The sequence below is a fragment of the Acinonyx jubatus genome, chromosome F2 (genome assembly GCF_027475565.1).
Source record: "Acinonyx jubatus isolate Ajub_Pintada_27869175 chromosome F2, VMU_Ajub_asm_v1.0, whole genome shotgun sequence".
Classification (NCBI taxonomy): Eukaryota; Metazoa; Chordata; class Mammalia; order Carnivora; family Felidae; genus Acinonyx; species Acinonyx jubatus.
Window position 1 is genome coordinate 1,316,666 of NC_069394.1, and position 67,069 is coordinate 1,383,734.

Here is a 67,069-nt window from a genome sequence, read left to right on the forward strand (position 1 = left end):
TGCCAGGAGGGAATGAGCCCCGGTGGTCTGAACCCACACTCCCTGCCAGGACACTTGCCTCTTTTGGCCCCAGAGGAGCTTCAGAATGCAAGAGAAGAGGGCAGAATGGAGATCCCAGGCGGGGAGACCCAGGAGCTCCCTCAGTACCCTGCAGCCCCCCACCTTCCCGCCTCTGGCCTCCCCCAGACCCCGGCTCCCTCTGGCGCCTCTCCTACAAGCCCCAAGTGCAGCAGCCGGCCAGCCCACCCCCCACGTCCTCTGTGCAGAAGCTTTTTCAGGGCAGGTGGCATCGGTAAACACCCACTATATGTTGTGTATATATGTTGTATTATTTATTTGTAAATAATTATTTAAAAAAACACTTAAAAATTAAAACATTTAAAAGGATGATCTCAATGGAGAAACAGGTTTCCCTCTGCCTTCCAAGGAAATACCTCGGGTGTTTTGGAGAGCTGCTCCTCCCACAGGCGACTTTGCTAACGGCAAGTCCTGCCTCCTGCCCGCAAGCCTTGGCTCCCACCGCCCGCTGGACAGTCCAGCTCGGGCCCCGCCCCGCACACGCCCCTCGCTGTCCCCAGCCTTTCGGGTTCCATCCCGCGTCCCGGCAGGGACTGGGACCGGACGGTAGGGGGCTGAGCCACCCCGATCTAGAGGCCGCCCGGCCCTCACTCCCGCCCTCCCCGCGGCCAAGGGCTACCGAGCTGCCTAGTGGCGGTCCCCGCAGCCACGCCGATGGAGGGACGGGACTGTGTGGGGGACAGGCCCCGGAGCTCAATCCCGCACACTTGGCGTAAGGGGCCAGACAGTACCAGCGATTTGTAATAATCCTTTAAACCTCTTGTAATAATCCTGTAAAGGCATCGGTGGCCCGGTGGCCGTACAAAAGCGCCCGTGGGCGCTGGGCAGGCCGGCTGAGCCTCGGTCGAGGGTTCGGCCAGGGGTGGGGAGGAGGGGGCGCCTGTCCGGAGGACCCCAAGCCCCGCGCGGCTGCACTCGGGGCAGCGGGCTCCCGGCCGCCGGCGGCGGGAAGTGCGAGCCGGCACGAAGGCTTTCCCGCACCCGTGCGGATGCTCCACCGCGGCCGGCCTCGGCCCAAAGCCCTCCCGCGCTCAGCGCGTTCGGGAGGCTTCTCCCCGCCGGGAAGCTTCCGGTGCTGGGGGCCGGGTGGGGGGTGGGGGCGCCGGGAGGCCCGGGGGGCGCTCAGCCTGGCGGATCGCTTGATCGCTCAGCTGGATCACCTGCCGGATTCCGAGGGGCGCCTCCAGCTGGGGTCACAGCTCCGGGGGCTCGCGCCTGTCCAATCTTCTGCGTGGGTCACCAGGTTCACGGTGAGCCTGGCTTTGCTTCTAGGCTCCTGTCGGTGGTTCCTTTCCTCCCTGGGGGTTGTCTGAGGCCCTCAGGTCTTGTGTGGCAGCCCTGCCCGCCCCTGTGCACCCCCATGGCCTCTGCAGGACCCGGTGGCCCAGGCCTTGGGAGCTCTGCCCCCAGACACCCTGTGGCTCAGTCCCCTCCAGGGTTTCTTGAAGGCGAATCTGCTCCTCATTCTGGGTTCTGTGCTCACGGTCTGAAACCAGAAAGGGAGAAGGCAGATGTCACCAGACTCTAAGCCACAGCACAGAGAGACTTTGGGGACAGCACCATCATCTCATTAGAGACAGTGGGGAGGGAGGAAGGAAGCATGGACAGATTCCCAGGGTGGGAAGGGGTGTGTGGTGGGTGATGCAGGGATTGAGGTGAGGGCGGGGAGGCCAGGCCAGAGGCAGGCGGGGAAGGGCACAGGGCCCAGGTGGCAGGGCACGGGAAAGGGCTGGCGGTGTGCATCTGAACATCCTGACTCCCACACGGAAGTCAGTGCAGCTTTAGCATCCCGGAGTTTGGCCTCCCTCCCAGATGCGCCTCCCGTGGGAGATCCATGAGCTGGACGCATGGGTTCCTGCAGGGCTGTGGTAAGAGAGTCGACCCGCCAGGGCTGACCGGCGCGGTCAGGTTGCCAGTGAGAAGGTGCAGCACCCCCTGGAGGCAAGACAAGGAAGCCGCAGAAACAGCTCTGCGCGGCCGGAACGAGCGCCCGCTCCCTGCGCTGCGTGGAGCCCGGCTCTGGGCCCGGCCCAGGGCGCCGGGCAGAACGGCCTGTGTCCCGCGTGCAGACTGAAGAGATGCCCGTGCGGCTTTGTGTTTCGGTGTCTGTCTCTGGCCCTCTCTGTGCTGATGTGACAAAGCAACATCACTAAGAGTATCTAGAATCGGCGTACTTTTCCTAAAATAAACCAGGACTTCTGTTCAAAGATAACTGTGTAGAGACCTTTTACTTCCTTTTTCCCCTCAATCCTAAAGGGATAGTAAAGAATGGGGAGCAGCGAGAGGAAGCCCAGAACCACGGCCCGAGAGGCCCCGCCTCTGGCAGGTCTGGCTGAGCGCCGCCCACCCCCACCCCCCCATTCCGCCCCCCCCCCGCCCTGAGGGGCCCAGTGCGCGTGCGTGCGCCAGCATGTGCCTGCGGGCTGCGGGGGACTTCCCCAGGTGAGGGGGGCACAGTATTTCAGATCTGACGTCACTCCCCCTTGGAGGACAGGTGCCTCCAGCAGGGACATGGCGGAGCAGGCGACAGAGCGATGAGCTGAAGTCAGGGTGGGTTTGACCCAGCTGCCTGCTGCCCCTCACCCCTGCCTTCCCCCAGGGCAGACCTAAGGGACTTGGGATGCCCTGAGATCGCTCCTCAAACGAGAATGAAGAAATCACAAGTGGCATCACTAACAAAAATGAAGAGCCCACGCAAAGGAACCTGGTGGCACAGAAGGGGCTGAGTCAGCAGAACGCAGAAAGAAATGGAAGGAGAGGCATCACCAGTGTCCCGGAGGAAGAAGCAGAAGAGAGGAACCCCGGCGAGCTGCCTCCAGGGGCCGAGGGATCAGCCCCACAGCCCCAAGGACCTGAATCCTTCAAGCACCCGAAGAGGTTACAGTAGGGCTGCAGGTGAGGACCTGCGGCCAGCGGGAGGCCCCAGGCAGCCCCCACCGGACTTCCCACCCGGAGTCTGAGCGATAACAAATGGGCTGGGAGAGAGCTGGGGCGGGGCGTGGGGTGGGGAGACACCCTGGAGGCTTTACAGCAGAAAATTCCAGTTCAGCGAGGCGGGGGGGGTGGGGGGGAGCAGGGGGAGGATTTGCAGCACATTGAGACCCAGCAGCTGCCCAGGCTCATCTCCACCCGCATGATGCCTGTGGGATCCTGGGGAACCTGCCCCGAGGACTGCTGGGGATGCACACATAGGGCAGCTCAACGCCCACCCCTGGGGGCTCACGAAGAAGGGAGACCGTCGGAGGCACAGCGGTGCGTGGAGCCGGTGCCCGGCAGCGGTGCGCAGAGCGCTTCCCCAGCCGCGGAGGCAACGGAGCCACCGACTCCGCAGGGAGAGCCGCCTGCGGGCACCGCCAGAGCGGGTCCTGTAGCGCCCGCAGGAGGTGGGGCTCAGCTGCAGAAGAGAACGTGGGGAAGGGCCCGGGCCTGATCCCCCAGGGGCGGCCAGCGGGTTCCAGCAAAGAAACCACCTGGAGAAGTAAAAAGGGGTCAAAGCAAACAGGTGTGTGTTGAGAAGCTGTTTAGGATGTAAAGTCCTCTTTGAAGCAGGAGCCAGAATAGCTTCCGGGGCTTTCATTGCTCCTTGTTAATTTCTTGGCCATTCTTCCTTTAGACCGCTTTGTGAAAAAGGAAGATGTATTTGATTACTTAATGTCTATTCTTATGAAACGAAAAGGCAGTATCGGAAGTAAAAGCCACACGAGAAGAAGGGGAAGTTGAATGAACACAACAGAAGGCCAGGTCAGGGGCGTGGAAGACGGATCTAAGGAGCCTCACAAAGTGAGGTGGGAAAGAACAGAACGACAGTTGGAGAAGACGGGAAGGTGAGGGAGGCAGAGACGGGCAAGCGGGATACTTCCAGATGGCTTTTCTGAAGAAGACCAGCAAAGGGACCATGAGACAGTCCTTCCAATACAGAAAGGGAGCCGTGAAGCCCTCTGCCGCAGGCAGGAGCTGCCAGAGGGGTCCTGCTGGGGGGACAAGTGGATCAGAGTCCGGGGAAGCAGTCTGGCCTTTGTGCCAACATGTCGCTCCATCTCGTTCTCGGGCGCTGTTCACCACCCACCATTCTCTGGCCGGTTGCTGCCCTGTAAACCCGTGGGGCACCCTGGGGTCAGGGTAACAGAGAGGGACAGCCGTGCAGTGGCGCTGCACACGGAATGCAGGGTGGCAGGGTAGGAAGGCCCGAACCCGGGGTCAGGAACACCTGGGTCAGATGCCGGCACCGGCAGGTACTAGCTGCATAATCTGGGCGAATGACTTCACCTGCCCGAGACCTAAGACGGGGCTGAAGCCCTCAGTTACTGTGCCACGGGCACGTATGGACACCTGTCCTCTCTCACTGCCCCGTGCTGTGGGCGGCTGACGAGCCATCAGCACTGTGTGCCAGGCCCCAGGATGGAAAGCTGTGCTCTCTGCCTGGGAGGAGAGCCTACCTGTGATTCTCTCTCTCTGCTTCTCTCTCAAAATAAATAGACATTAAAAAAATAAATAAATAAAGGTAATTTGAAAAGCGTAGGAAGAAAAGAACACTCTCTGCCCCCAAAGAAATCAGTCATCAGCAACTCTAGGGAGCGTTTGCCCAGATTGTCAGCCGCTCATTTAGGCTCTGGGTGGTGGCTTACTGTTACAGCAAACTGTGTGAGGGAGAAGCAGGGCGGGCAGCTGGAAGCACGGTGGGAGAGCAGGGGCCTGAGTCCCAGATCTGGGTTCAAACTGAGCCTGTGGTAACTCTTCTCTGAGCCTTGGCTTCCTGCCTGTAAATGAGGGCCGCCGGTGCCCGAGACGAAGTGAGGGTGGTGGTGATAGGGTGCATAGGGCTTCTAGCACCGCTCCCGGCCAACCAGAGCACTTCAAGATGTGAATGTTACTTTAGGATGAGGTTAAGCATTTGGCTCAATTGTTTAAAGAGCTGTAACAGTAAGTCACCACCTGCAGCCTAAATGAGCGGCTGACAATCCATGCAAACCCTCCCTAGAGTTGCTGATGACTGATTTCTTTGGGGGCAGAGAATGTTCTATTCTTCCTACGCTTTCCAAATTGTCTTTATTTATTTAAAAAATGTTTACTTTGAGAGAGAAAGAGACCTGAGAGCGGGGGGAAAAGCAAAGATAGAGAATCACAAGTAGGGCGCCGACAGCACAGAGCCTGACGCAGGGCTCGAACCCAGGAACTGTGAGAACATGACCTGAGCCCAAAACAAGAGTCAGCTGCCTAAACGACTGTGCCCCCCCCCCCCCCCGGCACCACTCCAAATTGTCTTTAAAGAGCAGAAATGACTCTCACCATGAAAACAAACTCCCAAAGGTTATTTAAGAAAAAGAATATTAAAATCTGTGCTCCTTGAAGACTAGACTTAAATTTCCCTTAGATGTGGGGCCTGGCTGACTTCTGGGGTGAGGCGGACAGCCAGGGGACAGGGTGGCTGGGGGCCTCACGGTGAGCACCTGTGGCCCCAGCGACAAGGACTGGTACTTGAGAGGGAAGCATCGCCCCCCACCCCACCCCGGATCCCAGGTTCTGGGAGAGGAGGGCCTGGCCGTGTCTCCTGGGCAGGGGACGCAGGAGCCGAGGTCCCGGAGGCCGCCAGAGAAGCCATCGCGGACGAAGCGGGCCCGCCTGTCCCGAGGTCCCGGCGGGACGGGGACGGCGCGCAGAGCCCTCGGGCTCTCCCTGGGTCGCACCAGCCGGGACTCTGGCAGCTCGCTGCCAGCGCTCCTGGGTGGGGGTCAGGCAGCTCGGTGCCCCCGGGGGCGCGCGGACGGGACTCAGGCAGCTCTGTGCCAGCGCTCCCGGGCGCGCGCTCCCGGAGGGACCCGGCCTGGCCGCGAGTGTCAAGTCCTCCAGCGGGAGAACGCCTTAAAGTGCGCAGGGTGCGGAGCACGGGGCCTTGGGAATCGGCCCGCCCCGGGCTGCGGTTGCGCGGACGCCCCGCCGCGGCTCCAGCCCGGCGGGATCCTGCGGCCCAGCGGCTGCACCGGGCGGTACCGGCGCTGGGGCGTCCGGTCCGAGGAGGCTGCGCGCCCCGCCTCGGAACCACGCCCCCATAGCGCCCCTGACCCCGACGCGGCCGAACCGCGGGCGCGCGCGGCGTTCCCCGGAAGCTCCGCCCCACGCCGCCGGCACTTCCGGGCGCTCTAGGAAGCTCGGAGGACTCCCCCGGGGACGGGCGCGGGGCGAGGGAGCCTCTGGAAGTGGTCGGGGAGGCCGTCGCCGGAAGGGGATGGGCGAGGGGACCTGGCGTGGAGGGGCCTGAAGGCCGTCGGAAGGGCTCTGTGAAGCGAGTGAGGGAGCCCATCCGGCGTGGGACTTCAGAGGACCTCTCGGGTGTGGGGGTGGCTGGGGGGTGGGACGCGGAGAGTGTCCTGGGTGGTGGGAGTGGCCTGCGGCGGGGTGGCGAGGGCAGCAGGAAGGGCCTGCAGAGGACGGTGCCGCGCTGCAGCCCGGACTGACACCCGGGTGACCACGAGGTCTTACCGCAGGAGCAGAAGAGGGGCGCGGCGAGGCTGGGCAGAGGGCGGGGCCGGAGCCGCCGCGGGCGTGAGGGCGGGCTCCGCTCCAGGGGCCTGGCCGCCAGGGTCTCCCCTGGACAGCTTCCTCTGTCGGTGCTCCTCCTTTGAGGGCTGATGAGAGCAGAGGTTCCCAACCCTGGGGCGCCGTCACTGGCACTGAGGGTGATGGGACTGAGCCCGGATTCCCAGCTTTACCCCAGGCCCTAGTCTCTCTCGGCTGGGATGGGGCCTGGGCGCCTGTGCTTTTCCGCAGGTTCTCCAGGTGATGTAACTGGTACCTTAGTGGGTTCGCACACCCATGAAAATGCAAGGCAGGGGGTTTCGTGTGAAGCCAGTGCCTCGTAAGAATTTGCTCAGCTTAGCACGAGAGCCCCAAAGCCAAGACAGGCCGTGTATGAAGCCGCTCCAAGGAAGAGGTACAGCTTGAGCAAAAAGGAGGGCGAGGCGGTGAAAGATGGTTGGAAGTGTATCCATTGTCTCAAAAGACTCTGCAAAGAAGCCTCCTTCTCTTGGACTTCTTGGCGGGGCGTGTGGCAGCTACAGGAGACAGTTCTCAGCCCCTCCAAACAAGGTTTACTGGACTCTGCACATGGGTCCGGCACATGGCACTTTCAGGGTGTGAGGATGGAACGGTCTCCATTCTCGATCTTGAGTCCCCGAAATGGGTTTTCCCCGCAATGGGCACACTTGCAGGCTGCGTGCGTGTGGAGATCTCTGTGACCTTGTCAATACACTGTGTGCACACGATGTCTCAGAAGCTGCTCCAAAAACACCCTACAGACCCAAGTGTCCAAGGAATGTGCCCCTTTCTAGACCATGACCCCAAGGAAACCCTCTGGCCTGCAGAGTCCTCTCCCACCGGCTCACTGTGGAGTGAACGCCCTGGCTGTGGCTTTGGTGTGAACAGAGAGAAGAAGAGTTTCCCCTCCTGCTGCCCGCCTGGTGAAGGCGCTGTTTCCGAGGAAGCTCTCTGCCTCAGGGCTTTGCTGTGCCGCTGCACTGCAGCGGGGTGGGGTCCTGTCGGTGGTATCTCTCGGATGCTGAACGTGCTCAGTGACAGTGGTATCCTGCATGGTGACCGTGACAAGGTACCTCTCCAGCCCGGATTATATGATGTGTCCACCTGGCCTGCCTCCATAATCCCCTCCTGACTCCGGTGCGCGCCCAGCGGGCTTTTCCACACTCACTACATTCCCAGGGTCTCTCTCCATGTGAACTCTGACCCCGACAACTTGACCCTCTACCCAAGGCTGCGCCAGGTCTAGTCCACTCATTGGCTTCTCTGCAGTGTAGATTCTCCGATGCTGAACCTGGCCTGACTGTGCCCGAACCCCTCCCACAGTCACGACGTTCCAGAGGTCTTCGCCCCCCAGCTCTAACGTTTCGTTACATCGAAGGTTCCATCCACCTTGGTTACACGTGCTTACATAGTGCTTCATGACACCAGAGCTCCGCCCGTGCCCTCCACGGTCACCACATCCCCTTGTCGAGCGCCCCACGGTTTCCAGCTCTGAGCGACGGGCTGTCTGCATCCACGGCCCCGGGTCTTATGAACACCGGCGGGACTTGTGAAACGCTGGCTGCGTGTGGGTGAGGATTTCCCGCAAAATCTTGCCTGAGGCCATCTGAGCCCTGAGTGGATTGTGGCCTTTAGAATCTATCTTGTGAATAACACTCAAATGCAGGAGGCCTCTATGCCCTGTGGCACCAGACGTTAGAGTTGGTCCCTCAGCTCCACCCGAGCTCCCAAACGAGCCCCCTCCACCCGCCTCGGTCCCGCACGCCCCGGTTCCTCTCGCCGGTGCCGCCCTGCGAGGCTCCGCCGCTAGGGGCGCCGGACGCGGCGGGCGGCGCGGGGAGGAGGTAGGGACGCGCTCCTTCCGGTGCACTTCCGGCTTGCTCTTCGCGACTTCCGGTTCGGTGGCGTCCGGGTGCCGCTTCTTGGCTTGGCGGAGGCGCTCCTCTCCGCAACTGCCTGTCTGGCTTGCAGTTTTTCCAGCGTCGCAACTAGTATAATGGAGACCCCGCGAGGGGGTCTGGGCCCAGCCCGGCCCTTCCCCAGCTCCCGAGACCCCGGCGGGAGAAACCCTCTCGGCGGGGTCTGTACCCAGCTCGGCCCTCCTCCAGCCCCCAGATCCCGGCCAGAAGTACTCCTCTACAGGGGTCTCCGGAAGAACAGTTTGCCTGGTTTTCACTAACGTCGGGATCCTGCCAGATGTGCTTTAGTGGAGAGCCTTGGTTTAGGAGATAGAGCCGGGGGATCCGACCGCTGACACACTTGGGTGACTCCTAGTGACTGTTCAGTCGTGCAGCAGAGGCACACAGCCACCACTGTGCTGCTGCACCCTGAGGACCGAGTTGGACGAAACTTGCCGTGTCGTACGCAGTCTCCTAGGTGGGGACACACCCAGCACAGTGCAGGGGCCCAAGAAAGGTTTCTTGAATGAATGAATCAGGAACGCAATGCAACAAACCATCATGGGAGGCAAGATAATTATTTTGCAGATCGTAGGCCATGAGGGTTAGGAACCCATACTTGTTAACTTCTGACTCTGGCCTGTGTCTGCCGGTTCTTCACACAATCTCATTTAGTGCTCACAGAAACCTTGTGACGTGGAGTCACCCCCAATAGACCTGTGCAACCCATATGTACCTTGCCCAAGATGGCCCAGGGCGAGTGGCAGAACTGGGCTACAAAGTAGATCGAATGTCCTTAGAAGCTGGATGCTGGGAGATCCCTCCCCGCCTGCTGAGGGGCACGTGGCACACAGCAGATGGCTCCACAGACCACGTGTTGGTTTTGCCTCTGGGCTCTCCACCATGAACCAGGGTCTCTCAGACTGAAACCCCAGGGGATCTGAGGTAGCCCAATACGGGATGTTGCAGATCAACCGAAAAAGACAAGTGTCTGGATGACACTGGCATTGGAAACGTGCAGGGGACGCTTCTGGTTCCCTCTGCCCATCCCGGCAGCTCTGCCCAGGCAGGTGGCGTGACTGAGGAGTCAGGCTGAAGGCAGTGTCTAAGGCCCATCTCCCTGGTCACAGCCACTGGCCCGGGGATGGATGGTGAATGGCAGGGCCCCCAGCAGAGCCCCCTCCTCAGGATGGTTCCAAGGTGCCTGGGGCTGGGAATAGCCCTTGCCCCTCTGGGAAGGAGTTGGATCTGGGCCTGCTTTAAGCTCTGCTCTGTGTCCTGGTGAGAGAGCACACCTGTAGCAGGAGGCATTGGGCCAACGCTATGGCATCAGGTGCAATTCTTATCCTTGCTTGTGGCGGTGAATTCTGTGTGTCAACTTGACTAAGCCACGGGGTGCTTAGAAATTTGGTCAAACGTTATTCTGGGTATGTCTGTGAAGCTGTTTCTGGATGAGATTAACATTTCATTTAGTAGACTGAGTAAAACAGGCTGCCTCTCAGTGTGGGTGGGCCTCATTTAATCAGTTGAAAGACTGACTAGAACAAAAAGGTCCGGTTTGACTCATGCAGGCACTGCCCCATCCAGTCCTTCTAGACAGGTGTGCAGGGCACAGGCATCTGTGGGATAGTCTAGGGTGGTGTGGAGGACCGCCAGGCTCTGCTCTTGGGGGCTGCCTGCCGGGTCCGGTCCTGGTGCTGGTGTCCAAGTGCACTCTCCACGTAGAGGCTGCAGGATGACCCTTCCAGCGCTCGGCCTGATGCCTGATGCCACGGCTCCCTGGGACATCCTGGGGTCTATCCGTGCAGGCTCTGCGGCCTGGTTGCTGGAGGGCAGAGGCCCCGCAAACCCTTGCGGTATTAGGGAGGGCAAAGAGTGCGAAGAAGGTCGCCGTCCCTCCTCTCTCAGGCCACAGCGCCACCAGCAGAGGCGCCTCAGCTGATGTCCTGAGACTGACGTCTACTCCTCTCCCCTAGAGCTGCTCTCACCTGGAGCGGGGGCTCATGGCGAGAGTCCAAAGTGCTTGGTGGCCACGGGGCCCTGGGAGTGGGGCCCAGAGAGGTGAGGCAGCCCAACCGCAGGGCCCTCAGGACAGGGTCCCGGCAGAAAGGCTTGGAGCTGGGGAGGTGAGGCTCGGAGTTGAGCTGGGGGAAGGGCCAGGCAGCCCCTCAGTGTGGGGATGGAGCGGGGTTGCAAGTGGTCAGGAGGGGGCAGGTGCCTGCTTCCCCACCCGGCTGAGCTCTGTCCCTACTGGAAGTCCGAAAGCAAGGCCCGGCTGCCGCTGCAGAGGCCTGGGCCTGTCTGGAGGCGCACGGTCCGGGCCCCACCTTCTGGTGTCTGGAGCACTTGGCGCGTGGCTGCGGCTGCGGGGAACCGACAGGAGGCACCCCGCCTGGGGCAGAGGCAGGGTGAGCCCCGACCTCGCCCGCCCCCGCCTTGGCTCTCTGCGTCTGGAAACACCCGGCTGTGGCTCCAGGTCAGTCATGAGGCCTCCAGGCCCGGGTCAGTTAGGACCGCCAGGAGGTCCCAGGAGACCAGACGCGGGACACTCCTCTCCAGGGACAGGCAGGGGCGACTCCTACTTCCGTCAATCAAAAAGAATTTATTCGGGCCACTCGGCCCGCGGGGCTGCCGGTGCCCAGCAGGACAGGGGCAGGAGGCGGGGGCCCTCTCTCCGGAGCCTCCCCCTCCATTGGGGGCCGCCCCCCACCCCCACCCGGGGCCGCAGGCCGCCTGCCGCGCGCTACTCCCGGTAGTGCACCCGCTGGTGCTGGATGAGCTGCGAGCTCTGGCCGAAGGCCTTGCCGCAGGCGCCGCAGGCAAAGGGCTTCTCGCCCGTGTGGGTCCGCAGGTGCCGAAAGAAGTGCGAGCGGCCGCGGAAGGCCTTGCCGCAGTCGGGGCACTCGTACGGCTTCTCGCCCGTGTGGATGCGCTGGTGCTCGATGAGCACGGAGCTCCAGATGAAGGCCTTGCCGCACTGGCTGCAGGCGTACGGCTTCTCGCCCGTGTGCAGCCGCTGGTGCCGCACCAGGTTGGAGCTCTGGCTGAAGGCCTGGCCGCACTCGCCGCACTCGTAGGGCTTCTCGCCGTTGTGGACGCGCAGGTGCTGCGTGAAGTGCGAGCTGTGGCTGAAGGCGCGGCCGCACTGGCCGCACTCGTACGGCTTCTCGCCCGTGTGGATGCGGTGGTGCTGGATGAAGCCCGACCAGCCGCGGAAGCGCTTGCCGCACTCGTGGCAGGCGTACGGCTTCTCGCCCGTGTGGATGCGCTGGTGCTTGAGCAGCAGCGACTTGTACTTGAAGCTCTTGCCGCAGGCCTCGCACCTGTGCGGCTTCCCGGCCCGCGGGCCGCCCTGCCGGACCCCGGGGCCCGGGCCCCTGCCGAAGCCGCCCTCCGGCTCGGCGGCCCGCTCGGGATCCCCCTCGGTCCCGGAGGCTCCCTGCGGTGGCGGCGTCACGCGCCAGGTGCCCCTCTTCTGGGGGCAGGGCGCGGTGCCCGGCGGCTGGCCCGTGGGCCGCTCCGAGCTGGACTCCTGCCCAAAGCTGTCCCCACACTTGGGTCTACGGGGAAGGCTCCTCAGGGGCCCCCTGTCCTGGTGCACCTCCTCTTCAGGGTCGCGGGGGTGGGGAGAGGAGGGAGCCGGCTCCGACTCCGCCTCGGAATCTGGAATCAGAAACGGAGAGCGGGATGGCACCAGCAGGGGGCGCCACAGTGCTGGGGACCAGGGCGAGGGCAGACCCAGAGTGAGGCAGCCAAGCCCCACCCCCCGTCCCCCGCTCCCAAAAGTGCTGCCCAGGCTCCTGGCAGAAATGCGGGGTTCGCCCCCTCCCGAGGCTCCGCAGGCCCGTGCCCCTCCGGAGCACTTCCGGGGGCAGCTGTCTCCTGGCCTGGCTCCTCCACGCCCCTCCTGACACTGAGGCAGGGAGGGTCGGCTTCCCAGGGATCCAAGCTCTGAAGCTTCCGGCGTCTCCAGAGAGCTCAGTGTACGGGACAGAGCCCCCGAAGAGGCATTTTGCCGGCTTCACACGGGGTGGGGGGTGGCAAAGGGCTGAGGGACCAGAGCAGCGGACAAGTGGAGGCTGAGGGCACTACACAGGGGAAAGAGGGGGCCCAGGGCGACACCCCGGCTGCTGGCAGGGGGATGGGAGCGCAGCTGAACGGAAGACGCCGACTGACTACGGGCTCTGGACCGCCCTCACAACCTGGGGAAATGTCAGCGACACGCCGGGACGGAACGGGGTAGGGGCCACTGGGGACAGAAGTGAACGCCGAGCCAGGGACAGGTGGGACCCAGTGTCCTGGCGGCGACGGGTGCGGCACAGAGCCTGGCACGGGGCAGTCGTGGGGAGACGCACCCGTGGGCAGGGCCCGGATCGGGGTTCTGCTCACCCACCCGGCCAGCAGGTACCTCGGCCATTCCGGACCTCCTCCACATCTCGGAGATCCAGGTGGGACCGCTCCTCCTCCTCCTGCGGTGGCTGGGAGAGCACCTCAGGGCTGCAGCCAGGGGAGTCTGGGGGCACAGGGGACGGGGCTCATCTCCCCCTCCTCTCCAATCTAGCCCAGGCCTCGATCAGCTGCCTGCAGGTGCCACCTGCTCCTGGGTGGTGCCCCCGTGGAGCTGGTGCTCTCCAAGAGCCATTTGGGTAGATGCTGCAGCCACGTGACACCCCTCTCCCGAGCGTGAAGGTCCCGAGGCACTGCTTGGTTGCTCTGGAGTAGGGGCAAGGGTGTGTGCCCTAACCAAAGCCGCCTGGGCCTTCCTGGGGTGCAACCGGCACACGGTCCCCTCCCTGGGCCCCCAACTGCCCCCCACCCTCCGTGAAGGGCCCGGGCCCTGGCCGGGCTGCGTCCCACCAGGTGGACATGCTGGTTCCTGCTCATGGGGCCCCATCCTGAAGCACCCTCCCACGCTGCTCAGTGCCGTGTCCCCCGACACCGGCCGCCTCTGGGGAGGCTGTGACACGGCACCTGCACCAGGGAGAGGCTTGCTCTACCTCAGCTGAGGCGCCCAGGCCTGGGGCCGGCCTTCCGGGGGCGGGAGGCTGTGGGTGGGGTTCTGGGGCCACGGAGCAACAGGAACTTTTCTAGAAGGAAGGGGTGCTCCTTGTTCATAAAGTGGTACAGGAAGTCCATGCTCGGGTGTGGACGAGGGGAGGAGTGAGTGGGGTGGGGGGTAGCCAGAGTTCAGGTCTCAGGTGCCAAAGCCAGGGGCCTGGTCTGGAAGGCCAGCCCCTGGCTGGGGGTGGGGGGGTGGCGCTGCCCCCCCCCCCCCACAGCTCATCCCGCCCACCCTGGGGCCACGTGTCTTTCTCTGTCACTTGCTTCTGCCCACGGACTGTCCCTCCAGCTGCAGGGCTCCAGACCATACCTTCCAGAACGCATTCTGGAAGCACAGCCTTGTTGTGGCAGGCCCCTTGGCTGGTTCAGCACAGATCTGGCTCCTAATGTGTCTGCAACCCTCCTGCCCAGCTCCCTGCTCTGGAGGCACAGGGAGGGGCAGCCTCGGCGACTTTATGCCCACACCACCCCCAGGGCCCAGCCAAGTGCCCTGTGCGCATGTGGCTGCCTTCACCTGCTCTGGCGGACCAACGGCTTGCCCGACACCCTCACAACCCGCCAGCACTGTGCTCAGCCAGAGTTAGAAACTGGCTCTTGTGTAAGGAGGACGTGGGAGACTAATGGGATCCAGTCCCGTGGGGGGGGGGGGGGGGAAGGGGGAGTGTGAGGGGCCCCAGGCTTCACAGGGTGGACCCCACCCCCAATGTGCTTTCTGGCTCACCTCACCAACTCTGGCCTGGGAGTTGGGAAGCTGGGGCTCCAGAAGTCCCAGCCCCCCTGGCTGGAGGGCCCTGGGCAGGTTCCTGAAATGCTGGGGTCTCTCCAGGGAAGACACTGGGGCACCGAGGAACCGCCCCAACAGAGGAAATGGGCTCGAGACCGCGAGGGGTAGATCCTGCCCCGGGTAACCGACTGGTGGCGGGGCCCAGTTCTCGACGACGCTGGGTCAGTTTCCAGGAGGGACGAAAGCATCGCCTCTCCTCCCTCCGCGCCCTCCAGCCACGCCCCCTCCTTCAGTGACCACACCCCTCAGAGCCTGCAAGGAGGGCCTGCTGGAGGCCGCGCCTCTCTCTTCTTTAGGGTCAACCCCGGTTCGTTCCCTGGCCGGCAGGCCCTGCCCACTTGCCCCTGGACAGTCCAGGGAGCGCTGAGGCTGCTGTTTGCGGCCAACACTGCCTCTCACTGGGCAAAGTCCCAGGCACACAAGGCACTTGGATGTGATTCAGGGGGCCAAGCCGGGCCCCTCCGGGCTCTTGCTATCTGGAGACTGGACCAGGGGCAGCCCCAAGCCGCGTGGGCTCGAGGGCCTGCATCCTGGGCACCAGCCTTCTCATCCCGCAGAGCCAATGAGGTCAGCATGGCTTCCAGGACAGCCCCGTCCCGGTCCCGCGTCCATGCCACTTAGGAGTTGTGAGCCGTGAGCCGTGGCTTGCTGGGCCCGGTCAGGGGAGGGAGGTGAGGGCATGGGCTTGAGTCAGCCTGATGTGTTCTCAGTCCCACTGGCCTCCACTGGCTCCCGTCTGGGCCCCCATGTCCCTGTCCGGAACATGGGGATAGGTCCTGCCTTGCAGGCGGTGGTGAGGGTGGCGGGAAAATGTGGAGGTTAAGGGTGGGCCTCAGAGTCCCGGCCGCACGGGGCAGGAGCATAGCCACGGGGGAGCCCTGGCCAAGGCCCTGAACCATTGTGCGGGGGGAGGCGGCCGCCCGGGCGAAGGCCTGCGGCGCATGTGCTGGGTGCCGTCCCGGCTCCTTCTGCGCAGCACCTAGCTCCGTACCCACCCCACACCCCCAGTCCGGCCCACCCCAGGGATGGGCAGGTGCCAGGAGGGCTCCCGGAGCCGGGAACAGCGTGGGGCCAGCTAGGTGCTGCTGACCTTCCGGCCTTGGACCGACCTGGGGGGTGAATGACACGTTCCCTAGCTGTGTGTGACCTCATGCCACCCCGTGACCTCTGTGGACCTCACTGTCCTTATCTGTTAATGGCCACCAGAGAGTGTGGTCACTGGACCTCGAGATGAACCACAGCCCTTGGCACAGAGCCTGGCATGTCTCAACCGTCATCCCATTGCTCACTGTGACGCTGAGACCCGACAAGGAGGGCTCCAGGCACGCGGCAAGCCATGCCCCAAGCCACGCCCCTGGGCTCAGTGCCTGCACTCTAGGACAGAGGTGGGATGAAACGCATGCTGACCCCTGACCTGGCTGTCATCAGCTCATGTGTGTCCTGAGCTGTAAGGCCAGGCCTCCTGTGGAACACGGGTGCAGACAGAACCCCAGGACTTCTGACGGCTGAGCAGGAGCAAGACCCAGGGGCCACCGCATGCCACGGGGCGTGGACACCCCCTCAGCACCGGCCGCCTGACTAGTCATTGGCTACTTCCGTGACTTTGATATCCCGAGACTCCGCCAGGAGGGTAGCACAAGGCTGGCAGCTGCATCCCTGCAGGTCCCTGGGGGCCCCAACCCAGACCAGCCGGCCCGGAACTCAGGGTGCTCTATTTTCTTGGTGTGGGAGCAAAGGCTCATAAAGGGAGACAAGAGGACACAGGGCCCTGCCTGCCCAACATGGCCCTGGGGGACTGTCCCCTAGGGAGCCGTTGCTCACAAGGCTCAGTCTCCGGCCTCGACCTCGGCTGCCCATGTCCCGACCCAAGTGCAAGGGTGCAGGAGCCCCAGCAGCCGTGAGCTGCCTTGTTTCTGGCCGCGCTGTCAGTGGTGCAGGGTGGGCGGGTGGTGCAGGGAGGTGGAGGGAGCGCAGCGCAGGGTGAGTACCGTGTTGATGACCGTGGAGGTGAAGCCGGGCCTCGAGGCGGTGGGTTCCAGGTGTCCCTGGTGACGCAAGATTGACAGGGGACGGGACACGAGGGGGCTCCTGACCGTCCCCCAGGGTCGCCATCTTCCCCAAGGCCTGCTGAAGGTATGCACACCTGGGACCTGGGGAAATGAAAACCATGGCAGGATGACGGGGGTCGGAGGAGTGTGTGCAGGGTGGGGGCGATGCCAGCTGCCGATCAGCCATGGGGAGTGGGGGGCTCCTTCGCTGGCGGAGAGGGGCAAGGATGTCAAGAGGTGCCATGTGGGACCTGGGGTGAGAGGCAGCTGGGCCCCCGGTTCGTCTATCCCACCGCGGGGCGGCACCAGCACACACACGTGTGGGGACCTGAGCCCTCATCCCAGCAATGGCCTGAGTGTCCTCCCAGCCCACACCCTAAGGCACGCTGCACCTCCCTGAAAACCTCCCACACGACAGCAGCGGGCTGCGGGTGTACTGAACCGCAGGAGGAGGAGGAGGGTGGGAAACTGAACTCTGCCTGCTGGAGCACAAACATTCTAGATTAAATCTTAACACAACTCCTGCGAGGAAAACCGTCCTCCTCAGACCCTGAAGAGCCCTCAGAGGCTGCAGGCTGCCAACCACATCTGACTGCGCGAGCCTCCTTTGCGGGGGAAGGTACTCTGCTTTGATGTGGTTTGCAAGAGTGGTTCGGTCCCACCTGAGAAGAACTTTTCTTTCACACTGTGGTGGAGCAGGACTGCTTACTGGGGTGTGAAGAGGGCATGGGAATAACAAAAGTTAAAGTACATTAAGCAATGGTTGCCAACAGTATCTGCTTCGAGGAAGTGGGGAGGCAGCCCCAACAGGGCTCCTCAGTGGCGCCTGGGCCATCCCGGCCAGCCCCCACCTCCTGGGCAGCCCTCGGTCCCTGGCGATGGGAAGGGTCACAGACACTCAGGGAAGTGGACATAAGCGGACACAGGGTGGGGCTGCAGGCATGACATCTGGGTGCAGGTCCCCACGCTCCTAACTCTCATCTTGTTACTCGGCTAACCTGCTGGGACTCGTCTGGGACAGGGCACGCACCCCCCACCCCCCTCCGCTCCAGGCCGTCTGCTCGGAGGTGGCGCTCACACAGGGACGCCCACCGGGACGCGAGCACAAACTCTGGGGCCACACTGCTGCAACCGACTGGAGGCGGAGGGGACAGAGATGCCCCAGCCAGCGGCTGACCTTCCCCGCCACCCCCCGCCCCCGCTCTCCTCCCGGCCTGGAGCCCGCGCCCCGCGGGGAAGGGCCCGCTCTCGGGGCGCTAGGCGGCGGAGCGCTGCCCGCCCCAGCTGAGGTCCGGCGCTCACACTCGCGACTGCGGACTTCTCGGAGCCTCCGTTCCCCACCTGCAAAGTGGGCACCGCGACGACCCCGTCGCCGGGGTTCGGGGGGCGTGGGGAGGCGCCCAGCAAGCGGACCCTCGCGATCGCCAGGGGCCAGTGAGCCCGCTGCGGCCCGCTACCCCGCGGAGGCCTCCGCTCCGGCTGGGCGGTCACCCGCGTCCCACCGGCCGAGCCCGGGCCACGGTCACGGCGGCGCGGAGACGCCCCGGGCGGGGCCCGCGGGGACGACACGCGAGCGCGAGCGGGCGGCCGGGCCGAGCATCCCCGCCGCCGCCGCCACCCGGCGCCCACTCACCTTCCGAGCGGGAGGCGGCCGCTCACGCGCCGGCCGGAAGTGCGCCCTCGCCCCGCCCCGCCCTCGCGCGTGCACTTCCGGGACGCTCTGGGCTCCGGAGGACCGGCGCCTCCGTGGCGCGGGGAGGGCCCGGCTGACCCGGGCGGGACGGGCGCCCCCAGCTCCGCAGCGATCTCGCCGTCCCCGAGCCCTCCCGGCGGCAACAGCCCCTAGTCCACCGAAGAGCTGCACCCAAAGCATCCTCAGTGGCACCTCTTCCCTCGCGGTGTTCCTTCTCGACGGCCACCGGTTGCTGGGGAGCTGGCTGAAAACAGACTCTCCTTTTTTGGACTGTCTCAAGGGCCCCTCTAAACTGCCTACCACCAAAATGTTCCCAAACCCTAGGGCCTGAGGAGCGGCTGTTACAAAATTTCCCCAAACTTAACATGGAATTCTTCCTGCTGTTCCTCCGAAGTCTTTTTCAGCCCCGTTCTTACATCCCCCCAAAGAAATTTAGGCGTCAGTCTCCTTGTTAGGAAAAACAAATAGCTGGAAACAGCTTCTGCGAACCAACCCAGCAGGGATGGACGTCCAGGCATTTGCTTGCCGCGCTGGCCCTGAGTCCCGGCGGGTGGACAGCATGAAGACAGGAAGGGAAGACCCACAGCCAGGGAGCCCCCAGCTGCAGGGATGCTCGGGGAGGAGGGAGGGGAGACCAAGCCCAAGCATCTGGACAGTGGCCCCAGGCAGGAGAGAAGCTGGAAGACCAGGGGCTTGTGAAGGACTCGCTGTGGGGGGGGGGGGGGGGGGGGGGGGGGGGCGGGGGCGACAGGCCGGTACCAGCCCGCAGCAGTTGACTCCTGCCAAAACGTAGAAGGTGCGGACAGCTGCTGCCTGCTCCCAGCTCCGCCAGCTTCACTCCCCGCACACGCAGGGTTCCAGCTGCTAGGCCCTGTAAAAATCCCCTGCGGCTCCCCTCCGCCTGATCTAATGCTAGGCCCTGGGGTATACCTGGGATAGGCCAGCTCCTGGGCTCAGTGGAGCTCACATTCTAGTGCGTGTGAGAGAGAAACAACAAATTGGCAAACACACCCACACCACAGGTGTAAAGCTTTAAGGAAGCACACGAGGGCTCTGTGGTCCAAGGAGAGCTCACCAAGGAAGTGACATCACGGTGGGGGGGAGGGAGGGAGGGAGAGAGTAGGGCAAGCTGGTCACACAAAGGCTGGAGGGAAGAGTATTCAAAGCAGAAGGGCACGTGAAAGGTCCTGAGACACGAGTGTCGCCAAAGGTTTGGAAGAGCCCAGGCAGGCTGGGAGCTGGATCAAGGTGGATGAATAGTCTGGAAGCCACGATTAGGAACCAGGAGGTACCGAAGGTCCTGGGCAGGGGAGTGAGATCTTAGGTGCATTTTAAGATTGGTTTGGGGCAGCAGGGAGGTGGGAGGAGACCGGTGCTTTAGATGGAGACCAGGCTGGGTAGGGCCCGTGTTGGGGATCAAATTCTGACAGCACCTGCAGTTAGGTGGGGTGTGGGGCATGGCGACTCGGGGTTCATTCCAGAGTATGGCCACAGGTCTGCTGAGATGGGTCGCTGGCCACAAGTCAAGTTCTGTTTTGGACGTGTGGCCCACGACACAGTGGTGGCTGGGGGCTCACCTCTCCCCGCTCCCCTCTCAGTGTGTCCCTCCTCCTCTCCTGGCCAGCCGTGTGTGGCCCTGCCGGTTTAGCTTCAAAGTGGGGCAGGGCACACTCCTGTTCCCTAGGAGGATGGGGAGCTGCGGGGGGGGGGGGGGGGGGTACTGCTACTGAGCCTTTTGGCCAATCACGCTTCCCACCAGCCTCCTCAGCCCGAACAGCATCCTGTTGGTGTTCAGGTTTCTGCTCAAAGCTGCCTCCCCTTGCTTTCCAGCCCATAAGCCTCGTCCACAGCCCTGTCTGTACCCCGGCCCATCGCCTGACTTCGGGTCTAACTCGAGTCTTGTCCTTGGCTGGGTCCTTTGCCACCGGGCATCCTGTGCTCTGCGGGGCGCTGGGCAGCTTCCCTGCCCCCACCCACATGTATAGCACCTCCCCTCAGCTGGACAACCAAAGATGTCTCCAGATACTACCATATCCCCTTCTGGGGGCAGGACTGCCCTTGGGAGGATGGCTGTTCCACGCAAGGCAACGTGAATGAGGGCGTGGGGGGTGGGCCAGCCTGAGCTCTTCGGGACTTAGGGCCTGAAGGGGGTGATCCCAGGCGGGGCACCTCCCAGACCCCCTCCAGGGCTACGACCGCAGGCATCAGGCCACCAAGGAACGGGTAGTTTCCCAGAATCGGGGGCCGAGAAGACCGTGTCTATTGAGGGATACAGTACGTTGTCACACGAGGGGCCACTCTCCTGCTAAGTCCGCAAATCCTCCTCTGATTGACGCGTCAGTCTCTTACAAGTCTGGTGAATGTGAGGCAGCGCCTCCCTGGGGAGTCTCGACTGCACCCCTAAACTGCAGGGAGATGAACGGGACCCAGTGAATGGGTCAGAACTGAGGTTTATTACAGGGAAACAGAGTATCCACAGGAAATAGGACACAGAAGCATTCTGGGATGAATGGGAAGCAGCCGGCAAGGAGTGCAGAACCCAGGCAACACCCTTCTGGATTAAGAAAGCGCGTGAAGTGTAGACCATAGGAAGCAGGGTAAAAACAAGACAGAACAGGTCTCCAGACGTCGAACACACTCACCGAGGACTGAAGGAAAGTTCAATAGACGTGACTAGTTGGAAATTTACATTTCACGGGCCCACCGGCACCAGCTGTGCGAGCCTGTGTGTGAACAGTCCAGCGGCCACCTCGCCTGGCCACGTGTGGACAGGGCCACGCACCTCAGCAGCGGTGTAAGGAGAACCCCGGTACGCCCAGCGCTCAAGCTCACCAGGAAACAAACACGTGTTCACACCGGAATGCCACGCGGGGAAGGCTGCAGTGACCTGGGGCACACGGGCTGGGACAGGGGGCGTGTGGGGCCCCCAGCGCCGGATCACGTGTGCACTGGGGCTAAAGCCCCCCAGGTACTCCCCCTGCAGGCCTCGGACACCCGCAGAGTCCCTGGGCAGCAGCGCCAGGCTGCCCCCAAGCTCTGCACCCTGGCAGGACTCTGGTCCCGGGGCCTGGGGGGGCGGGGGGAGGGGAGACCACCAGCTCGTGGTCTGTGGAACAGGCGGCTGGAGTCTGTAAGGACAACACCAGGAGACCACGAACTCTAAACTCCCTGCACAGAGGTCCCCGAAGGCCTGGGCCGCCCCAGAGCAAAGCCATGTCCTCAGGCCACAGACCCGGAGCCTGGCCACCACTGTCCTGGCCACTCCCGCCCTGAACTGGCCCTTTCTGGTCCCAATACTGTTTCCCTTCCCTGGACGACCCCTCCACCCTGCTGAGAACCCTATCCTCGCCTGCCCTGGTCCAGAGCACATGTCCCAAGTGTCCCTGTGCCACAGGCTTCTGCCACGAGCACAGGACCACCTCCAGTCCTGCCTCGCTCTGTGGCATGTCTGGGGGCCTAACTCACTTGCAGGGGAAGGAATGACACTTTGGTGTCCAGACTAGGGATAGACACAAGAGGTCACTAGAAATCAAGCCCAGGTGACATCCCAGTGCCTACAGGCTCCCCAGGAAGGCAGGGGACCTGGCAGAGACTAGAGTCTGGAGCCACGGGTCAGCCCCCCGATCTGTGGGGAGAAGGAGCAGAACCCCCCCCCCCCCCCCACATGGCCCTCACTGCTCACTCTCCCACGGTGCTGGCTCCCACCTTCCCTCAGATTGAGGCCAGACAAGGCTGGGAGGGACAGATGCTGGCCCAACTCACGGGATGCCAGTGGTAAGGACGATCGGTGTTGCGTCCCTGGGACATCCGCAGCCATCCCCGTGTCTGTTCCATTTGAAGGCCTCCATGGCGCCCCTGCTGTCGCAGAGCCCTCCTCCGTTCAGGGCAGGGCCCTCTAACTGCTCCTCCTGCAACGGGAACCATGCTCAGCGCCCCTCCCCCCACCCCAGCGCTTTCACACTTGGAAAAGGCCTTTCTCTGGGACTTTCCAGGAGCAGAGAGCTGGGGAGTCCTGGACTTTGCCTGCAGCGCAATCCTAGAAGGCCAGTGGTGTCAGCACTGGCCTCCTGGGGGGGCGGGGCCGGAGGGGTGAACTTTGTGGCCTTCCGGGTCCAGGTTCGGAACCAGGTGAAGGCGCCCCCCGCCTCAGGGAGTTCGCCCGTGAACCCCTTCTCTCCACTCATTGGCAGGCATCTCCCGGTGTGGGTTTTCTGCCGCCAAGCTGCCCGTCCTGTCTGTGCCCCGTGTCCCCACCTGTCCCTTAGACGTTTTCTTTCTGCTCACCTGGGGGTTTCCTCTCCTCTTCCGTACAGCTCTCCGTCTGTCCTCGGAGCTCGGGAATGACCGGAATTCTGTCAGGCCTGAGGTTCATGTTTAGGCGTATTGCATCAGGACCTTCTTGACTGGGGGTGATCTGCTCTCACAACTGGAAACGGACAAGGAAAACCTTCTGAACAAAGAAATGCAATTATTACCTGGTTCGTTGTCGGGAAGCCACAACTACCCAAGTAAGGAGCTGGCTTCCGTCACGTGGAAGCTGGTGTTCGCCAACGCCGTCAGGGGGATGGGCCCCAGACCTGGAAGGCGACAGAACCAGGGGAAAAGTGCTCCCTGTTTCTCAAAAAGCTAAGAAAGTTAGAAGATAAAATACAGTAAAACCTTGGGTTGTGAGGAACTTGTTCTGCAAGATGAGCCAACATTTCCAATAAATTTTAACTTGATAAATGAGCGATGTCTCGCAATAGGGTCACAAGTGGCACTGAACATCACATGATCACAACGGAGCCAATGGTTCTTCCCTCTCTCTCTCTCTCTGAGGGACTGTTACGAATGCAGTGTCACATTTCCGCGAAATCCTCAAAAGGAGGCAAAAGCGAGTGTCATTGGATAGGTTCCTTGTTAAAGTTGCACCAAAAGGGGCGCCTGGGTGGCTCAGTCGGTTAAGCATCCATCTTCGGCTCAGGTCACGATCTCATGGTTTGGGGGTTCAAGCCCCGCTTCGGGCTCTGTGCTGACAGCTTGGAGCCTGGAGCCTGCTTCGGATTCTGTGTCTCCCACTCTCTCTGCCCCTCCCGCGCTCATACTCTGTCTCTCTCAAAAATAAACAAACATTAAAGAATAAAAATTAAAAAAAATAAAGTGGCACAAAAAGAAAGATCCCATTGAGCCAATAGGTGGCAGTGATTCCGTTAGCGATGGTGAAAGGGGTCCTACACAGTAACCCTCCTCTGTCTTGTCTCCCTCATACTAGGCACAAAGGTTTTCAAAGGCAAGTGCAGGTTATTTTTCTATTTTGTATTATGTTACAATATTGTAATCATTTTTATACCAATGTTTTTGGGTTGTGGAATCAATCATCTGAGTTTCCATCATTTCTTATGGGGACACTCGCTTTGGATTACATGCATGTTTTTGGAACAAGTTATGCTTGCAAACCAAGGTTTAACTGTGTCAAACACACGTAAACTTGCAGCGTATGTGATGTGGCGCGGGACAGAGCTCAGACACCCGCTTACCATCCACACGGCTCAGGAACTAGCTGCCACTCAAAAACGGGAGCCCACGTGGCCTCGCCTGCCTGAGGAGCCGTTGTCTTGAGTTTGGTGTGAGCTGTTCTTTCGTCTCTGTCTCGTTTTACTGCACTGATATTTCCAAACAACTTGCTGTTCAGTTCTGCGCTTTATAATAATGACCTCCTGTGACCGACTGACTTCGCTCAGCGTTCTGAGATGCACAGGTGGTGGTGAGGGTCTGCCCACTGTTGATGCACATTTGAGTTATTTCCAACTTTTCTGACAGTCCGCGTGCTAAACGTCGCTGCACGTGGCTTTCTGGGCACCCACACAAAAGTTCTGTAAGATATTTTAAGAAGTGAAATTTCTACATGAGCACGACAGGGCACATCTTTAACTTGCTAGGACGTGCTCTTTTTGTTGCTGAACAGATAGATACCTTTTTAAAATCCCATATTGTTACCAGCACATCAAACCCAATGGGCTTCTGTCCCTGTGGTAAAGTCGACATGGTGTTGATTACTTCAGCCATCGGAAGCGCACGATTAAGCGGCATTGAGTACCCACGACGCTGTGTACCCACCACCGCGATCTACACCCCTAACCTGGTTACCGTGCCCGTCAGAAACGCTGCACCCGTGAAGGTCTCCCGTCCCCGCCCCTGGTAACCTCTACTCTGCTGTTCTGTCTGCGCGCCGCACAGCAGCCGGCAGGGCCACGTCCAGCTTCTCTCACTCGGCACCGTTTCCGCAGTGTGGCGGCGGGCGTGGGGGCTCGTTCCTCTTTCGGCCGAGTAGCACTTCGTCAAGTGGCTACACCACGTCTCGTGCAGCTGTTTCATCTGGTGAGACTCCCGGGGCATGTCCGCTGACGGCCACCGCGAACGACGCTGCCCCGCGCCTCCACGCACCTGCTTGATTCCGCATACACAGCGCAGTGAACTCCGCCGACCTTCAACGTGACAACGGGCTACACCCTCGCTGACGCCTTACTTGGGACTGTTGTCAGATGCCACGGAGACAGCAGCATCGCCTGCTACACGCCCAGGAAGGGTTTCCCATTCCAGGCCGTGCGCACACGTTACTCCCGGCCTGGCTCCAGGTGGCGCCGAGAGGAAACCCTGAGGGCGGGGGGGGGGGGGGGGGGGGGGGGGGGCACTGGCCACACGGAGCCTGAGGGCACAGCGCAGCTACGGTTTGGGGAGATATTCTGCATCGGCTTTAGAAAATTCTATTGTATTCCTTATTTGCGGATGTTGGATTTTAGCAAATATTTCTGCAGCTGTTAAGATAATAATATCTGTTAGTGTGAGAAATGATAGCCGTTTTAAGCCACACTGGCCTTCCTGAAACAACCCAGTCTGGTCATGCTCCACGACGTTTCCCCGCCGCGCTGGACGCGGCCTGTCGCTATTCCGTCGGGGAGCAGGCGGCGCTGGCTGTGGCGCTGACGTCACGGCTCTACTAGCTCATAAAAGGTGAGCCGGTTCTTCTTTCCAGTGTCTGAGTCCACACAGGACTAGAATTTTCTGTTTCTTGAACTCACAGTACCTGACTTGAATTCTTTGGGGACACACTCTGTGCAGCAGTGACAGGGTCTTTGGGCGGCGCCCTCTCGTGCTGACTTCACCACCTGCCCTTTCTCCTAAAACCCGCCTCGTACGCGCTCACATCCACTGGCTCGTGCGCTGTCTTTTCCTCCGACGACCTGCTGTCACCTTCCCTCTGCATCCATAGCAGTTTACGGCTCCTTCCCTTTTCCTGGACTCCATTGTCACACGATGCCAGCTTTAACAATCCGTTTTTCCTTTTTAAAATTTTATTATAGAGAGAGCGCAAGTGGGATGGAGGAGCTGAGAGAGGGGAAGAGAGCGAGAGAGAGAGATGGGGGAGGAATTTCAAGCAGGTTCCACGCTCAGCACGGAGTCCGATGCGGGGCTCGATCCCATGCCCCTGGGACCAGGATCTGAGCTGAAATCAAGAGTCGGACACTCAGCTGACCAAGCTGCGCCCAGAAGCCACAACGGTCCTTTCAAACAACCAACTTCTGCCTGTGTAATTCTCTCGACAGCCTCCACTCCCACTGGTTTTGATACTTTCGGGCGTGTTACTTGCCCCCTTCTGCTGCTGTTCTTATGAAGCCGGAGGCCCAGCTCGCCGACTCCTAGCTCGCCCGCTGGCGTCCCCACTGCTGGCTGCAGTGGCTCCCAGAGGTTCTGGCAGGTCCTGTTTCAGCGTCCTGGAGGCTGGAGGACTTTATAACTTTCATTATGTATTTTTTTTCTTTTGAGTCAGGTTATTGAGAGGGTTTTTTCCCTAGGATATGAGTTTCGTTTGAACAACAACAGAAAAACCATCAAGGCAGAGATTAATCTGGGAGATCTGGCTCTGGGGCCTGGCGGCGGTGCGCTACCACGGCGGCGAACGCAGAAGAAACGGCCCATCTGCCTCGCCAGAGCGCCAGGAGGCAAAAGTGGCCACTAACCGAGTTGAGTTTGACTTCGTGATTTTTCTCGTGATTGTAAGCTGTATTTAAAAAACATTTCCAAGTCTATTTTTTTTTCAACTTTTTTTTTTAATTTTTATTTTTGGGACAGAGAGAGAGACAGAGCATGAACGGGGGAGGGGCAGAGAGAGAGGGAGACACAGAATCGGAAACAGGCTCCAGGCTCCGAGCCATCAGCCCAGAGCCCGACGCGGGGCTCGAACTCACGGACCGCGAGATCGTGACCTGGCTGAAGCCGGACGCTCAACCGACGGCGCCACCCAGGCGCCCCCCAAGTCTCTTTTTTTTAAGTGTTTTTCTGTTGTTCTCCAGGCTGATGCTGTTGAAATCAGCCGCGGTCCTACCGGGAGGGGCCCCAAGGGCCAGCGGTACGGGCACCGCTCACGCACGGGAGCTAACATCCACCTCGCTAAGAACACAACACGTGACGGGAAGCTCTATGCCCAACGTGGGGCTGAACTCAGGACCCCGAGATGGAGAGTTGCACAATGTACCAGCTACCGCCTGAGCCAGCCAGGCGCGCTAAGGGCTGACGTTCTTACAACAGTTAGGGGGCGCCGGCCCTGCGCTCGGGACGTCCCATCTTAACTCACTGGATCAGGTGAAGCACCATCAGCATCCCTGTGTCGTCCCTGAGGAAACCGAGGCAGCACAAGGAGGTTAAGTGATGTGCCCAAGGTCTCCTATCTCCACGGTGCCAGTGCCGGCTCAGGACGGCAGCCCCTGGCCGGAGAGCCCGAGCCCTTCACCACTCGCTTCCTTTCCAGAAATCAAAGCCAGAGAGGGGCGCCTGGGTGGCTCAGTCGGTTAAGTGTCCGACTTCGGCTCAGGTCATGATCTCACAGTTCGTGGGTTCGAGCCTTGCATTGGGCTCTGTGCTGACAGCTCAGAGTCTGGAACCTGCTTCAGATTCTGTGTCTCCCTCTCTCTCTGTTCCTCCCCTGCTCATGCTCTGTCTCTCTCCTTCAAAATAAATAAAAACATTTTAAAAAAATTAAAAAAAAAAAGAAATCAAAGCCAGAGAATCAGAGTATGTTTCTTTATGGACACCCACCTGCCTGCTGCTGGAGAGGCTGGGGCAAGCCTGCCATCCTTGGGCTGTGGGGGCGCCCATCTGGCACGGCCAGGAGGAGGGGATTTGCCAGAATGGTCTCCACCTGTCGATTCCCTTTCTGGGGATCTGTCCTGCTGGCCCGAAATGCAGACGAGATATTTATCTCAGCGTGATTTATAATGCCCTAAACCAGAAACAGCCTACGTGCCCTTCTTAGGAAACCGTTAACCCTTCTCGTCAACGCACCATTAGGCAGCGGTACAAGTAAGGTGTGCAGCCTTCAGGATAACAGAGAAAGCGGTGGTTTCGCTCCCTCGTACGTCACGTGTTGTAACATACACGTTATGTAACGATACGTTACGTATTAACATACACATCCCAGGGTGTTATAATACTGTAGTAAATAAAAACCAAACTAAACTGAAGTGGCCTCAGACACCCTTGGACGTGCGTGGGCGCTGCCATGGCCATGGCGGACGTCCGCGTGTCCACACCCTGCCTTCCAGTACATCAAGATGGGCTCCCCCCACAGGGTTTCTTTCCACCTTCTGCGACCAGCTTCCCCTGCCAGCACCCAGTTCTGAAGGGCGGCGACATGCACCGACGGGTGGCCCTCACACACTTTCCATCCAGAACAGGCTCAAACTGGCTGCCGCCGGTTTCTGTAAATAAAGCTTCGCTGGCACACGTTCACGCCTGTGTTGTCTGTGAGTGCTGCCGCATGTCACAGCTGAGCTGAGTGCACACAGAGCCCGTGGGGCCCCACAGCCAAGCACAGTTACTATCCGGCCCTCAACAGAAAACACCCGCCGGCCTTGCTCTGGCTTCAGGACAGACCGACACTCAAGCGATTTGCTTCCTTGCTCTCAGCACACATACGTGTCTTACTTGTCTGTTTCTTTGAACTTGAAAGTGTACTCAAGGCATCATGACCCCGTGCCCCTGAAACCTTAGCGCGCACCTTTTACAAGGACAACGTCTGAGATGGGCCACAAACCACACCAACACGGGGAGCCTTGAAACCGAGGGCACTGCTGCCCAGTGGACAGTGTGGACACAGGTCTCACAGACGTCCCACGCGTGTCCTTTACAGCTGCCCTTCCAGCCCAGGCTCATACGCCGTGTCTCCCCTCTACATCCTGTCCCACCAGGGGCGAGCTGGGTCAGGTGTGGGAGGGCCTGCTGCGTGGGGGGCTCAGCTCAGGCAGAGGCGTGTACAACATCATAGCTTTTACAGAGAACAGGAGCAAACACCTAACCTGGAGAAACCTTCCCTCTGTGAGCACCTGCGCTCTGGCGTCTGGGACCACCTGTTTGGGAAACATGTCTGCATCCGAATTCAGGACCTTCTTCCAGGACAGAATCCCCATTTTGGGGGTCCAAATAGCTGCAAGTGTAGGTATCAACATTTTCCTAGTAAAAAGCTGTATTACCGCCTGGCCGACAGTCACCTCACTCCCCCTGTGCTGTCAAGAAATTCTGGGACAAACCGCACCCTGCTCTGCAGAGCATGGAACCCCATCCAGACCATTCCTGGAGGAAAACGGAGGGTGGGCACAGCATGTGGACTTGGCCGGGGGATAAGACGGAACTTGGAGGGCAGGCATTAAGAAGTGAAACTAACCTGGAGAGCTGATCCCCGGAGGGCAGGGCACACACACTGCCTCATGTCTGAAGACCCCCACGGCAGATGCAGGCTGGCTCGAAGCTGCCCTCACATCCTTGGGGCCCCCACCACGCGTCCAGGGCAGGAATCTCCCACGGTGGCAGCATCTAGGTCCTGAGTGGTCCATCTGGGTGAGTCGGGCTGCTCACCCGGGGTTGGGGGCTGGGCCAGGGGGTCCAGTTCCTGGGGATGCAGTGGGGGAAGGGGAAGCTGAGTCCCAGGACTGGTGCTCCAGCCCAAGGAGGGAAGCCAGACACAAACCACAGGACTGTCACCACGGCCAGCCGAGTGGGGACAGCAGGTGTCTGGTGCAGCGCCGTGGGGACCTGACCGCAGGCCTCCTGCCAGGCTGTGCGGGGATGGGCTCGGGACCAGCAGGTCAGCAGTCTGCAGCCTGAAGTCTTCGAAGGAGCAGGTGAAAAGGCAGAGACCAGAGCGGGTGCCACAGGGAGGCCGCAGGGGGAGGTGCTGGGCCGCTCGCAAGCTCCAGCTGTCCCTCCCGCCCAGACGGCCGTGACACAATCACACTCACCGTCTCTGGTGACGCAGCTGCACGTGTCTCCCATGTTATCACAGTGTCTCGACCTGGAGATGGCCTGTACCCCACTCTAGCACGTGTGTACCGGGCTGGGCTGACCGTCCCGATGGTGGTGGAGACCCACAAGCACAGGTGCACTGAGCGCACGGCCCGCGGGCGCCCGGCCTCCATCAGACGTCGGATGGGGGACGGCGGGACAGGCCCACCCTGGATGGTTCTCACGGGCGCGAATGCCGACTCTCGGCAGACGGCTTCCCCACGCTCAGTGCTTCTTCCGCGGGTGGCGTTTCCGATGGCGAATGAGACATGAGCTGTAGGCGAAGGCTTTCCCACATTCCTTGCATTCGTACGGCTTCTCCCCAGTGTGCGTTTTCTGATGTTTTAGGAGATTCGAACTGCAGTTAAAGGCCTTCCCACATTCACTGCATTTAAAGGGCTTCTCTCCGGTGTGGATTCTCTGGTGCTTGGTGACGTCAGAGCTGTGCCTGAACAGCTTCCCACACCGATCACATTTGAAGGGCTTCTCTCCAGTGTGAACCCGCTGGTGGCGGAGGTGGTCTGTCTTATGCTTAAAGATGCGTCCACACTCGCTGCACCCATAGGGCTTCTTTCTCTGAAAAGGAATGAACACGGGAACCCCCTCGAAGTCATCTTTAAACGAAGCATCGAAGGCATCAAACAAATGTTCCTCATCCTCAGGACTCGGGCTGGGTTCCTTGCCGTGCTTTTTGGCCAACGTGGACCTCTTGCTTGGCCTTTCCTCCCCAGACGACGCTTTCTCTCCTTTGGGTGTGTCCTTCAGTGAATGCACTTCCTCCTCTGGGGTCTGGGCCTTCCTTCCACCCATGGGCTTTTCCATCGTCCTTTGTTCCCAGGAGGAGGGGCCACTGGAAGCCGGGAAGGGCTACTGGGGAAGGCCGGGCCGGATTCTCCACTTCTGCAGAAAGCTCGTTCTTTACACACAGCTTTTCATCTGTCCGAGCTTGTACCGAAGGCTCTGGAACGGAATGTCTGCACCAGAGAGAGACTCCACCAACCCCTGTGCTGGTGGAGAAGCCACAGCAGGACTGTTAGATCGCACCAGCGTCCGGGAAGAGCACAGCTGGGACTCTCGTGGCACAGAATCACTAAGGGACGGATGGGGGCGGGGCGCGCTGGGGAATTTGGCCCCTTCCGTTCCCCGCTTGTGTGCTCGTTCCCCTTGGACGTCTCCTGAGCCTCTCAAACTGGACGTGACCAAACGGGACGCTCGCTCTAACCCTCTCCCTGGGGCGGTGCCTCCGGGCCTGTGTCTGGTAGGATCTGACACGTACCACGACCAGCAATCCCATGTGCTCCCCAAGTCGGGAGTTTCCCCCACCATTTTCTCCCTCCCATCTCCACTTCCTGTATTTGGGACCAGACGATGTGCTTTTGGGGCTCTAGGCTGAGAGGTGGCATGTGCCTGTCACTTAGAGCCTGGAGTCTGAGATGGATCAGACTTGGGGCTGGCTCCCTAGTGGGCGCCCTACCCTCCCCCCATGGTCTGTCTCCACAGAGCAGCCAGTGAACCCCCTACCCCGTACCTGCCCCGGTGTCCCTCATACTTACAAGCCCTACACGCGCCTGACCGGGCCCATCCCTCGGCCCTCTCCTCACTCCCGTCCTCATGTCCAGCTTTCTTCAGACTCCTCAACCATACCCAGCGCTTCCTGCCTCAGTGTCGGGCTGATTCCAGAAACAGGCCAAGCGCAGGTTTTTGCGGGGCCGGCCCCTCACTTCATTAGGAGCTCTGCTCCAAGGGCCCTGCCCAGAGAGGCCTCCCGGACTCAACCAGTGCCCCCCAACTCCCTCTTCCCTAACCCGGCCCCAGACTTCCTTGTAGCACTTCACCAGAGCGAACTCCTCCCAGAGCCAAAGCCCAGGCAACGATCACCTAGACCTTGCTCACACTGTCACTGTCTGAAACACCTGACGGACCCTATCCCTAACTCCCTCTAACAGCATCCCAATTTCGCCACGAATTCAAACAGGGTTCACACAGCCCAGGTGTTCGCAGAAGCAGCACCTGCACGTCTCATCTTGTCTGCTGCCATTCCTCTCCTGTCTCTTTTCTGTCTCATCTGTCAGCTTCCTGGACCTGCCTCTTCTCTCAGCGCTAACTGATGGAATTCTAGCAAAAAGCCTTGACAGACTGCAGGCTCTTTAACTGTTGGTGGAAGATATTCCATGAGATTAAGGCCTTTTTTTTTTTTTTTTTTTAAAGAAAAAGCTCCAAAGGCAGGTCCTGTTTTAATTTTCCAATATTCCTTGAAGACCTTCCTTGTTAAGACCTTCTTAACAAAGGTATCTCATGACCTATGACGACTACCTGTACCTACTAGGAGGCCCATAATCCTGACAAGCTGTCCTACCCCCAAATGGGATGCCCTACATGATAACACTCCGGGTGCTGTATTTTTCTTTGAAACTTCCTTTCCATCATCTACTTACTTACCATCCTTTTAATCTGTGTGCCTATCCAACTCTGTGCGTGAAAACACAGGTTTTTAAAGTAAGCTCCATGCCCAACGTGGGGCTTGAACTCAACACCCCAAGATGCTCTACTGACTAAGCCAGCCAGGCACCCCCAAGTGATGTATGTTTTAAGGTATAAATACTCTGAATTCTCTTTAAGCCTTTCCTCTTCTCCCCCATGCAGAGGCAATACATAAGACGACTGTAGAAACTTCCCATCCTGATAAGGAGTTTGAGAATCTAGTTTCTTCTAAATAAAAATGTTTAGGGGCGTCTGGGTGGCTCAGTAGGTTGAGCGTCCGACTTTGGTTCAGGTCACGATCTCGCGGTTCATGAGTTCGAGCCCTGAGACCGGCTGGCTGCTGTCAGCGCAGAAGCCGCTTCAGAATCTCTGTCTCCCTCTCTCTCTGCCCCTCCCCCGCTCATACTCTCTCAAAGATAAACTTAAAAAACAACAACAAAAAGAAATACCCTAAGAATTAACATTAAAAAACAATGTTTACTTACACTTGATTGGGATTCAGGCCTATGTGGCCCCAAAGGCTCTACTGGAGGCAGCTTCTGGGAGGCTGTTCTGAGCATCAGGTGGGAGCCTGAATCGCAGGTAAAGGCAGCTCATCTGGGCTGAGGGGAGCATGTAGAAGTAAGAGGGGACCCCTGCTGGAGAGGGCAGGTGGACGGAGGGCAGAGGACCGAGGGCAGAGGATCGCCGCACCAGGCAAGGAGGCTGGAGTCTAGCTTCAGTGGGAGCCTGAAGGAAACCAAGAACCAACATGAAATGAAGACCCACCCAGCGGAGGGCCTGCGTGGGGTTTCTCTGTGCTCCGGTCTCCTATCAGGACTGCCACCGGGGCAGCAGCTGCCCTGAGATGTGGCTACTTGCGGGCAAGGGTCATGGCTTTTTCACCCCCGAATCCCTGGTTACTGGGCAGGAGCCAGCACATGCCTGTGCCCAGGAAACATTCTAGATAATCGACTTGTCTGCCTCAGTCGAGCTGGCAGGTGCTTGAAGGCAGCAACGGTATTTACCCACTTCTCTAAGTGCACAGCACGCCAAGTTATTAAATAGTTAAAAACGCGGTAGACCAGAGGTTCTGGCCCCTCACTTCACAGGCCTGTGGACACGAGTGCCCGCTGCAGCCGCACAGACCACTCAACCCACCTGGCCGGAGCAGGGGCGCCGGGCCCAAGGGCCGGTGCCCGCCGCGCAACGTCGGGGCAGCTCTTTTACTCTCTGGGCCAGGCCCCTTGTGCCACAAAGCGTTGGGGAGCCACCGCGGCCGGGGCCCCCGGAAGCCCCGCTCACCCTGGCCCCGTCCCCCTGCCTTCAGAAGCCGGGGTCTCGGGGGGGCGGGGGGTCTGCATCACTAGCGGGTCTGGGATCCACGGGCAAACGTGCACCCCAACAGTCTGCTGGGCCCCCTGCGGGCCAGCAGCCACGAGCCGTGCCGAGGAGGGGGAAAGGGACCCCGAGGGGGCAGCACGACGCACCCCCGCCAACGACAGGGCCTCGTCAGCCAAGTGTGCAGGGCCCTGGGACGCCGCCTTCACCTCGATCCGCACGGAGCTGGTCCTCGCCCTCCTCCCCGCGGCGCCTGGGAGCCCAGAGAACCCGGAATCCCCGGCTGGAGGACGGGGCGAGCGCGCCCGCCACAAGGCGCCCGGGAACGACGTCCCCCGCGCCGGGCCCCGCCGCGCGCCAATCTTTCCGCGCCGGGCGACCGAGGCCCGCCCGGCCCAGCAGCCGGCCTCGGCGCCGACCGGAAGAGCCCGCCCCTTCCGGCGCCGCTCTAGGAGGAGGCCCCGCCCCCAGGCCGCTCAGTGGTACTCCGTGGACGGCCCCGCCCCCAGCTCCTGGTGCCCTTTCCTGGGAGGGCCTGCTCGTCCACCTTCCGCGCCCGTCCATGCTCTCACCTCTGCGCCCCCTCCCTCGCGCCTGCCCCTCCCTCACTCCATCCTCCCTTCCTCCACCCTGTCCCTCATCCCTATGCTCACCCGAGACTCCTCTGTCACCCCTGCCCCCTCACTCACCCCTCTCCAGCCACCTGACTGCGCTACTCACACACAGCAGGTGCACTTGGCCTGTTCAGTTGCACTGGCAGCGTTCCCTCTGCCCGGATGCTCATCCCCAGCTATCTCCTTGGCGCACTCCCACCTCCTGCTCCGCGTCTCCAGGAAGCCCCGACTGCTCTCTCTATTAGTTTCCCGGTTCCCACAAATTTAGCTGCTTAAAACACTTGTTTGTTCCCTCACTTCCTTGGAATAGGTGTCCAGATGTCCTGGCGTGGCTTAGTTGGTTCCCTGCTTGCTCTTGCCAGGCTGCAGTCGTGGTGTCAGTGGCTGCATTCTCAGCTGGAGGCTCATCCGTGGAAGGATCCACTTCCACACTCCCGTGGTTGTTGGCAGGATTCATTTCCCGGTGGCTGTGCCACTGAGGGCCTGCTTCCTTTGGCTTTTGGCTAGAGGCTGACCTTAGGTCCCGGTGGCCACCCACCATTCCCTGCCATGTGGCCCCTTCCAAGGCCAGTTCCCAGCATGGCTGTTTGCTCCTTCAGGGCCAGTGGGAGAGCCTCTCTTCCCAGGTTGCTCAGATGGACTGTCACAGAACATAGTCTAACCGCGGGAGTCACCTCTTGGTACCTTCCTCATATAACAACAGAACCATAGGCATTACCTCCTGTCACCATCATACAATGTGACCTAACTGCAGGAGTGACGACCTGTGTCACCTTAGAAGCAAGTCCCAGGTGCCCCCTGCGCTTGGAGAGGGGAGCAGAGTCCATAACTCCATAGTTGGTCTCTTCTCCCACCCCTGACTCCCCCGCCCGTCCTGCATTTTCTCAGAACACGTTCCACTAACACACTATGTAATCTCCTTATTAGTGTGTTTATCACGTACAGGCGCACCTAGGAGGGTGGGTTGGGTTCCAGACCATAGTAGTAAAAGCAAATATTGCAATGAAGTGAGTCAAATGACTTTTTTTGGTTTCCCAGTGGCTATAAAAATTATGTTTACACAATACTGTGAGTTATTAAGTGTGCAACAGCATTGTGTCTTTGAAAAAACAATGTATGTACCTTCATCACAAAAATACTCTCTTGCTAAAACCACCAGCTGAGCTTTTAGCCAGTGCGTCTCTGCTGGCCGAGGGTCTGCCCCGAGGACGATGGCTGCTGGGTGGTCCGCGTGGTGGCTGTGAAGCCGGGGCGGCGGTGGCCGGTTTCAAAATAAGACGGCAGCGTGAAGTTTGCTACGGCCGCGGATGCTTCCTTTCACGAACGATTTCTCTGGAGCAGGTGATGCTGTTTGATAGTATTTCACTCTGGGCCACGGTAAAACTGTCCATTAGAATCACCCTAGCATCCTTGAAAAAGTTTTTTTTCAGGTGTCACACAAGAGCTGGTGAAGCAATGCCATAGGGGCTGAACCCCGTGATGCACGACCGTAGAGGCCCCCCGGTGACCCTCGTGGTCGGTCAGCTTAGGGGGCATCAGAAGGCAGGCCCCTCGGTGCAGTGCCGCTCAGCCAAAGCTGTGCATCTCAAACACCTGCACAGCTTAGGGAACCATTGCCTGGACCCCCCTCCCAGGGGTTCTAACTGATGGGCAGGGGCAGGGAAGTGGACACACAACACTGGCATTAAAAAATTTTTTTTGAATGCTTATTTATTTTTTGAGAGAGAGAGAGAGAGAAAGAGTGTGAGCAGGGGAGAGGCAGACACAGAATCTGAAGCAGGCTCCAGGCTCTGAGCTGTCCGCACAGAGCCTGACGTGGGGCTGGAACTCAGGAACCTTGAGATCATGACCTGAGCTAAAGTCGGACGTGTAACTGACTGAGCCACCCAGGCGCTCCCAACGCTGGTATTTTAAAAGTGCCCCTGGACGATTCTACTGGGCAGCCAGGTCCAGAGCCACACTGTTCGGGAGCACAGGTGTGGTGACGCACAAGGGGCTCAGTGAAGCCTTGGACGCGGAGCAAGGTGGAGACATAAGAGGCCATCAGGTTTAGTATGCTTCCAAGAAACGCTGATTCCTTACCTGTAGGCTTGTTCCTCAGTTATGGGTCACACACCTAGAAAAACTCACATCTGACTCCTGGAGCCTACAGTTTATGACAAGGTGAGCAGTAAGTACACTCATTCTCCAATTATGTGATCTTCCCCATGTTCATCTGCGGACAGGTTCCCCCGGAGGCAAATTACTAGGGTGTCGCGTGGGTGGGAACAGGCCAGGGCAGCCCGACCCCCAGGTGACATCCGCCGCGTCCCCCCGCAGCGTAAATTCACTGTCAGGCCCACCCTGGGCCGAGAGGCTGTGGTCTGCTCGCACGGCTTCTTCCAAGAGGTAAGCTTCCTTCCCTCAAGCCTGTGGCATCACTCTGTGACTCTGTTTCCTTCACTTGAGCCCGTGACTCTGTGACGGCGTGCCGTCTGGAAGGAAAGGCCCCCCGCCTGTGGCTGGCGCATTTGGCGCTTCCTCCTCTGCAAACATTCCGAAGTCGGGATTTCTGGGATCAGGTCTCTCCAGGTGCATCTTCTGCGGTGGGATGAGCCGGGTCGTGGCCCCGACACTGCCACATTCACTGCTCATCTCAGGCTCCTTTTGGGAGGACCGAGGACACGGAAGGGGAAGGCATGAGTGAGGCTTTCCCGTGTCTCCATTCCTTCCCCCTCCCCCCATCTCTAAGAGCCTGTGGCCAGGTGGCCCCCCCACCCCTGCCAGCAGGCCCATCACAGAGCCAGGCAGCCCCCTTGGCACTCCCTCAGGCGGGATGCACCTCTGTGCAGGGATCCTCCTCTGAGGCTGGGAGGCCCGAGTGTCAGGGGACACTGACCACAACGAGACCCCTCCACAGCTCTCAGGTGGGGGCCCGTGATCCCCCTCTTTCTGGGAGGTTCCAGATGAGCCTTGGGTCCGTCGGCTTCTGCAAACCTGGCGGTCACCAGAGGGCCGGGATTCAGCAATCTCCATCCTCAGGAACGTCCTGCTTTTGGGTCAATGCCTCATCCTCACAGGGAGAACAAGGGCAGGAAGTGCACTGTGGCCACCTGCTTCCTGTGTTGGGAGAAAGGAAGTCCTGAGACCACCTTAGGACTCAATCCTGGGGTGGGGTTGGGTCAGTGGACAATGGCAGGCCACCAAGGGGACAATGGGGGGGGCAGGAGAGGGGAGGAGCTCAGGGTCGTGGGGAGGACAGAGGCTGCAGGGGAGGGGTGCCCAGGGAGGATCTGCACGTGCCCTCCCCCAGCTGGCAGGTCCTGTGGGCCCAGAAAGGAAGGGGGCACAGCATTCTTCCTCAGCTTGCTCCCAGTGTCAGGACTGGATGGGGCACCCAGCGCCCTGAGGCAGCCCCAGGCTGGTTTCAAGGTGGGGGTGGCGAGGCACCTTGGGTAGGGGTCCCTCGGCCTTGTTTGTCGACTCCATGTTAGGGGTCACTTGTCGGGCAACAGAAGGGAGCAGGGTGAGTGGGCGGACTCAGTGCTGCCAGGGGAGAGAAGCAATGCCTCCACAGGCCAGCGTGAGGGGGCCTGGAGCCCTCCTCACCCCCAGGAACAGCTCCAGGGGTGAGAGCAGGGGCCATCACAGTCAGCCCTGGCATTGGAGCACCGGGGCCTGGCAGCCTCCGCACGGACCCTCGGAGATGGGTTCTGCTTTTCTCCAGTTTTGTGGACAAGAGGACTGAGCACAGACAGGCTACATGGGTGGCCAAGGTCACACAGCCCGCAGCGGTCAGAGGTCAGCCCCGGAGCTGCATGGGCTCCTCTGTTGTCTTAGCAGCTCCCCCGCCACACTGACAAAGGTCAGGAAGCCTCGACAGCATCCACGCTGCAGGGCAGAGCCTTTACCCAGGACCATCAGGCTCCAGAAGTTTCCAGCATCAGGCTCTTGAGGAACACCCTCTGAGGGTCCCAGTACCCGCACGTGCCCTGGGGTGAGGGGCAGGCTCTGAAGGTCACTCAAGCCTGACCAAGGCCCAGAGGCTGGCCCACCGCCTGCAGCCTCTCGCTGTCCTGTGCCGCTGGCCTCTGGGACACGTGTCCTTCCTTGTCGATGGGTGAGCCGGGCTTCTGGAGGGGTGCCTCAGGCCCCCTGCTCAGTGTAGAAGCGGGGACCTAACACGAGTGCGCACCGTCACCCACCGGCGGCGCCAGCAGAGCTGACGCACTTTGCCCAGGAGGCCGGTCCAGACGAGGGCCTGGTGGCTGCAGGGCCGACCTCTTCCGGTGGAACCGCCGGGTCATAGGGCGCGCTGGCCCAGCCCCCCCCCCCCCCCCCCCCGCAGACATCGTGCCAGTCTGCACGCCAGCTTCCAGATTCCTCCGGAGCGCGGCATCCTCGCCGCTCTGATGACGGAAGTTGCGCGGGGCTCCACCACCCACACGTGCCACAAGCTCCCGAGGGCTGTGGTGCGGGTCCACGATCCCGGTTCCAGTGCGGAAGCGGGGCCTGGGAGTTGTTAACCTTCAAAATAAAACTTCCAGTCGTCTTACCAGCAATAATGGGTTTGCTCGGGAATGGCAGAGAACCGCAGCCCCGACAAAGCAAGACCGCAGGCAAGTCAGTCCGCAGAGCCAGGAAGGAGAAGGCTCTTTTACAGAGAAGAGGCGGGGCTGGGAGCGGCTGTTGTAAACTCAAAGTCCATTGGACTAAACTGGGAGCTGGAAGTGTAGTGGCTGCTCATTGGCTGGGCTGTGACAGTCTCTCATTGGCTGGGCTGAATCAGCCTCTCACTGGCTGGGCTGTTGCCGGGGCAGGAGGAAATCTTCCTTCCACCTGCCCAGCGGTAAAGGAGTAGGGAAAGTGATAGGACCGCCAGGACCGCTCTCTTCCTGTTGCATTTGCGGGAGAGTAGCGGGTGTGAGAGCTCCCCCTGCCGAAACTCCCCGCTCCCATGTTAGTGAGGTTTCCTTTCCTGACTTTTCTCAGGTGGGGTACGCGCCAGCCGGCTGAGGCGGGGAGGACGCCTTCCGGTCGGGAGGGGCTCTCTATGGGGCATGCGCATGGGGTCCGCAGGCGAGCGACCGCACAGCCTCCTGAGGCCGGCCCAGGCCGAATCACCATCGAGAGCACCAGCTCTGCAGGACAGGGACACCCTGGGGAATCGGGTGGTGGGGGTGGGGTTTGCAGAGAGGGGCGTGTCTCCATTCACAGGGAAGGTCTGCGTGCAGAACCCAGTGCTCTCGGGCCGGGTGGCTGTTGCTACTGCAGCACTTATGGGGGACACGGGCATGACAAGGGCCATGACAGGTCACTGAGCACCCTGATGGACAGATGGAGGGAGTACTGAGGAAGCCAGCAGGAGCATGTAATCCTGCCTGGTGGCCAAATGTGGTCATAAAGGCCACGGGCGGGAGCCTGGTGCCTGTGAGCTGAATTCTTGGCTTTTTGAGCATGTGCTACAGCACCCCCATCTGTCTGCAGGCCCCCCCACCTGCGCCAGGCTGTCACCATCAGGCCCCATCTCCCCCATCCTTGGCAAACACCTCCCTAAACTCAGCCCAGGGCTGACGCCACTCTCGCTGCCCTCACGGAGCTCTGTCTCAGCCCCTTGTTAGTGGCCGGGTTACGTCCCCAAGATCCATACGCTGAGTCCTGCTCTCAGGGCCGCAGAGGGTGACTGTGCTTGGAGATGGGTCTTTATGGAGGTGATTAAGGTAAAGGAGGTCACTGGGAGCCCTGATCCAGGCCGACTGGTGTCCTTACAAGAAGAGAAGCAGACATGCTGGGGGGAGGGGGGGGGGACAAGCATGTGAGGACACGGGGAGAACCAGCCTGTGTGGACCAGGGAGGAGTCCCATTCCCCAGACACCTGTTTCCAAGGGAGGGTGAGCGTTGGGGTAACCTTTGCTGCCCCAGTGCCCAAGGGGGGTGGGTTCTGGGGAGGCCTGTCACCCTCGGGCTCTGTCACTGTCTCTCTCACACCCTCTGGGGTCTGCCTGCATCCTCCCCACCCCTACCCCCTACCCTGGGGCCGCCCGCTTCCTTGGGGGGCATTAGATCCCCACGTCTCTGTGCCTGTGTCCTCAGATGGTTAGAGCTCGCGGGAGGGAGGTGTGGTTAGAATCTGTCCCATGAATTATTGGAATCTCTGTGACAGCCAGCGGTGGCGCGTGGCTCCAGGCACAGCTGCGTGTGGGCAGTGGCGCATCCGGCGGAGGGAAGGGTGTTCTGTCACCTCAGGCTGGGCGTGACTGCAGCCTCTAGGCACAGGTGGCCTTGCCCAAAGGGACAGCGTGGGGGCTCGCCCTCCCCCACCGGCCCATCATATATTCAACCTTAAAAATCCTGACCCTGGGGCGCCTGGGTGGCTCAGTTGGTTGAATGTCTGACTTCGGTTCAGGTCATGGTCTCACGGCTCGTGAGTTCGAGCCCCGCGTCGGGCTCTGTGTTGACAGCTCAGAGCCTGGAGTCTGCTTTGGATTCTTCGTCCCTCTCTCTCTCTGCCCCTCCCTCGCTCATGCTCTGTGTCTTTCTCTCTCTCTCAAGAATAAATAAAACATTAAATTAAAAAAAAAAAACTCCTGACCCTCTAGGAGCCTGAATCCGGTCATGAGCAAGGGCGGGGTCGTCTGAATCCTGTCTGGATGGCAGGTGTATACTTAGGGGCCACACAGGGGCTGACAGCCACCCCTGACTTCTGGGCTGTGGCCCCTGTGACCAGGTGAGCCCTTCCGCTGGGCCCTGGGACTGGGCTTTATCCTCCTTGGGTCCGAGGCCCAGCGCGCAGCCAGGCAGGCATCCAGGGGGTCTGTGTTGGGCGGTGCTAAACTCACTGGCTGACATCCAGGTCCCAATCCCTGGAGCCTTGGACGTGTGGCCTCATAGGCACAGGGCCTTTGCAGATGTGATGGGCTTGAGGGTCTGGGGATGAGAGATTGTTCTCGATTATCTGGTGGTCCCAGGTCACCACAAAGGCCCTCGAAAGGGGTTGGTGGAGGGAGATTTGAGGCAGAAGACGGTGTAGAGACAGAGGTTGGAGGGGGGCTGCGAGCCGGAGCACAGGAGGCCATGAGGAAGCGAGGGAGCGGGGGCTCCTTGCTAGAAACAATAGGGTGTCCTGCGGCACTGGCCAGAGACTGAGTACAGGAGGTGGCTCACGTGGCTGTGGGGGCCGAGAGGTGTCCCCCCTGCCTCTGCGAGCTGGAGACCCAGAAGCCTGAGGAGTGGGGGCCCCGGTGCCTGAGGACAGGGGAGGACGGACATCAAGCTCCAGAAGGGTGAACTTGCCCTTCCCGCCTTTTCGTCCTTTCGGGCCCTCCGCTCCGCAGATTGGGTGAGGCCCACCCACGCGGGCAGGGTCGATCTTTTTACTCAAATGCTAATCTCTTCTGGAAACTCACAGACCCACCCAGACATCCTGGGGCACCCTCCATCCGGTCAGGCGGACACGTAAAACGGGCTGTCGCAGCTCCCAAAAGCACAGCCTGCCGACGCCTTCATTTCAGTGTCTCCTTGTTCAGGTGGACTTGTTGGGATGGCGGGGACGCTGGGCTTGTTGAGGTGGCTGGGAGGGGCAGTGTTTCGGGACAGGGTGCCCGGCAGGCAGGCGTCAAGTCCTCACCACATCTGAGCCTGCCTCCTCCTGTGCCCTCAGGAGCAGGTTAGAGCCCCGGGAGGGGTCAGGCTGCCCCTTCTGCTTCCCCAGGGGCGGGAATGGGGAGGGGGCAGGTCCTGGCAGGGCCCCAGGACCCCAGAGAAGAGGCTGTCACGGAATCAGGAGCCCCAGGCCAGGGCGGGCTCTGTAGCCTGCACCTGGTGCCGAGGACCGTGAAAGAGGGTCAGCTCCGGAGATGTTGGGGGGTCCTGTGCACTCAGACTCAGGTCACTTAGAGCAGGCTCTAAGGCAGAAGCTGGAGGGAGAATTCTGTGACGCAGAAGCACCCAGTGCTTCTAAGGGGGGAGGAGCAAGGCTAATCAGGTCTCTTTTGGTCGCGAGGGACTCCCATCAGCACGCGCAGGAGCTGGGGCCCGTGGGGTTGCACCGACAACAGTTCACTTTGCTGAGTGCGCACTGCCTGCCGGGCATGTGGCGTTCGCCGGGCCTCACTGAGGCTGGTCCGGCCAGGAGGGCCCTTCTCCCTTCCCACCTAGTAGACAGGGAAACCCAGCTGGGGGGGTGAAGGCGTTCATCTCGGTCATGGAGCCGGTGGGGCGTGGCGTTCACCCAGGGTCGTGGAACCAGGGACCTGGGCTTACCTAACATTTTAACTCAGCGTGGCCCCCGAGCTCTGCTGTTCTCTGATGTGCTTTAGTAGGGGGCCGTGTGGGTGGGTGTGTGCCCATGAGTGTGTGCACTAGTGGGAGTAATGTGAGAAGGGACGCACGTGCAGGAGTGCACACGTATGATAGAATGTGAAAAGGCAATGACAGAGAAACCCAGACAACTGGCTTCAACCCCACAGCAATTTATTTCTCTCCCAAGGAAAGGGGTCCTAAGGTAGGCAGTGTGGGGCTAGTACAGTGGTTCCTGGTCACCAGCGATCCAGGCCCCTTCCTCCTTGCTGCCCTACTAGCCTCAGTGTGCTGCCTCATGGTGCAAAGTGGCTGCTGAGCCCCAGCCATCATTTCAGGGAACAGGAAGGAGGAAGGAGAAGAAGAAAGACATGTCACCTCCACCTCAGGGATCTGTCCCCCCCACCAGACCTGGAGGTTTTCATTAATAAGGAAAGAAGGAAACAGAGAGTGGGAAGCTGTCTACCTGCTGGAGATCCTTGACAGGCAGCGGAGGACCCTGGGCTTCCCTACCCTGGGGATGTTGAGCTGGTGGAGATCAAGGGCCTTGTTCCACACTTATCCATGGAGAAACTGAGGCCCAGACCCAGGCTTCCTCCCTCCTGTCCCAGGGCTCTGTCTTGGCACCAGTCAGGAAGCCAAGAGCCCAGCAGCCAACGGTGCCAGCCTGGCCACAGTGGACACTGGGGCACACTTGGGTTCTCTTCCCAGCCCCTCCCACCGCCCACTTCTCAGGAACCCAGGCAACAGTCACGTGCATGGAGGCCTTTCAGTGGCGGGAGGGTGAGGAGAGAATGGGGCCGCCCCCACCCCCACTCCAGCATATGACACGTGTTTTCTCTCCCCAGGCTGTGTGGACCCACCCTCTGAGCAGCTGAGGCCTGGACCTGAGGCCCACGTCCTGGCACAGGCAGTGGGGAGAGAGGCCGCAGATGCCAGACAGATCGGACGTGCGGGGACACGCGGGGACACGCGGGGGAGGGAGGAGCCAGTGCTGGCCGTACCCCTGAAGTCGCTCCACGTTTATTCTCCAAAGCCGGGGGGTGGGGGGTGGGCAGGTGGGTAAGGCACTGGAGTGAGTGCTGGCCATCCAGGGTGTGAGCCCGGCTGGGGTTGGGGTGGGACCACCCACTCAGGACCCCACGGCCTGAAGGCCCGGGAGGAGGCTGAGGAGGACAGTGGCCACCAGAGTGGGGCTGCCCTGGGGGCTCCCTGCCCCCCTGCCCAGTGGGTCCTGCCAGGGTGGGAGGTTGCAGAGTGTGGACTGGCAGCAGGTCACGGTCATCCGGGTCCCCTCCACTGTCTTGGCGAAGGGCTGACACGCGTCTGCGCACCACGCCGAGTAGGTGGTCAGAGGGCCCGACCCTGGGAGGGAACGGCTTGGTCACCCGGGACGGGCCGGGGCAGGGGGGAGGCCCGGCTCCAGGCTGTGCGCTTTCGGCAGGGGGAGACGGGGCTCCTCCCGCTGCGGCCACCCCAGTGGCCCGCTCACCGGTGTTCCCGTGGGAGACGACGGCTTTGCAGAAGCTGTGGCTGTGGACGCAGTTCTGAATCCGGTCACAACTCTCCCCCCTGTGCAGGGCCTGGCAGGAGTAACACTGCAGCAGGGCTGAGAGGCGAGGAGGGCTCACCCCTGCAGGAGCCTCCCCGCACCCCTTCCCCCCCCTTCTCTGCGCCCCGGGGCCTCTGCGCTAGGCTCCCCGTGCTGGGCCTCCACCGCGCCCTCTCTGCTCCGCCAGCCCCTACGGCCTCCCCGCCCCGCAGCGGCTCCGACTCTAGGCTCCCTACTCTGGACGGTGGTGGAGGGTCCCAGCCAGGGGAGAGGTGACGGGTGTGCCGAGGGTCAGGGCTCTTCCTCCCCCTCCCCCCGGCAGGCAAGGTGACACACGGTCCCCCTATGCCAGCCGCCAGCGAGCCCGGCACTCAGCGGGGCGCACACAGTGCCTGCGCCCTCGGGTCGGGGGAGACGGGCACCTCTGCCCCTGCCGCCTGCAGTCACACTGGCCTCCTCCTCCTCTTCCTCATCGTCATCGTCATAGCCATCCAGCCCAAAGTCCGCGTCGTCGTCCTCCTCCTCCTCGCCCTGCACCTGCCCTCTGCCTGGCCACACAGGCACGTCTGTGAACCCCTGCTACCCGCGCACAGGGGACACACGCTCGAGGCTGTGTCCCCTCCCCGCCCCCCGCCTGTGCTTCACCACTTCTGTGCTCTCTCCCTCCCCACCGTGTCCCCCCTGCTGGCCCCCAAGCTGGCGGCCCTACTGGCGTGTGGCCTGGCGTTGTCTCTACCGACAGCATCCGCGGCCGTGGGCCAGCCCTTTGCAGCAGCTGCCCCCCGCCCGGAACCCCTCAGGGTGGGCTAATTTACAGAAGAGGAAACCGAGACCGGGACCTGCATTTTGAACAAGTGAAATCTGGGGCTAGGGAGGGGCTGGTCTGGGGATCTGTGGGAGCCCAGGACAGCTGACGTCCACCTCCCTCTGGCCTCAGATTCTAGCCCGATCCCTTTCTCCCCAGTCCCACCCCAGGCTGGGTGCTCCGAGGGGCCCTGTGGGCCCGGACGATGCCGGCCCCCCCCCCCCTTGCTGCAGGGGTGTCCCCTTGCCCCAGTACCTGGCTGCTGGCACAGCAGCAGGGCCAGGAGGACGGCCGTGGGCACCTTCATCCTGCCGGGGTTGATGGGGCTGTGTGCTTGTCTTCTTGCTCAGGCGCTGGATCTGTGGGAAGTGGGACAGAGGGCACTTCTGGGGGCTTCCTGGAGGCCCTTGGGCCCCGGCCCCCCCCAGCTCCAGCCTCAAACAATGGGCCTCACTCTGGCCCCAGAGCCAGGCATCAGGCCAGGGACGGCCATTTCCCTCCCTGACTTCGGGGGCCGGGGGGAACGGGAAGTCACTGTGGTCGGCCTTGGGGGCGTCCTGTCCACCTGTGCCGCTACTCCCCAGCCTGGCTCGCTCGTTGGCCCGCGAACCTGGCCCCGGAAGCCGTCCTGCCCACCCGCCCTGCACCTGCGCCCCCTGGGAGCCAGCCCCGGCTGTGTAGACACCGGAGCTTGGCGTCCCGGACCCTCAAGCTGCATATCACTGACCTTCAACCCTGAGTCAGCCTCGCCAACGTTCCACAGCTGCTCGGAGAGTATTTTAATACAAACACCATGGCTGTGTCCACTATGCGCCCCCCCAGCGCCCCTACCCAAGGCTTTGGTGGGTGCAGCTCTGCCTGTACCCGAGGGGCTCATCCCTCACCTGCTGAGACGGCATCTCCTCGGAGAGGCCTTCCAGCCCCCACCCACCGCACACCCCATCCCTCCCTGACCTTGGAGGTACCCCCGGCCTCTCCCCATGCTGCTTGCTGAGTGGGAGCTGGCCGGGCAGGGTGGGGGGAAGCTTCCTGGGAGCCTCAGGGACCCGCCTTCCCTTCTCCTGCCCTCCAGCTGGTGGTGTATCGCGTGAAAGCCAGCCTGGCAGGCCCCCCACCTGTCTCCCCGGGGGCACCCCCCTCCTTTACCGGCCACAGACCTGAAGGGGTGTCGAGAGCCCCTCCCCCCTTCCTGGTGGGACCGAGGAGTTGGGTGGGGCAGGGGGCTGGCTTGGACCTGGAGCCGGGGCTGCCTGCCTCAGTGCCCAGGCCCCTCCCTTGGCCTTTCTGGGTCGGTGTCCCTGACTATCCACAGGCGGCACCTGTCTGAGCCCGGGGTTCCAGGACACGGCGCCTCCTGCAGACCGCAGCGCGGGGACTTGGCTCCCTTAGAGGAAGCCACCCCCTACCCACAGGGCTCAGGGCTGGCGGCTGGGGCCCATGTTTAGAGCCTGCATGGTAAACGGCCTGTGCCCTGGGCTCAGAGCCCTTCTAGGTCAGGGCTTCCTCCCTCAGCCATGCCCATATCAGGGGCAGCCCCGGGGCCCCAGCTCCCTGCCCGAAGACCCCTGCACAGCATGGACCCGGTCCTGCCTGCCCTCCCCAGTTTGGCCGGGCTGGCTCCAGTGGGTGGCTCCCCCACCCCCAGACCTGGCTTCCCTCAGGCCAAGTGGATTTAGCAGGCCATTCTGCTCTTCCTGCCAGTTGTGGCCCTGGGCACACTTCCTCTTGCCCTGGCAGAGGAGGAGACGGTGGGGGCGGGGCCACAGGCCCTGCTTTCCTTGGGGAACTGTGCTGTCCTGCGCTCGGAGCCCCTATTCTATCCCTACCCTCATCCTCCCTGTGTTGGCCTCTGTTAATCTGATCCAGACCTGGGAAAGGGTGAAGTGTTTCTGGCTGAGGGGCAAAGGTCTGACATCTGTGGGGACAGGAAGGGCATCTGTCCCACCTGCAGGACACAGGAACGGGGGAATGGAGCTTTGGGGGGCAGATGTGGGCTGTGGGGACAGATGGGGTCTCCACCGCCCTGCACCCCCACTCACACCCAGGAGCCTGTGACGTGACTGTCAGCGTCTCAGAAGCTCATCCGTTCGTTCCTCCAGGCGTGCAGGCACCCATCGTTCGTTTGTTCAGCCTGGCCTCCACCTCCCCCTACACACATCCACACCCCGGAACCCTCAGTGCTCATTTTCTCTAGTCCTTGGACACCCCTGACCCCATCCCCCTCAACCTTGCAGAGTCTCACCTCCTCTCTCCCCGCAAGCACTGTGGTGGAGGGTGACCGAGGGTCCCCGGCATCTGGCACCACAGTGGAGCTGCCCACAGCCTATCAGCGCCCCCCGCTCCCGCACCCTCAGCAGATTACCTGGCTCCACTTCTCTGGGGACGTCTGGGGGTCCCCACCGTCCTCCTCTGGCCCTGATGACTCCAGGGACCTCACAGAGGTGAAACATACGGTGTTCGTCCTTTGTGACTGGCTGATTGCACTGAGCAGAATCCTTCAGGTGCACCCATGTTGTCGTGTGTGACAGATTTCCCCTCCTTTTTAAGGCCGAATAGTCTTCTGTTGTGTGGCCCCACTGCATTTTCTTTACCCATTCCTTCGGCCCCAGACGGACGCTGGGATGGCGAGCGAGTTCTGGCTGCCGTGACTCGCTGTGTGCACATGATGGGCAAGTGTCTTCAGGTCCCTGCCTTCACTCCGGGTGTGTGCTCAGGGCTGGGGTTGCTGGAGCATCTGTTTAATTGGTATTGGTGTCTGTCCTTCTGCATGTAAACACACATGTGTGTCTCATTTAAAAAAAAGATAATAAAAAGCCTTGAAAATCTCCCTCTTTCCTTACCACCTCCTTCTTTGTGCGGCTCTCTGGGCGAGTGGTGACATTCACCAGCCAGGAGCTGAGCTCTCATCCATTGGTCACTAAGCACAGGGTTCCACGCGGAAACATGGAAGGGGGTCAGAACAACCCGGAGGTGGTGGCTCCAGGCGCGTGGCACCTGCCCCCGCCACGCCGCCTGCCCACCAGGCCACCCCTCCCTTGGCCTGGGGCACTGGAGGGACACTAGGCACTGCCATCCCCAGAGACCCGCTCCTCACTCCGTGCCCCTGCTGAGGGGTTCCTTGCTTGGCCCCCCAGATGTCTGGGGCACCAGTGCTTTATACTGGGGCTCCCCTTGGGAACATCCATGGGGGGGACATCATGCGTGTCACTTATCTCATTAGAAATCAATCTCCCTCACACTCACATCTTAGAAAGACTCTGAAAATTATTTTGCAGGGTTTCTCTGCAGCCGTATAAAGGAATGAAGAAGCTGTGTCCTGAGTCAGAAAGATACGACTTGGCACGCTGCGCTGCATGATCTCCAGTCTCCAGAGTCCCGTCTTCCATTCAAATACGCGCCCCCTGGGCCTGTCCATGACCCTGCAGAGGAAACAGTGGGGGCAGGGGAAAAGGCCTGGGGGCCTGGAAAGAAAGACCCTGATGACGGAGGTGGAGATAGGAGTCTGCGAGGGGGTGGGGATCACTTAAGTTGAACGTGAAGGCGGGGAAGCTCCAGGACCACCCGGGGTCCCCGGTTGCGCGGGAGCCCCACATGGGTGCTGGGCTGGGTCCGGCCCCCAGGCTTGGCTGGTTGCTGACGCCCGTCTGGGAGCAGTATGTCTGCACATCCATGGACAGCAGAGGACCTATGTCCTAGGGAGGTCCCACTTGGATTCCTGGCAGTTATGATGGCAGAATTTCAGATACAGGGTGTGAAGATTAATAAAAGCAAACCTCACTTGGAACGGAGCTGGGAGGCCAGCACCGGCAGCTCTCATCCCCGACCACTCCTCAAAATCAAGTCCAGACAGGAGACTGACGCCTTGCGGGCTACCGGCTACCGGGCTGGAGGAAGGAAAGTTTCCTCCTCCCCCAGCAACAGTCCAGCCAATGAGAGACAGTCACAGCTCAGCCAATGAGAAGCCACTACACTTCCAGTTTAGCCCAATGGACTTTCAGTTTACAACAGCCCCGCCCCCCCACCATAAAAGCGCTTTCTCCGCTTAGTTCCCTGCTCTTGCTTATTGCTTGCTTGTCCTGGCTTGCTGTTCTCTGCTCTTCCTTAATAAATCTACTTTTTGCTGGTAGGGTAAGGGGCTGTTTTATTTTTAAGTGTTAGAAAACAAAATCCAGTGGAGTAAAGTTGAAGACCTACCTGGCAGTCATGAATCAGGCACCGTCCCTTCTAGCAAGTAGAGACAGCTAGAAGCTGTACAAGATGGAAAGATCTCGTAGGGGGAGCGCACGGAGGTCATAAGCGTTAGCCTTCATCTAAAACCTGTTCATATAATTAGAGTCAGGTGGTGCTTACTCTCTCCTGTCTGGATTCTTTCACTCCTGGTAGGCCTGCGAGATCCATCTGTATCGTGGAAGTCCCATAGCATCTGTTTCTTTTAAGCGCTACACAGTATCGTGTCATGGGAATACGCCATAATTTTTTAAAAATCCACCGTACAGCTGATGAGCTTTGGACAGTCTTCAGTTTTGAGCTGTTTCAAATAGCGCTGCTAAGAACATTCTTGTTTCATGAAAAGGATTGTGATAGAATTTACATACAGCTAAGTGTGCAAACTGAAGTGTATAGATTAATGATGTTATACATATATACAGTAAAACCCTGGCTTACGGGGAACTTGTTCTGCGAGTGTTCGGCAGGACAGCAAACATTTCTAATAAACTTTAACTTGATAAACGAGCGATGTCTTGCAATACGAGTAGTATGTGATCCCAAAAGTCTCATGAGCACAACTGAGCCAATGGTTCTTCTCTCTCTCTCTCTCTCTGGGATTGTGGGTGATTGTCGCCCATGCTTGGATGCTCGGTCTCAGGCCATGGTGTTTGCTAGTGATTTGTCAGAATGCTGGAAGGTGCCCACAACGGGAGCTAGTGCATTTTTTTTTTTTTTTTTTTTTTGTCACTGCAAAGCACCTGTGGACAGTCCTTTGCTTTTCCAGACAAGAGTCAGCTTAGGAATGCTTTGCCTCATTCTAGGTCAGGTCGCCTGCAGAAATAGACCCTTTCCTCTGCTGCCTTGTTGCCAGTTGCATGAAATACAGTATATGACAAAACATTATTAACACTGTGCTGTGGTCAACATCCGTGCGAGTGTATACAATAGCCCCCATGTAGAAAAAGGTTGAAAAGAAAGGCGGTAAAAAGAAGGAGGTGATTACAGTGAAAGTTAAGAAGGAAATCATCGAGAAGTATGAGCGAGGTATGTGAGTGGCCGAAATCGTAAGATTTTTATAAGAAGTCTATGTCGGTCATTTGCACAATACTAAAGAAGAAATAAGGGGGCTAGCTAGATGCAGCTAAAGGAGTCATGAGAATATCAAAACAATGGCCATGTGTTCTGGAAGATGTAGGAAAGTTGCTTCTGGCTTGGATAAACGAGAAGTGACTGGCAGGTGATACTGTGACCGAGAACTTTATCTGTGAGAAGGCAAAGGCCTCGTACACCGACCTCGTAAGTAAACCGGCTCGTAGGTCAACAGAAAACAAAGAAAGCTTCGAGGCAAGCAGGGGATGGTTTGATAACTTTAAGAGAAGTGGCATCCGTAGTGTTGTGAGGCTGGGAGAGGCTGTGAGTTTGGACGCTTAATGCAGCGGAGGCATTTGCTACCGAGTTCCAGAAGCTCATGGCTTCCAAGGGTTACCTGCCAGAGCAAGTTTTTAACTGTGATGAGACGGGGCTTTTTTGGAAAGAGATACCAAAGAGGACGCACATTATAGAAGAAGAGAACGCAGTGCCCATCACAGGCCCGTGAAAGACCGTCGCACCCTCTCGTTTTGCGCTAACGCAAGCAGGGGTTTCAAAGTCAAGCCCCTGCTCGTTTGTCATTCTGAGAATCCACGAGCCTTCAGGAAATGCACGATGTAGAGGAGCCAGTTAAACGTTACGTGGAGGTCCATCAGCAAGGCTTGGGTCACTCGTATCTTGTTCGTTGAGTGGCTCACCGAGGCCTCCGGTCCTGCAGTGAAGAAATACCTTTTAGAGAAGAATTTGCCGCTCAAAGCCTTGCTGGTTATGGGTAATGCCCCTGCTGAGCCTCCAGGCTTTGAAGACGACTTACTGGAGGAATTCGAGTTCATTAAGGGCAGGTTCCTTCCTCCCAACACCACTCCAGTCCTCCAGCCCATGGAGCAGCAGGTCATTTAGAACTTTAAAAGGCTTTACATCAAAGCACGATTTCAGCGATGCTTCAAGGTGACCGAAGGACAAACCTCACCCTCCAAGTTTTGGAAAAATCATTTCCACACCATGAACTGCCCCAAGATCATCGATAAAGCCTGGGATGGGGCCACCAAGAGAACCTTCAATTCTGCTTGGAGAAAACTGTGGTCCGGTTGCGTTCTTGGACGTGACTTAGAGGGGCTTGCTCATGAACAGCAGCCGTCAGCTGTCAATGAAACTGTGACTTTGGCTCGGGTCATCATCTCATGGCTCATGAGTTTGAGTCCCACGTCAGGCTCTTAGGCTGACAGTTCAGAGCCTGGAGCTTGCTTTGGATTCTCTGTCTCCCTCTCAAAACTAAATAAAGATTAAAAACGTATTGTATTTTCTTTACTATTTTGTATTATATTACAGTATTGTAATCATTTTTATATGATTATTTTTGGGTTGTGGAATGAATCACCTGAGTTTCCTTTATTTCTTTTGGGGAAATTTGTTTTGATATACAAGTGCATTGGATTACAAGCACGTTTCCAGAACGAATTATGCTCACAAACCATGGTTTTACTATACATAGTAACAACCACTCATATCAAGATACAGAGCATTCCAGAAACCCAGAAGGCTCCCTTGGGCTCCTCTCAGTCAGTATCCATCCCCTGAAGGTAACCACTATTCTGACTCTGATACTATACGTTGCTTTTGTCTGTTTAAAAATTCTGTGTAAATGGCATCATACAGTGTCAGCTGCTTTCTGTTTGGCTATTTGCATCCGGCTGTAGTGCTTGTGAAGACCACTCTGGGGCTGTGTGTGTCCGCAGTCTGTCCGTATGCATTTTTGTTACCTGGTAGTGTTGATCGTGTGGGAATTCTGGAGCTGGTACCTAATCTACTGTGGGCAGCCTTGGGCTTGTTTCCAGTTTTGGCTTTGATGATGAATGCTGCTCTGCACATTCTTGCACATGTTTTGGTATAAACAAGCCTTCCCGTCTGGTAGACACCGAGGGTGAGACTCACGTGTGACCCGCTTTGGGAGGTGCCACCAAACACCTTCCAACGCGTCTCCACCCGTATTGTGAGAGAGTTCCAGTTGCTCCATGACCTCACCGACACTTGGTGTTGTCAGTCTTTTAAACTGTAGCCGTTCTGGGGCCTGTAGTAGTGCCTCATTGTGCTGTCAGCCTTTCGTGTGTGGAAACTGGTCAGTGGATTCCAAAATGCATATGAAACCAGACACACCCTGGAGTCCCTTCCACTCTCTACTTCTGCTTGCTTGTTTCTCTGTCCCCCAGGGGTGGCCTCTGCCTCGGCCAAAGGCAAATTCTCAGGCTCCCACGATCACAAGGGCCCCAGTGTTTGGGGGACGGCTGGGGGTTTCCAGGGCAGGTCTGCAGGTCTCCCGCCTCTGGATTTCAGTTCCTCCTGCCTTTGGTGCTCCTCCAGCTCTCTTGAGTTTTAAAAAGATGGTTTCTGTGATTTACCTGGCTTTTCTTATCGTCAGTGGGAGCCTTAGGCCGCAGCAGACGACTTTCTCCTGCAATGGAAGTCAGCCATTAGGGAAGCGAGGGGGCGAGTGGTGTTCGTTGAGACTCTCCAGTCAGAGTGGCGCCAGCCAGGGATGACCTCCAGGGCTAGGCTGGGGGTGCAGTTACATGCAGGGCATTTATGAAGCCAGGCATTTCACCAGACTTCTCTTCGCAACCACTCACTTAGTGTATGGGCTGACCCTGTGTACCAGGGACCCCCATCTTTATGTATGAAAAGCAAAGGGGGCCTGGGAGCTGCCCAAAGTCACACAGATGGGACCCAAGCACCGGTCCTTCTACATTAATTTTATAAAATGTGAAGGTTCTTCTGAGGGTGGGACACAGCAGGATGACACTGGGGCAGCTGGAGGGCAGAGCGCTGGCCTCATCTGGGGGCCGTGCCGGCTGGTGTGTGTGTGTGTGTGTGTGTGTGTGTGTGTGTGTGTGTAGTGCCTGTAGGAGCAGCTCGTGGACAGCCAGCAGGTCCAGGGAGCTGGGTCCCACAGGCTCCCTGCAGATTGGCTCATTTGAACAACTTTGGCACCTCTAGGCAGAGGAGCTATCTCTAGTTGTCTGGCACCCAGCCCTGGGGCGGGGAGGGAGGGTGTTCAAGGGTCCGGATAAGAGGTGTGGTTGGGGCGTGTGCATCAGTGGCTGCCCAAGAAAGAGACTGTGTTCTTCAGCCGGAACTCAGCACTGGGTCAAGACTGCACAACAAAATAAAATAAATAGCAGAGCTGGGATCTGGGCTCAAGGCCTCTGTGCCCCAAATTCCTGCTTCCCAGTAGCTGGTCTCAGCATCCGCTTACCGGTGTCGGGGACTCTGAGACTCTGCACTAACTTAAAAGGAGACAGATCCAATTGGTCACAGAAGTTTGGGTAACTATTTTTTATCGTCCTCATGCAGTCAAGGAGTCGCGTGGGGACAGGATCCAGCCCTCTGCACATGTGAACGTTTCATTAGGAAAATTTCCAAATGGTCACAGTAGTGCAGCCTTGTGATTCTGTGACCTGCAATAAGATGTACCTAGCGGGGCGCCTGGGTGGCTCAGTCAGTTGGGCGGTTAGGCGTCCAACTCTTGATTCTTGATTTCGGCTCAGGTCATGATCTCCTGGTCTTGAGATTGAGTCCCCCCCCGCCCCCCCCGCCTCTGAGCATGAAGCCTCCTTCCGTGCCCGCCCCCCCTGCTCACTCACGTGTGCACACACTCTCCCTTCTCAGAAATAAAAAAGGGAAATACCTATGGGAACACCTCGGGGTGTTTTCAATCTATTTTTTTATTAAAAACTTTTTTTACTGTTTTTATTTATTTTTGAAGGAGAGAGAGAGACAGCGCATGAGCAGGGGAAGAGCAGACAGAGAGGGAGACACAGACTCCGGAGCAGGCTCCAGGCTCTAAGCTGTCAGCACAGAGCCCGATGTGGGGCTTGAACCCACAAAGTGAGATCATGACCTGAGCCGAAGTTGGACGCTTAACCGACTGAGCCACCCAGGCGCCCCTAATTTATTTATTTTTAAAATATAATTTATGGTCAAGTTGGCTAACATAGTGTATACAGTGTGCTCTTGGTTTTGGGGGTGGATTCCCGTGATTCACCACTTACACGTAACACCCAGTGCTCATCCCAACAGGTGCCCTCCTCAATGCCCATCACCCATTTTCTCTCTCCCCCACCCCCCCATCCACCTTCAGTTTGTTCTCAGTATTTCAGAGTCTCTTATGGTTTGCCTCCTTCCCTCTCTGTGACTATTTTTCCCCTTCCCCTCCCCCATGGTCTTCTGTTAAGTTTTTCAAGATCCACCTATGAGTGAAAACCTATGGTATCTGTCTTTGTCTGACTTATTTCACTCAGCATAATACCCTCCAATTCCATCCACGTTGCTGCAAATGGCCAGATTTCATTCTTTCTCATTGCCAAGTAGTATTCCACTGTATATATAAATCACATCTTCTTTATCCATTCGTCAGCTGATGGACATTTAGGCTCTTTCCAGAATTTGGCTATTGTTGAAAGTGCTGCTATAAACATTGGGGTTCCAGTGCCCCTCTGCATCAGCACTCCTGTATCCCTTGGGTAAGTTCCTAGCAGTGCTATTGCTGGGTCATAGGGTAGATCTAGTTTTAATTTTTTGAGGACCCTCCACACTGTTTTCCAGAGCAGCTGCACCAGTTTGCATTCCCACCAGCAGTGCAAGAGGGTTCCCGTTTCTCCACATCCTTGCCAACATCTGTTGTTTCCTGAGTTGTTAATTTTAGCCATTCTGACAGGTGTGAGGTGGTATCTCAATGTAGTTTTGATTTGTATTTCCCTGATGATGAGTGATGTTGAGGATCTTTTCATGTGTCTGTTGGCCATCTGGATGTCTTCTTTGGAGAAGTGTCTATTCATGTCTTCTGCCCATTTCTTCACTGGATTATTTGTTTCTCGGGCGATGAGTTTGGTAAGTTCTTTATAGATTTTGGATACTAACTCCTTATCTGATATGTCACTTGCAAATATATTTTCCTATTCCATCGGTTGCTTTTTAGTTTTGTTGATTGTTTCTGAAGGAAACTGAAGAAGACACAAAGAAATGGAAAAAAACATTCCATGCTCATGTTTTGGAAGAATGAATATTGTTAGAATGTCAATACTATCCAAAGCAATCTACACATTCAATGCAATCCCAATAAAAAATGCACCGGCATTCTTCTTCTCAAAGCTAGAACAAACAATCCTAAAGTTTGTATGGGACCACAAAAGTCCCTGAATAGCTAGAGTAATGTTGAAAAAGAAAACCAAGGTGGGAGGCATCACAATCCCAGACTTTGGCCTCTACTGCAAAGCTGTAAGCATCAAGACAGTGTGGTACTGGCACAAAAAGAGACACATAGACCAATGGAATAGATGGAGAACCAAGAAATGGACCCACAAATGCATGGCCAACTAATCTTCGACAAAGCGGGAGAGAATATCCAGTGGAATAAAGACAGTCTCTTCAGCAAGTGGTGCTTGAAAACTGGACAGCGACACGCAGAAGAAAGAACCTGGACCACTTCCTTACACCAGACACAAAAATAAACTCAACATGGATGAAACACCTAAATGTGAGACAGGAAGCCGTCAACACCCTAGAGGAGAAAATAGGCAACAACCTCTTTGACCTCGGCAGCAATAGTTTCTTGCTTGACACGTCTCTAAAGGCAAGGGAATTAAAAGCAAAAATGAGCTATTGGGGACCTCATCAACATCTCTCTCACTTTCAAATCAAAAGCTGGAAGTGATTAAGCTCAGTGAGAAGGCGTCAAAGCCTGAGACAGGCTGAAAGCGAGGCCTCTTGCACCAAAGGGTTCGCCCAGTTGTGAGCGCAAAGGAGCCACTCTTGAAGGAAAGTACAGGTGCTTCTCCCGCGAACGCGCGGATGATAAGGAAGGAAAACAGCCTCGTTGCCGATGCGGAGAAAGTCGGGTGGTCGGATGGAGATCAGATCAGACACGACGTTGTCTTAAGCCAAGGCCTGGCCCGGAGCAGGGCCCTCCCTCTCGTCCGTCCCACGACGGCTGGGGGAGGCGAGGGAGCCGCGGGAGGAGAGCAGAGGCTGGTTCCGGAGGGTTCAGGAAAGAAGCCGTCTCCACAACCTACAAGTGCGGGACGAAGCAGCCAGTTTTCCAGAAGATCGAGCTCAGATAGTCTGCGAAGGCGGCTGCACTAAGCAGCAGGTTTTCGGTGTGGATGAGACGGCCCGGTCCTGGAGGGAGACACCGTGCCGGACCTCCGCAGCCAAGAGAAGTCGGCGCCTGCCTCGACAGCCCCGGAGCACGGGCTGGCTCTCTTGGGAGGGGCCGACGCGGCTGGTGACTTCAAGAGGGAGCCGGTGCCCAGTGACCATGCTGGAATGAGGGCCCGAGGAGTGGTGCTAGGTGTCCTCCGTCTGTGCCCCAGCGGTGGGACCACAGAGCCCGGCTGGCGGGCATCTGTCCGCGACACGCTTGACTGGGTATTTGAAGCCCACCCTCCGGGCCTTCTGCTCAGAAAACAAAGATTCCTTTCAAAGTCCTGCTGCTCCTAACAAGGCGCCTGGTCACCCCAGAGCCCCGCTAGGGATGGATGCGGAGATTTGTGTTGTGTTCATGCCGCTAGCACAGCATCCGTTCTGCGGCCCACAAATCAGGAGTTAACTTTTGACTCGCAAGTCTTCTTACTTAGGAAATACATTTTGTAAGGATACAGCTTCGGGGCACCTGGGGGGCTCAGTCAGTCGCGTGTCCGACTTTGGCTCGGGTCGCGACCTCGTGGTTGGTGATTTCAAGCCCCACGTCGGCTCCCCACATCCGTCAGCACAGAGCCTGCCACAGATCCTCTGTCCCCCTTGCTCTGACCCTCCCCCGCTTGCGCTCTCCCAAAAAATAAATATGTATGTTTTTTAAAAAAGGTTTTAATTAAAAAAAAAAAAGGGTATAGCTTCCATAGACAGGGAGTCCTCGGACGGATCCGCACAAAGTTGAAAACCTTCTGGAAAGCAGTCACTGTTCTAAATGCCACGAACGACCCCTGTGATTGCGTGGGAAGAGGTTGAAACGTTAACACCGACAACAGTTTGGAAGAAGTGGATCCGACCCTCGTGGAGGACTTTGAGGGGCTCAGGACGGCCGCGGAGGACGGCCCCACGGAGGCGGTGGGGACCAGAGGGCCGGGATCAGAAGCGGAGCCTGAAGACGGGACCGAACTGCTGTCATCTCAGGATAAAGCTGACGGGCGAGGAGGTGCTGCTCGGGGAGGAGCAGAGAACGTGCTTTCTGGGGATGGAAGCTCCTCCTGGCGAGGATGCCGTGGAGATTGTTGGAAGGACAATAGAGGATTTAGAATATTCCAGAACCCTAGTTGGTAAGGCGGCGGCAGAGCTTGGAGGACGGTCCCCACTTGGGAAGGAAGTAAAATGCTGTCAGACAGCGTCACCTGCTCCAGAGAAATCGTCGTGAAAGGAAGCGTCCGCTGTTGTTGCAAGCTTCACGCTGTCGTCTTGTTTTGAAACTGGCCACCGCTGCTCTGGCTTCAGCGGCCGCCACGCGGACCAGCCAGCAGCCGTCGGCCTCGGGGCAGACCCTCGGCCAGCAGAGAGAAGCACTGGCTGAAAGCTCAGATGAGGGCTAGCGATTTTTAGCAAGAGAGTATTTTTTTTTAATGTTTATTTATCTGTGTGTGTGGGGGGGAGCTTGAGTGGGGGAGGGGCAGAGAGAGGGAGAGGGAGAGGGGGAGAGAGACAGAGAGAGAGAGAGAGAGGGAGAGAGAGAGAAACCCAAGCAGGCTCTTGGATCCGATGCAGGGCTGGATCTCACGAACCATGAGGTCATGATCTGAGCCGAAATCCAGAGTTGGACCCTTAACTGGCTGAGCCACCCAGGCGCCCCTAGCAATAGGGTATTTAAAATTTTTTTTAATGTTTATTTATTTTTGAGAGAGAGAGAGAGAGAGAGAGAGAGAGAGCGAGAGCACAAGCAGGGGAGGGGCAGAGAGAGAGGGAGACACAGAATCCGGAGCAGGCTCCAGGCTCCGAGCTGTCAGCACAGAGCCCGACGCGGGGCTGGATCCCATGAACCGCGAGATCATGACCTGAGCTGAAGTGTAGCAAGGGAGTATTTTTAGTGAAGGTACGTGCATTGTTTTCTAGACACAAAGCTGTTGCACGCTTAATAGACGACATTGTAGCGTGAACATGACTTTTATAGCCACGGGGAAGCCAACATTTCACTTGATTCGCTTCGCAGCGACGTTTGCTTCGCCGTGTGGTCTGGAGCCCGGCCCGAGTACCGTAGGCGCCTCTATTCTTACGTGCGGTTGTTTGCAAGGGAGGCCGCCGGAACCCTGGGCGCAGAGGGCGCAGGACTCAGTGCGCGGAGGACCCTGCTCGCCTCTGTCACCGGTGCGGAAATAACAGCCTCCTTGGCCGACCCTCCTACGGCCAAGGGGCTTCGCTTCCGGAAGACATTGGGACCACAGCAGCCACAAGAAAGCACTTTGGGTTGTTTTCATTTGCTTATTTTTTTGTGAGGGCGTGAGTTGTGGTTAGGGTGTGGGCCGGGTTTCCTTCCTCTATTTGGGGTGCTCTGTCTCTTTATTTGTGCTTTATCCCAGGATTCCACGTGGTCTGTGAAGTCTGATGCTCGGTCACATTAGCTACTGTCCCCCCGGGGTGGCCGTAGACAGTACCTCCTGAAGGCACCTGTAAGAGGACACCGCCTAACGGCGAGACGGGTGCACGGGACTCCCTGGAGTGTCTGCGTGGGGTGCACACCTGTGACTTGGGGTGTTCGCCCACAGGATGGGCTGAGGGGCTCACCTTCCCTGGCACCAGCCGGATCCCGGGGTGGGGCTGAGGTGGGGACCCCGGCGGGGGGGGGGGGGCGGTGGGCTGGGCCCTGGTCCAGGCCAGGCTGTTGTGCTGGAGCCTGATCTGAGAGTCAATGCAACCACCCGCACGTTCCCTTTCTGGGGGCTGGGACCCGAGTCCAGGAAGCATAGGTGTCTCATAGATGCCCCTGAACCCCGAGATCTGGCCCCAGCAAAGACGGCACTGAGGGAGCACTGGACCACGGGCTACCCGGGGAGAGGGCTGGACGAAGAGCCAGGGGCATTGTTGCCAGAAGCTTGGGTGTGGTTGGGGGCATGGGGGCAGATACACACATACGTGTTCGGTGGAACCCGCTGAGTGGGACCTTGAGCTGGGAGCTGGGGACAGAGAGGTGGCAGGCACGCGGAAACAGGAAAGGAGGGAAGGCTGCGTCAAGGACCCCTCATGAGGAGGCAGTAGTTGGTGGGGATCCACCAGGGAGGGCTTCCTGGTGGAGGTGGCTTTTGAGCTTGGTCAAGAAGAGACCCGCAGGTGGAGTGCGGGAAAGATGGAGAGGGCTGGGCCGGGTGTGGCAGAACCATTCAAGGCTGGAGAGGAGTCCGTGTAAATATCTAAGGGCTACCGGCCACACGTTTCAACCTCCCACAGTTATGAGCCCCAGGATGCCTCCCACTCATACTTCACATACACTGGCTGCCGTGTCCCGGCCACTGCCGTCAGCACACACGCCTGCACTCAGCGATGAGCGGGTCTGAGCACGGACACCTGGGTGTGGGGAGAACAGCGTGAACAAGGGAGACACCCTCAGGGCGGGGAGGTCCAATGGAGACTGCTGCCAAGCAAGCAGGGCCCCAGACATTTGTTGAATGTGGTGGCTTGTGGTTGGTTCTACAGAGAACAGTCACTGGAGATGCTGTGAGAGCACACGGCTTGAGGAGCGGTGTGGGGGGCTTCCCTGGGGAGGTGACATTGAAGACAGGACCTCAGAGCTGAATAGGACTTGGCCAGTTGCAGGAGAAGGGGTTGAATGGTTCCAGCCTCGGTGAGCGGCGTACGCGAAGGTCCTGAGGCAGGAATCTGGCAAGTACGGGAGCTGAAAGGACAAAAAGGACAGCGGTTGGAGCTGGGGCGGTGACAGAAGAGGTGGGAGGGGCCAGGGGTCACGGAGGGCTTTGGACTTGATCTTGAGAACGATCAGAAGCCCCTAAAGCATTTGGACACTGAGTTTGTGATAGCCGCTCTGACCTCCTCTGGAGAATGGGTTGGGGTGGGTGGGAGTGGGCGCAAGGAGCCCGGGTGACGCCCTGGCGGGGGTCCGGGTGGGTGAGAGACTGTTGGGCCGGGGCCAGGTGGGGCCTGGGGAGGACAATGGATGGTCAGAGAGCTCCCAGAATATTGCTGGCCCTGCCGGCAGATGGACTGGCTTGGTGTCCTCTCCGGGGCCTGACCCCTGCCCTCTTGTGTCTCTCTTTCCGCTGGGGCCCCTTGGGCCTTCCCCCACCTGGGGCTCTTCCCCACAGATGCTGTTTTTTCTGGTTTTTGCTGTGTGTGTATGTGTGTGCACACGCGTGTGTTTGTGTCTGCACATGTGCGCGTGTGGACGTTTGTGTATATACAGGTGTTTGTGTCTGCGTGTGTGCATGTGTGTGCATATGTGTGGGTTTGCATGTGTGTGGTTGTGTGTGTGCATTTTTACGTGTGTTTACGTGTATGTGTGTTTGTATTCGTGTGTGCGTGAGCGTGTGTTTGTCTGGTGTCTACTGAGGGCATCTTGGGCCCCCACAGTGATGAGACACCCCCTGGGCCACCTCCTTCAGGAAACAGGAATCCCCAACATCAGTTGCCCCTCCGCCACAGGGACACCCATCAGGAGCTTCAGGGGGGCCTCGGCCTTACAGCCTGTGTTGGGTTCATGCGTGGAAGGCAGGGCAGTGGAGTGGAGGGGACATGCTCCTCTTCACAGGCCTCTCTCCTTGGTTCCCAATCCAGGCAGGAAGGGGTCGCATCCCTGTGGTGCGGGGTGGGGGGTGGGGGGAGGGGGCTCACGAATGGAGGAGGGGACTCTCAGCCCCCCACCCCTTGAGGGGAAAAGGCAGGAGGAGGCCAGGCCCCTTGGGCTCTGTGGGGAAGTCGGGGAGGTAAAGCCGGGGCAGGGTAGGGTAGCCTGAGCCCCCCAGTGGGGCGGAGGTGGGGGAAGAGGAGCTGCGGGTGGGGCTGAGAGCCACCCCACCCTCTCCCTTCCGTGTAAGGTGGGTGCTGGTTCCGTGTAGGGGGTGCTATTAGCCCCTGATCGGGTGGCATCTTGCCTCTGGAGGGTGTCCTGTGGGGGGGAGGCTGTAGCTGCACATGGGGCCTCTATCCTGTCCACGTCCTGCTGGGCCTGGGGGGAGCCCCTTCCCAATGACAGACTGTCCCTTCCTGCTCTGCCCCTAAGGTGGACCCCTGCTCCTGTCTAACTTGGAGGCCCCACAGGGGCGCCTGGGTGGCTCAGTCGGTTGAGCGTCCTACTTCGACTCAGGTCATAATCTCGCAGTCCGTGAGTTCGAGCCCCGCGTCGGGCTCTGTGCTGACAGCTCAGAGCCTGGATCCTGCTTCGGATTCTGTGTCTCCCACTCTCTCTGCCCCTCCCCAACTTGTGCTCTGTCTCTCTATGTCTCTCAAAAAATAAATAAATGTAGCTTGGAGGCCCCGCTGCCTGCCCCTCCTTCCCAGGCCCCTGGGCTCTGCAGGCGGGTCTGGGTGTGACTGAGTCTGCCGGACCCAGGACGCGTCCCTGGGTCCTCAGAGCACAGGAGGCCCTCCGGCTTCTTGCACGTAGGCAGCTGGCCAGGGCTGGGGGCACTTCCCTCTCACAGCGCCTATGACACCCTGTGTTTGTTTCCTGCAGCAAATCACAAACTTGGTGGCTTAAAACAATAAAAAGTCTCTAGGGGAGGGTCCTTCCGGCCCCTTCCGGCCTCTGGTGGCTCCAGGAGGTCGGTGACCTGTGGCCACACCCAGGGTCGGCCTCCGTTGCCGCGTGACCTTTCCCCGTGCCTTTGTGCCTCGCATCTTTCTTTTCTCATCTAAGGTCTCCAGATGTTGGGTCTAGGGCCCACCCCAAATCCAGGATGACCTCATCTCTACATCCTTAACTCCGTCTCATCCACAAAGAGCTTTTTTCCAAATAAGGTCGCGTTCACGGGTTCTGGTGGTTAGAACTTGAGCATCTCTTTGTGGCCAGCATTCAGCCCACGTACACCCTGCCCCCCACTACTCTGGGGGTCAGAAACTTTCTCCCTCTCTGAGTTCGGCGGCTTCTCAGGAAAGGCTTGATACAGCGTCCCTGTCAACCCTTGGCTGAGAGGCTGGCCCTGTGAGCACGCAGGGCAGTCTTTGGGAAAACTCCTCCGTAGCTCTGGCCCGCAGCCGCATCCGTGGTCTTGGACGGCTCGGAGCACATCTCGGGCAGGACCCCGTCCTCGGCCCCCTGCTGCCAGGGCCTGATCCGGAGTCCTGTCCTCGCTGCTGCTTCCGCTGGCTTAGGGCTGAGTGCGGTGGCTTTTGACGCTGTCCCTGGTTCTGACCACCTGAGAGCTGGCTCTGCTCTGGGGCTGGCCCACCGGCCAGTCATCCGGGGCCTGAGCACAGTGTGGTATGAGGGTTCCTGCCGGTTTAGCACTCAGGGACTTGTCACTGTGCCCCTGGGCAGAGCGAGGTCTCCGTGCTCCCTCACCGGGGTCTGGGCATCTGCGCCAGGGCGGGTCCGGAGGAGGGAGATGAGGCTCCTTGCAGGACCTGTGCAGACCGCAGGGCCAGGGACACACAGGAACTTGCTCTGCTCTGGCTGCCCGGAAAGAAAGTCCTTTCTCCTGCTAATTGTGACTGATTGTTACTCTTTGTTTGCAAAATCCTGATAGGGTGAAACTGACCTACATGCATTGGAAGGAAGCTGAGTAGCTTGGAAACTGGGTTAGGAATCACCATCTCCCTGGCAACCAAGCCCACCCAACATGGGGAGAGCGCAGTCTCCGCTCTCTGAGGACCAGGCCCAGAACCGCACTCCCCAGGGGCTGGGGCCGGACGCCTAGGACTTTAGTCTTCAAGACTTCTGACGTCTGTTCCCCCACCCCTCCACCAGGCCCAAGTCAGGCCCTGCCCACTTGCGTGATCTTTTGTTGCATAAATTACTCCAAAACTTAGGGGCTTAAGGCAACACGGTTTGTGCTCTCCCGGTGTCCGTGGGCTCAAAATGCAGGCGTCACCTCTACGTTGGGGTCCCTGAGGAAGCTGGGGTCAAGCTGTCGTCCGGGGCTGTGGTCTCATCTGAGGGAGGCCTGGGTGGGGGACCCACTTCAAGCCCCTTCGAGTGGCTGTCGGCAGGCAGGACTCACCCCCTCCGCAGGCGGGGCAGCCGGATTCCCCGAGGGTGAGCGGGAGAGGGCCTGAGCCTGCCTCAGAAGCTGTTCTTTTTTAAATTTTTTTTTTCGACGTTTATTTATTTTTGGGACAGAGAGAGACAGAGCATGAACGGGGGAGGGGCAGAGAGAGGGAGACACAGAATCGGAAACAGGCTCCAGGCTCTGAGCCATCAGCCCAGAGCCTGACGCGGGGCTCGAACTCACGGACCGCGAGATCGTGACCTGGCTGAAGTCGGACGCTTAACCGACTGCGCCACTCAGGCGCCCCAGAAGCTGTTCTTTTTATAACCCTGTCTCAGGGACACCATCCCTCCGCCCTCTCTCTCCACCACAGGCAAACGGTTAAGTCCAGCCCAGGCTCAGGGGAGGGTAGCAGGGGTGTCCCAGGGGTTCTGAGAGCCCACCCACCACACCGCAGGCTCCAGATGTTGGGGGTTGGCCGCCTTGCCCTAGGCCTGGCAGAGACCCTTCCCCCTCCCGTCTCCTCCTCCTCCCCCCTCCTCTGCCCACCCCCGCTCCTCCCTCTTCCTCCTCCCCTTCCCTTCCTCCCTCCTCCTCCACCCCTTTCCTCTTCTCTATCCTCCCTCTTCCTCCCTCCTCCCCTCTTACATCACTTGGCTCCTCTCCCAATCACCCCTGCTCCGTCCTGTCTCGGGGACTTGGGGCTTGCGCCAGCCTCGTCTTCCAGGCCTTGGCTCTCTGTCTCCTTCCAAGGCCCCGTCCACGCCCCCCCAGCTCCTCTCATGACAGCTCGCATCACCCCACAGCCGCCTTTCTGTTTGCCGGCTCTCCCCTGCTGCCTCCCTCCCTGGGGTAGGGCTCGGCTGTCTCTTTGGCTGGTGGCAGGAATGGATGACTGTGCCGTGGTGGTGCCCTGCCAGACGCTGGGCCAGACGCCCAGTGAGCACTTTAGTGGTGGCATTGTGTGTGCTCCCCACAATGCTTTCACAGGTGGCTAGCACCCCCTATTCTACAGGCGAGGGACCGAGGCTCAGGAGGTCATGCAGCAGGCCCAGACCATCCCCCCCACCCCCCCCCCCAAGCATGGCATCTCCTGTCTCTCCCCAGAGGCTGGATGTCACCACTCTGCTGTTCTGCTTCTGCTTCCTGGAAAGAGGCCCTGGACGAGCCGGCTACGGTCACACACGACATGCTGTCGAGAGCACAGAGCAGAGCCCTGTGCGCTTCAGGAGCTGCTGACCTGCTGGGACTGAGGTCTCAGTGAGTGTGTGAGTGAGCGTGTAAGTGTGTGCGAGCGTGCAGGTGTGGCAGAGGAAGTGCATTAGTGTGGGCGTGGATCTGTGACGGTGTGAGTGTGCATATGTGTGAACCTGTGTGTGCACGTTAGTGTGCACGCGGTGTGAGTGTGTGGAGCGTGTGCATGAGTGCCGGCGGCTGGGGGGTGAGGAGCCCTGAGTGCTCCCTGCAGTGGGAGCTCCCCCAGCCTGGACCCCGGGCCGGGCGCTGTGCTCAGGCTCCTTGCAGCTGCTCTCCGGGCTTCTAACACTGCTGGGAAGGGGTTCTTCGGAGCCGACTTGAGCTTCGAGAAGGCTCAGGTGTCTCGAAGGGGACCCTGCATGCTGAGAGGTGGTCTCGGGCAAAGGCAGATGATGCAGGCATGATGGCCACGGAGCCCTGGAGCGGTGGCCAGGGTCGCGTAGCTGCCCGTGCTGGGTGGGGGGCGACGGCGGGCTTCCAGAGACACAGTGCATTCAGGGGAGGAGGTGGGAGGAACTAAGATCTGACCTCCGTTCTGGGTCCAGGGCCACCAGAAGGCGGGCTTGGGGGAAGGGCCCAGACTGCTGACTGCAAAAAGGAAGTGCAGGCTGGGAGGGAGGGAGGTGTCGGGATGGGTGTTACAGGCGGAGGGAGCCCGTGAGCAGAGGCTGGAGAAGCAAAGCGTCGGGGAGCACGGGCTCCTCTGAGGCTGTGGCTTGACCTGGTGCAACCTCCTCTGCAGGAATGTTCCTTTGATGCCTGGACATTGGCACAGGGAAGGTGGAGAGGAAGGTGGCAGGCGGGAACAGCACAGGTGCTCAATGCTGGTGGCAGAAACGCCCCCAGGACGCTGGCCTGGAAGGAGTAGGCCGCCCCAGGTGACAGCTGACAGCTGCCCCCGCCCGGGACATGTGCTCAGACCTAGGCAGGGGTGGGGGAGAGGAGTCTCCCCAAGCTGGGAGAGTACTGGGGCTTTGCCGGGAAGTCCCGTGGGCACGGCTGGGGCCCGGGAGGCTCCGGGGAATTGGAGGCGGTGTAGCCTGGGGACGGGTGTAGCCTGGGGACGGGTGGCTCAGAGGGACCAGAGAAGGGAAGGGCCTCTGTGTGAACCCTTGCTGGGACTTGAGCCAAAGTGGGCCTAGGTGTCAAAAGGATGACACACGGACAGATGGACAGACAGATGGACAGCTCCTGGACTCAGGCAACAGTGACATCCTGTGAGGCACTCGTCTCCCAGTGACAGGACCTGTTTGCACCTTCGCTGCTTGGGCTGGACCCTCAGCTGGCCTTGCTGTCTCTGCACTTTCTCGCCTGGAGACCCCACCTGTTCCCTCTGTGCCGACCCAGACCACACGTGCATCTCCAGCCCAGACCCTGCGCTGAGCCCCGCAGGCACTTGCGACCCGCCGTTGGTGCCGTCCAGGCGTCCCCAACTAACAAAAAGGCTTTAATGCCTCTCATGGCCAATGTGCTCACCGTCCTGCCCTGGGTCCACCCGCTTCCCGAGCCAGAGCCCTGGAGGTGGGCATCCTGGACACATGTGGCCAAGTCTCGCGAACCCATCCACCTGCCCCATTTCTACTGCCACCCCTGGTCTGAGCCGCTGTCCTCCTCACTACCCCTCCCCCTCCCCCGCCCCGGCCCCATTCCATTCTAGAAACTTCCAGGCCATTCTCCACTCAGCAGCCACGGGGATCTTTGGAAACGTCGACTAATGATGTGTGTGCCTGTCTCGGCCCCTTCCCCCTGCATTTCCCTATGATGTTGACGGGAAGTCTGGGAGAGTGGGGGACAGGGACAGAGACTGCAGCGGGCTTCGAGCTCCAGCGGCCCTCAGTTACCAGGTGTAAGTCACTCCCTGTAATGGGCCGGGTTCACCAGAGAAGCAGAACCAGTGGGACGTGTAGAGTTACATAGAGTCATTGTAAGGAATTGGCTCGTGTGATTTTGGAGTCTGGCAAGCCCAGAACCCACAGGGCACGCCAACGGGCAGAAGAGTCAGTAAGAGCCAATGTTCCAGTTCAGGTTCAAAGGCTGTCTGCTGGCACAAGTTCCTTTTGCTCAGAGGGAGTCCGTTTTTGTTCTATTCAGGCCTTCAACTGATTGGATGAGGCCCACCCACACCATGGAGAGCAATGTGCTTCATTCGAAGTCTACTGATGGAAATGCTTTTTTTTTAATGTTGATTTATTTTTGAGAGAGAGAGACAGAGAGAGCATGAGCGAGGGAGGGGCAGAGAGAGAGAGACAGAGGGTCCCAAGTGGGCTCTGTGTGACGGCAGTGAGCCTGATGCGTCATGAACAGCGAGATCATGACCTGAGCTGAGTCAGACGCTCAACTGACTGAGCCACCCAGGCGCCCCTGCTGACGTACATGTTAACCTCACTTACAGACATCCTCACAGAAACCACCAGGACAGCGTCTGACTAAATATCTGGGTGCTGTGACACACGGACGTTCTTTCCCTTCCCGCGTGAGGCGCTGACCCTGGCCCTTCTGCTGGTTACCTGGAGGCTTTCTCCTGCACCCTTATTGTCCGAGCACTGTCTAAAGTCCGTGTCCCGTGCTGCCTCTCAAACAGCGCACGGGTCTCAGGACCCTCTGACTCAGTCACCCCGCCTGTTGCACGTGCCTTGTCCTCGGGTTCAGTCTTTTCAAACTTCACGTATCGGACATTCTTCCCGCCTCAGATGATGACCCCAGCTTCCATTTCCCTCCCAGAAGCCAGTTTCTCCCCACACGCTTCCTTCTCGAGTCTAGCCCTTCCTCCTGGAATACCTTTTCCTTCTGCGGTGCATTCTCCAAAAGTTCCTTTAATGAAAGGCCGCTAGCGGTAAACCCTCACAACTCCTCCAAAGTGTTGTCAGAAAACATTTACGTGCAAACTTTTCATTATCTGAAAAATTTCTCTTGTGCTTATTTTTGG

General features: G+C 59.2%; 3 protein-coding genes and 2 long non-coding RNA genes across 20 annotated transcripts; 1 reads left to right on the forward strand and 4 right to left on the reverse strand.

The window, feature by feature from the left end:
* Nucleotides 1-11,089: 11,089 nt before the first annotated feature.
* On the reverse strand, nucleotides 11,090-32,487 carry GLI4 (GLI family zinc finger 4). 12 transcript variants are annotated; one of them, XM_027063729.2, is made up of 9 exons: nucleotides 24,212-26,366; nucleotides 24,046-24,099; nucleotides 23,610-23,945; nucleotides 22,378-22,519; nucleotides 21,856-22,001; nucleotides 16,341-16,502; nucleotides 13,505-13,594; nucleotides 12,901-13,020; nucleotides 11,090-12,162 (listed from the first exon to the last, which is right to left on the reverse strand). In XM_027063729.2, exons 4-9 carry the CDS (start codon nucleotides 22,463-22,465, stop codon nucleotides 11,251-11,253), a joined length of 1,518 nt encoding a protein of 505 aa, XP_026919530.1. In that variant the 5' UTR covers nucleotides 22,466-22,519; nucleotides 23,610-23,945; nucleotides 24,046-24,099; nucleotides 24,212-26,366; the 3' UTR covers nucleotides 11,090-11,250. The 12 variants fall into 12 exon arrangements, with proteins under 12 accessions (XP_026919530.1, XP_053064451.1, XP_026919529.1 ...); XM_053208476.1 differs by lacking the exons at nucleotides 24,046-24,099; nucleotides 24,212-26,366 and adding an exon at nucleotides 32,373-32,487; XM_027063728.2 differs by lacking the exons at nucleotides 24,046-24,099; nucleotides 24,212-26,366 and adding an exon at nucleotides 27,166-27,304.
* On the forward strand, nucleotides 19,255-22,508 carry LOC128312879 (uncharacterized). Its single transcript, XR_008292763.1, has 2 exons — nucleotides 19,255-19,381; nucleotides 22,407-22,508. It is a non-coding gene; the product is annotated as an uncharacterized LOC128312879 (long non-coding RNA).
* ZFP41 (ZFP41 zinc finger protein) lies at nucleotides 29,621-32,513 on the reverse strand. 4 transcript variants are annotated; one of them, XM_053208483.1, is made up of 3 exons: nucleotides 32,373-32,513; nucleotides 30,960-31,076; nucleotides 29,621-30,408 (listed from the first exon to the last, which is right to left on the reverse strand). In XM_053208483.1, exon 3 carries the CDS (start codon nucleotides 30,226-30,228, stop codon nucleotides 29,632-29,634), a length of 597 nt encoding a protein of 198 aa, XP_053064458.1. In that variant the 5' UTR covers nucleotides 30,229-30,408; nucleotides 30,960-31,076; nucleotides 32,373-32,513; the 3' UTR covers nucleotides 29,621-29,631. The 4 variants fall into 4 exon arrangements, with proteins under 4 accessions (XP_053064458.1, XP_014925134.3, XP_014924446.3 ...); XM_015069648.3 differs by having other exon boundaries at nucleotides 29,621-30,413; nucleotides 32,373-32,489; XM_015068960.3 differs by lacking the exon at nucleotides 30,960-31,076 and having other exon boundaries at nucleotides 32,373-32,489.
* A 3,033-nt stretch (nucleotides 32,514-35,546) lies between these two features.
* On the reverse strand, nucleotides 35,547-38,483 carry LOC128312806 (uncharacterized). Of its 2 annotated transcripts, none has more exons than XR_008292565.1 (3): nucleotides 38,357-38,483; nucleotides 36,798-36,920; nucleotides 35,547-36,464 (listed from the first exon to the last, which is right to left on the reverse strand). It is a non-coding gene; the product is annotated as an uncharacterized LOC128312806 (long non-coding RNA). The 2 variants fall into 2 exon arrangements; XR_008292564.1 differs by having other exon boundaries at nucleotides 36,700-36,920.
* A 3,772-nt stretch (nucleotides 38,484-42,255) lies between these two features.
* On the reverse strand, nucleotides 42,256-44,949 carry GPIHBP1 (glycosylphosphatidylinositol anchored high density lipoprotein binding protein 1). Its single transcript, XM_027063739.2, has 4 exons — nucleotides 44,711-44,949; nucleotides 44,073-44,198; nucleotides 43,591-43,707; nucleotides 42,256-43,463 (listed from the first exon to the last, which is right to left on the reverse strand). Exons 1-4 carry the CDS (start codon nucleotides 44,760-44,762, stop codon nucleotides 43,231-43,233), a joined length of 528 nt encoding a protein of 175 aa, XP_026919540.1. The 5' UTR covers nucleotides 44,763-44,949; the 3' UTR covers nucleotides 42,256-43,230.
* Between the last annotated feature and the right edge of the window lie 22,120 nt (nucleotides 44,950-67,069).

Coding starts and splice junctions, on each gene's coding strand:
- GLI4 (XM_027063726.2), bottom strand. CDS start 18,273: ATGCTTTGGGTGCAGCTCTTCGGTGGACTAGGGGCTGTTGCCGCCGGG. Junction 13,595..16,340: donor CCTCCACGGTCATCAACACG/GTACTCACCCTG, acceptor CCTTCCTTCTAG/AAAAGTTCCTGTTGCTCCGT. Junction 12,163..12,900: donor CCGAGGTACCTGCTGGCCGG/GTGGGTGAGCAG, acceptor CCAGATTCCGAG/GCGGAGTCGGAGCCGGCTCC.
- ZFP41 (XM_053208483.1), bottom strand. CDS start 30,228: ATGGAAAAGCCCATGGGTGGAAGGAAGGCCCAGACCCCAGAGGAGGAA.
- GPIHBP1 (XM_027063739.2), bottom strand. CDS start 44,762: ATGAAGGTGCCCACGGCCGTCCTCCTGGCCCTGCTGCTGTGCCAGCAG. Junction 44,199..44,710: donor GCTGCTGTGCCAGCAGCCAG/GTACTGGGGCAA, acceptor CTGTGTGGCCAG/GCAGAGGGCAGGTGCAGGGC. Junction 43,464..43,590: donor CGTCTCCCACGGGAACACCG/GTGAGCGGGCCA, acceptor GTTCCCTCCCAG/GGTCGGGCCCTCTGACCACC.